Source organism: Erinaceus europaeus, chromosome 15, assembly GCF_950295315.1.
Source record: "Erinaceus europaeus chromosome 15, mEriEur2.1, whole genome shotgun sequence".
Lineage (NCBI taxonomy): Eukaryota > Metazoa > Chordata > Mammalia > Eulipotyphla > Erinaceidae > Erinaceus > Erinaceus europaeus.
Genome location: NC_080176.1, coordinates 64453281 through 64525369, shown reverse-complemented (window position 1 = coordinate 64525369; position 72089 = coordinate 64453281). Strand labels below are relative to the sequence as shown.

The 72089-nt window shown below is 45.5% G+C and overlaps 1 protein-coding gene across 1 annotated transcript; it reads right to left on the bottom strand.

Moving 5' to 3' along the window:
* Nucleotides 1-31323: 31323 nt before the first annotated feature.
* Nucleotides 31324-64098, bottom strand: LIPG (lipase G, endothelial type). Its single transcript, XM_060173843.1, has 10 exons — nucleotides 63682-64098; nucleotides 58812-58996; nucleotides 56265-56444; nucleotides 53486-53597; nucleotides 45721-45945; nucleotides 43346-43588; nucleotides 41410-41530; nucleotides 39657-39866; nucleotides 36470-36574; nucleotides 31324-31909 (listed from the first exon to the last, which is right to left on the bottom strand). The coding sequence occupies exons 1-10, from the start codon at nucleotides 63767-63769 to the stop codon at nucleotides 31888-31890; spliced, it is 1491 nt and encodes a 496-aa protein (XP_060029826.1). The 5' UTR covers nucleotides 63770-64098; the 3' UTR covers nucleotides 31324-31887.
* Between the last annotated feature and the right edge of the window lie 7991 nt (nucleotides 64099-72089).

Here is a 72089-nt window from a genome sequence, read left to right as displayed (position 1 = left end):
ACTCTCTGAAAGAGTGTCAGAGCCCACGTACACAGCAACCATTGTCCCGCACATGATCCCCTGGTCCTATTCATTCAGCACTGGGGGGTTTCAACAAAGGGATGGACACATTCCAATCCTGTGGTCACTGGGGAAGTACTACATGCCTGAAAGGCTCTGTCACAGAGATAGTGACCAGCCTCTGATTTTCCCAACAGTGGCATCCTGGAGTGGGGAGGGGGCAGGGAGGCTCAGAGTGCAGCCCCAGGAAATCTTGGTCAGGTCACAGCAGAAACCAGGAAATCATTTCAGAGTCTGAAGACTTTTTTTTGTTTATTTATTTATTATCTTTCTTTATTGGATAGAAACAGCCAGAAGACTTTCTTTTTTTATTTATTATCTTTATTTATTGGATAGAGAGAGCCAGAAATCAAGAGGGAGGGGTGACAGAGATGGAGAGAGTCAGAGAGACACCTGCAGCCCTGCTTCACCACTCATAAAGCTTTCCCCCTGCAGGTGGGGATTGGGGGCTCGAACCCGGGTCCTTGTGCATTGTAATACATGTGCTCAACCAGGTGTGCCACCACCTGGCCCCAGTCTGAAGACTTTCTTGCAGGGCAAGGTGAGCAAAAGAGACTAAGCAGATTTGCTGCTAGATTTGCTGCCAGTGTGGGGGGTGCCAAACTGAGCAGTGAGAGAACCTCACATAGCCTGGGTTCCAGGTGGCCAGCTTTCAGATATCCAAAGGGTAGAAAGTCCATCTGGACTGTCATCAACATGTGACAACTTCTAATGTTATTTCACATTAAAGATAAATAAATAAAAACATTTCTCTTTCCCAGATTTGGAATCTTGCCCATATACAACTCAGCAAGTCAATTTTTTTCATTCATCAAGAGAAAGAGAGAGAGAGAGACCACAGCACCAGAGCTTCCCCTGTCCCATGTGGTCCTGGGATTCAAACCTGTGCCATATGCATAGCAAGGCATGCACTCTACCCAGTGAACTATCTCTCTGGGCTCTTGAATGTCAGATTTATGAAAGAGAGAATGAGGGAGACCGGAGCACGGTGCCAGGATGGGAGCAGGTGCAAGCCTTGTGCTGTATGCTGACCAACCTCCTTGATTTCTTCCACATATTTACCTTATTTGAATCTCAAGTGTGAAGAAGGGGCCAAATGGTAGTACACCCACCTTGCACACATTACAGTGTGGAGTGAGGGAGATAGCATAATGGCTATGCAAAGAGACTCTCATGCCTGAGGCTCTGAAGTCCCCAGTTCAATCCCCTGCACCACCATAAGCCAGAACTGAGTTGTGCTCTGATAACACACACACACAAACACACACACACACACACACACACACACACACACACACACTACAGTGTTTAAGGACCCTGGTTCAAACATGAGTAGTGAAGCAGAGCTACAGGTGTCTCTCTTTTTCTCCATCTCTATCTTCTTTCTCAACTTCTTTCTGTCTCTATCCAAAATAACAAAAAATTATTTAAAATTAATTATTTATTTACTTTTAAAAAGTGTGAAGAATAAGGACAAGTATTCTTGCCCCCATTTTATGGAGAAGAATGAGCCCCAGTTGTGAGCATCTATGGAACTCAAGTGGCAGGGCCACTCAGTGCTTCTGGCTCCTTTTGCACTACCTCCCCTTCTGAGGGTGCAATATTTGCATTAAAAGTTAAACACAGTGCTGGAGAACTAGCTCACCTGGAGGGCCAACAAAATAGCTCACTTGGGTAGTGACCTTGCTCATATGCATGACCCAGGTTAGAGTCGATCCTCCACTGCATTAAAGGAAGATTTGCTGTGGTCTCTCTCTCTCTCTCTCTCTCTTTCTCTCTCACACACACACACACACACACACACACACACACTCTCTCTCTCTCTCTCTTTCTCTCTCAATAAGGAAAGGAAGGAAGGGAGGGAGAGAGAGAAGGAAAGAAAGAAAGTAAGAAAGAAAGAGAGAGAGAGGGAGGGAGGGAGGAAGGAAGGAAGGAAGGAAGGAAGGAAGGAAGGAAGGAAGGAAGGAAGGAAGTAATATGGAGGGAGGAAAGAAAGTAAAGAAATAGCTTACCTGGAAAGTGCATCTACCATGCGCCTGTTAAAAGGGGCCTGAAGATGTTGTCATCTGCTCAACAATGTATCAGAAAGGGCTTCCCTGAAGTGAAGCTGTGCTCCCAAGATCTAGATAACAGTGCAAAACATAAAACAGTCAATGAAATTTTAATGAAAAGAGTAAAGGGAAGTGAGGGTTTCCTCAATGTTGAGATGTGAGTTCTAGTCCCTAAATGAAGCGCTGAGGCCTGGCTGATGGTTGGCGTCCTGCGGGAGGGACTGTGACATGAGGGCAGGAAGCTAGGCCGTGATCTCCCAGAGCTGCCATTTCTCAACCGCTCACCGTCTCTAGAAGCCCAGCTCCCCTCCCAAGTGCTTAGCACCTTTCCAAGCTCTTCTCAGAAGCCAGCCTCCAGAAAGGACTGAAAAGATCAGCAGAATCTAAACCAATAGGAGCTGGGAAGACCCATCCCACCCCCTGGCCTTGCAGGCTAGGAAACTGGAATTTCTATAGCAACTCACACTTAGAGACACCAGGGAAATTCTAACATGGGCAAGAAGGGAAATACTATCTGTGAGTGGTCAGAGACTTTCACCTACAGCACCTACTTTTGAAACTAGAATTAATGATTCTGCACCCTTTCAAGACTTGGCAGGGACCAGTAGGGAGTAGCTCTTACACACCCTTGGCACCCACAGACACCAGTTCTGGGAACAAAGGAATGAGCAGCTCTGGAGGTATCCACATACGTGGTGTGGACATGCTCGAACTTGCCCTGGGGCGTTCATTCACAAGGCGCTGGTCCCAGGCTGCTAAGCAGAGCAGTCTCAGCGCCCTTTGTCTTTCCACCATTGCTTCTCCATCACACCAGAGCCACTTGATGCTTTGCAGCTGCCATGCCAGAACAGTCACAATGCCCACACCTAGGGCTCCCCAGACTCCATTCCACATCTTGTTCATACAAAGTAGCTCAAGATACATTTACTGACATGTCCACTGTGCTATGTGACATATCAATCACAAACATGGATTATTACTGCCAGGCACTGAAATAGGTCCTCAGAAGCCCAGGTCATGGTGGCAGTGTCTCTGTGCTCCTCACTGGCTAATGGAGAAGATGTATAAGGCCCCCAGATGTGCTTTTTCTGCAGGTTTTCAGAGGGTTGGGGAGCTATGACTGGGCTGAGCAGGGATGCTGGGTAGTCAGGAGGGCCAACACCCATCTGTACTAATAGTTTAGAAAATATGGAGTGGTCCAGGAGGTGGCACAGTGGAAAGGTGTTAGACTCTTGAGCATGAGGTCCTGAGTTCAATCCCTGGCATCGAATATACCAGAGTGACGCTATTCTCTTTCCTCCCATAAATAAGTGTGTGTGTGCGTGTGCGTGTGCGTGTGTATTCAGGAGATGGTTCAGCTGACAGAGCATAGGACCCGCATGCCTGAAACTTCTGCTTTGATAACTGACACAACATGCACTGAAGTGATGCTCTGGCATATCTCTCTCTCTCTCTCATCTCATGTGAAGTAAATTGTTTAAAATATGGAAATGAATAGATAACAATACATACAAAATCTGGAAAATCCGGCTTAAAACAGAGGCTTTCCCTATATCTGGTCTACTTTTCTTCCACCCTTTACAGCAAAGTGTTTTGAAAGTTTTGTCCACACTTGTTTCCCACTCCACTGGAATAACCAGTAACCACGTAACTGATGACCCAACACCCTCCTGTCAACTTCTAAATCCCCAGTGTCCCTGCTATCTTGGCCACCACCCCCTCCTCTGAGTCTCCTTGCCCCCTCTTCCCATCTCCCTGGTAGCTGGCCCCATGAGGATTGCTATCCTCCTTCCTTCCTTCCTTCCTTCCTTCCTTCCTCCCTTCCTTCCTTCCTTCCTTCCTTCCTTCCTTCCCTTCTTTCTTTCTCCCTTCACTTCTTCCTTTACTATTTAGGGCTAAGAGTGGTGTTGATTTACAAGAATCTGGATGTTTCAGTTCCATACTCCTTCAAAATGTCTGCCACCACCACAAGTGTCAATACCCAGCCACCACAGTCCACTGAACTCTTCAGCCCACCCCCACTACTTTGTAGCCACAGTTCTGGGGTCAGACAGAGTTTAAGAGTTTATTTTCACCTAAAAAACTCCATTTTTCACACTGCTCATTCTCTCTCTTTTTTTAATTTTATTATCTTTATTTATTGGATAGAGATAGTCAGAAATTGAGAGGGAAGGGGGAGGTAGAGAGGAAGAGAGACAGAGAGACACCTGCAGCACTGCTTCACCATTTTCAAAGCTTTCCCCCTGCAGGTGGGGACAGAAGGCTCTAACTTGGGTCCTTGTGCATTGTAACATGTGTGCTCAACCAGGTGTGCCACCACCCGGCCCCTCGCACTGCTCATTCTCAAGACCATCTCACCAACACCCAGCTTCAACTTCTACCTCCTTGGCGATTTCAAACCAACTATCTAGCGTCTACAATGTTCCAGAGACCCTATCTAATGAGTTCTCCCACAGTGTCATAAGGCAGAACTAAAATGTCTTTGGGAGCTCATACAACAGGATTCAAACTCAACTGAACTCTTTCATTTAAAAGAAATATGATTTTACTTATTTTAGTTAGAGATAGAAAATTTGGGGAAGAAGGAGGAGAGAGAGAGAAAGGGAGAGAGAGAGAGAGCCATGGTACAGCTTCACCACTTACAAAGCTTCCTCCCTGCAGATGGGGACAAAAAGACTTCCCTAGCATATTTCTGTAGGCATATATCTGTGCCCATTCCTCAATGTTTCCAGTTTTTTTGAACATTCGTCATGGCCATGTAACTCCCCACTTGGCTGTGTGCCCCTTGGCCTCCTGAGTAGGCTACACATGCCTCACTGTGGATGGTGTCTCACTAATCCTTGCAGAATTTAGCAAAGATTCCTCTTTAACAGTGACCCAGGAGGTAGCACAATAAATGGAGTGTTGGACTTTCAAGTATGGGGTCCCAAGTTCTATTCCTGGCATCATATGTGCCACAGTAGTTCTCTGGTTCTCTCTTTAATTAATAAATAAAACCTTTTTCTTTTAATTCTTTAATAATGATGGACTTCTTGATTGATTGATTGATTGATTGATTGATAAGCTAATTAAGTATATAACAAGCCCAAGTAGGGAGAAAGGAAATCATGGGTGATGTGGTGTGACACTCATATCATGCATCAGCATGTTACCCTGACCACATGGGGTGGCAAAAGTTCAGAGAAAGGAGACCCTGGAGAGGCTGAAGGGATAGTATCAGAGTTCTCAGATGCACAAGGGCTCATCGGGCAAGCCGTGGGATCCACCCCACCTGGCTTGTTTTCCTGCAGTGGGGACATCTGAGCAAAGACTGGGGTCCACAGTCATCCAGAGTCCCTGGCTGGTGATTAGCATGTCCCTGGAGGAAGAAGGCCTGTGGCTTAGTCTGTGAAGTAGATAAAGAGGATCTGTTCCCGGGATGCTAATTGAGGCCTCTCTCCCACAGAGGTTCCTGGAGGCAGCCAGACAGATGGGGAATTCCAAGGCTCAGGCAGCCACCCTGCAACCCAGGCAGGGGGCCTGTCCCCCTTGCTGTGAAAGCCCATTCAGTTCCCATGTAGGCTGTTGTCCTTGAGGAAGTATAATCTGAAGACCAGGCACCTTCCTACCCAGGAACCCCAAAGCTTCTAATGCCTCCCCGAGACATAGGGCTTTAGAAATAGCTATTTTTATAATGCAAATGTTACTGAAAGAAAGAATACATTGCATTCCTAGTACCTTAGAAGAAATGACTTTCCCAGAGCCAGAACCTGGGATGGCAAGAAGTTCTGCCTCTCCATCCACTGCTGCCACAGATGTACCCCATCTCCTCCTATTGTCACCCAGCTCTGAGCTGGCTCTTCTACCATCATCTGGACTGGAGATCCCCAAAATTTTCACTTTAAAAGTACCCTTGGGAGTCGGGCGGTAGCGCAGCAGGTTAAGTACAGATAATGCAAAGTGCACAAGGACCTGTGTAAGGATCCTGGTTCGAGCACCCGGCTCCCCACCAGCAGGAGAGTTGCTTCACAAGCGGTGAAGCAGGTGTGCAGGTGTCTCTCTTTCTCTCCCCCTCTCTGCTTTCCCCCTCTGTTGGATAGTATGCCAGCTCCCCCGGCTTCTGCTTAACCATATGCCTATATAGGGATAGATTTAATCCCATTCAAAGCTTTGGTCTATTTACATAAATCACTTTTACATTTACATAAAGCACCACACTCCCTCCAGGGCATTGGTGGTTTAGTGGTAGAATTCTCACCTGCTCCTTGTCACACCCTGATCCTCTCCTTGCCACACCCTGATCTTCCACCAGTCACTTTTCGCTCCACCCTCTCTATATCACATCCTGTTTCCACCCTACTTGGAGAGTATAAAAACAGCTGCTCTTCTGATTAAAGACACTTGGAAATTGCTTTCTGGCTCCGAGAGTTCCAGAGTGTATCTCCTGTGAAGTTAGTGCAGCACGAGTTCCTGATCCCTCTCCCATGCAGCAGCCTAGATCGGCTCCAGTTGAGTTCCCTCCAACCCAGAGAGCACTAGCTCGGGAATAAGCACCCTCAGGCTATCCGGGCACCCCTCCTCTCTCCATTTCTCTCTGTCCTAACAACGACATCAACAACAACAATAACTACAACAATAAAACAACAACAAGGGAAACAAAAGGGAAAATAAATAAATAAATAAATAAATAAATAAATAAATATGAAAAAGTACTCTCCCCTGAGAATCCGCATCCCTTTCTGGGGAACACCATGTGAGCTTTTAGCCTTTACCTACCTTATTAGGGTGTTTTCCACACTTGAGAAGCATTTAGGAAAGAAGTGGGGTGAGAGCACTTGCTGTGCCTCTAAAGCTGCTTCTCTGACTCCAGTGAGCATCAGAATCCCAAAAGCTTTTTAAAACAGATCACTGGCATGTTTCAAAAAGGACTGAGGTTATACCCTTAAAGGATACAGTCTTATAAAACTTAGTTACTTGGGTCAGGTAATGACACTCCTGATACAGAGTACACATTACTGTGAGAAGATCTAGGTTCAAGTCCCCAGTCCTCACCTGCAGGTGAGGAAGCTTTACAAGTGGTGGAGCAACACTGCAGGTATCTCTCTTTCTCTTTCCCTCTCTGTCTCACACTACAGAAAGAAAGAAAAAGAAAAAAAGAAAGAAAGAAAAAGAAAAAAAGAAAGAAAGGAAGGAAGGAAGGAATAAAGAAAGATAGAAAGAAAGAAAGAAAGAAAGAAAGAAAGAAAGAAAGAAAGCTCTCCTTATTTGCAGATGACATGATAGTATACATGGAAAAACCTAAGGAATCCAGCAAGAAGCTTTTGGAAATCATCAGGCAATACAGTAAGGTGTCAGGCTATAAAATTAACATTCAAAAGTCAGTGGCGGAGGAGGCGACTTCCGGAGGCGGAGCTACGAGCAGCAGATCCCTTTCTCTCCTCCCCTCTCCTCTCCTCTCCTCTCCTCTCCCGGATCAACTAGGATTACCAAAGGAGACCTCCCGGACTGAAACAAGACAGGACTAGAATGACCAAAGGAACCCAGTAAATCACCGGTGAGTACAAACACGTGTGCCTGGTGACAGAGAGGAGAGAGGAGCCTAAGGAGAGATTAAGTGACTGCTAACAGTTCAGCAGTTTATCAGTGGAGACACCACCTCCAGTTTGCTCCACCAATAAGGGGACAGCTTAAGGGAGGAGAGGACTCCCCAGAGACTCACAAAGTTCAACTCTGAGTCTCCATTGCTACTACCCTCAGAATCTGGAGCAGCGACAGGGAGGGACACCAGGGGACAGAGACCTAACCAGGAAACTCAGAAGACCTATACCTCGGTGGCATAGCTGAGGGGCTGTGAAAGTCTCTTTGCATAACCACTGGATTATCTCTGCCACACACTGCTTTATCTCTTGGTCAGGAGTCAGTGATTAAGCTAAGAAGCCTACTGATAGTTTAAAAGCCCTCAGGCTCCCATAGCCTATAGGGAAGAAAAAAAAAAGAGGCTTTTAAACCACTGAGCTCCAACTCAGGGATTGAAACAACTGTTAACTTCTACCACTATAAACCATTTAATTAACTTACTTAGACACAAATCAATCCAGGCAATAGTGATCAATAATTTGAAAAGCACTGATAAAGTGCTTTTCATAACATAATATATAAAATGGTTAAAACAACAAGAAAAAATATTGGAGAATCAAACCAGGACAAGAGTCCAGCTAAAAGTCCTCCAGAGGGTGAAGCACAAAATAATGAGTTCAACATCCAAACATTAGCTAAGGAAATAATAACAGGAGTGAGTAAAGAATTTGAAAAAATTGAATCAGAAATAAAGGAACAACAAATGAGAATATGGAAGACAATACTAATTTTATCTCATAGTTATTAGAGAGCTGAAAGCTGAAGTCGCTGAGCTAAGAATGCAACTAGCTGAACAAGCTAAAACGGTATCAGAGCAGGGCAACAAAATAGATGAACTCCAGAAAACTGTAGAGGGCAGAGAGAATAGAATAAATGAGGCTGAAGACAGAATTAGCAAGACTGAGGATGAATTAGAGACAACTAAAAAAAGAAGTAAGAGATCTCAAAAAGAGATTAAGAGATGCTGAAAACAACAAGAGAGTCCTATGGGATGACTTCAAAAGAAACAATATATGCATTATTGGCATACCAGAGGAAGAAAGAGAAGGAGAGGAAGAAAGCATTTTCCAGGCCATAATAGCTGAAAACTTCTCTAGTCTAGACAACATCAAAGACACAAAGATTCAAGAAGCCCAGAGGGTCCCAAACAGAATTAACCCAGACCTAAAGACACCAAGACATATCATACTTAGAATGGAAAGGAATAAGGATAAAGAAAGGATCCTCAAGGCTGCAAGAGAAAAACAAAGAGTCACCTACAAAGGAAAACCCATAAGATTAGCAGCAGACTTCTCCATACAAACACTACAGGCCAGAAGAGAATGGCAAGATATCTATCGAGTGCTCAATGAGAAAGGCTTTCAGCCAAGAATACTATATCCTGCTAGACTGTCATTCAGACTAGATGGAAGCATCAAAACCTTCTCAGACAAGCAACAGTTGAAGGAAGCAACCATCACCAAGCCTGCCCTGAAAGAAGTTCTGAAAGGTCTCCTATAAACAATCAGACCTCCACAAATAGGCCATATATCAAAACACTCTAAAACTCGTCAAAAATGGCGTTAAAATATCTTCAATCTTTGATATCAATAAATGTCAATGGCCTGAATTCACCTATTAAAAGAGACAGGGTAGGAAGATGGATCAGAAAACACAACCCAACAATATGCTGTCTACAGGAAACCCACCTAGCTCAACAAGACAAACAAAGACTTAAAGTGAAAGGATGGAAAACTATTATACAAGCCAATGGCACAAAAAAAAGGGCAGGAACAGCTATTCTCATATCTGACATGATAGACTTTAAAATAGATAAGATTTAAAAAGATAGGAATGGACACTACTTAATGCTCAGAGGATCAGTCAATCAAGAGGACTCAACAATTATTAACATCTATGCACCCAATGAGAAACCAGCTAAATACATCAAACTTCTACTGAAAGAGCTACAGCAATATATTAACAGTAACACAATCATAGTAGGGGACTTCAACACCCCACTATTTCAACTTGACAGATCATCCAGGCAGAAAATCAATAAAGACATGAGGGAGCTAAATGAAGAGATAGATAAACTAGAACTATTGGACATTTTCAGAGTCATTCATCCCAAGAAACTGGAATACACATTTTACTCAAATCCACATGGATCATTCTCAAGGATAGACCATATGTTAGGCCACAAAGACAGCATCAGCCTACTCAAGAGCACTGAAATCATCCCAAGCATCTTCTCAGACCACAGTGGAATGAAACTAACACTTAACAATCAACAAAAGATTAGTAACAGTGCCAAAATGTGGAAGCTCAACAGTACACTTCTTAACAACTTCTGGGTCAAAGAGGAAATCAAGGAAGAAATCAAAATGTTTCCAGAGTTCAATGAAAATGAAGACACAAGCTATCAAAATATTTGGGACACAGATAAAGCAGTCCTAAGTGGGAAGTTCATAGCTATACAAGCACACATTAGGAAACAAGAAAAAGCACAAAGACCTAGAAGAACAACAACAAAGGAACCCTAGAGCAACGAGAAGGTCAGAAATCACTAAAGTTAGGGCAGAAATAAATAACATTGAGAATAGGAAAACCATACAAAAGATCAACGAAAGTAAATGTTGGTTCTTTGAAAGAGTAAACAAAATTGACAAACCTTTAGCAAGACTCACAAAACTAAAAAGGGAGAAGACCCAAATAAATCGGATAGTAAATGAAAGAGGAGATATCACAACAGACACTGCAGAAATTCAACAATATCATGCGAGGCTTCTATGAACAACTATATACCACCAAGCTAGAGGACCTGGAAGAAATGGACGATTTCCTAGATACCTACCAACTTCCAAAACTAAGTAAAGAGGAAGTGGATAACATGAACAGGCCCATCACAGCTCATGAAATTGAAACAGTTATCAAAAATCTCCCCAAAAATAAAAGTCCTGGACCAGATGGTTTTACAAATGAATTCTACAAAACCTTCAAAGAAGAACTAGTACCTCTTCTTTTAAAAGTCTTCCAGAAAATTGAAGACACTGGAATACTCCCTGCCAGCTTCTATGAAGCCAATATCACCCTGATACCAAAAGCAGACAGGGACACAACCAAAAAAGAAAACTACAGACCAATATCTCTGATGAACATAGATGCAAAAATATTGAACAAAATTCTAGCCAACCGGATACAGCAGTATATCAAAAAGATTGTTCATCATGACCAAGTGGGGTTTATCCCAGGCATGCAAGGTTGGCTTAATATACGTAAATAAATCAATGTGATCCACCGCATCAACAAAAGCAAGACCAAAAACCACATGGTCATATCAATAGATGCAGAGAAAGCCTTTGACAAAATACAACATCCCTTTATGATCAAAACACTACAAAAAATGGGAATAGATGGAAAATTCCTGAAGATAGTGGAGTCTATATATAGCAAACCTACAGCCAACATCATACTCAATGGTGAAAAACTGGAAGCATTTCCACTCAGATCAGGTACTAGACAGGGCTGCCCACTATCACCATTACTATTCAACATAGTGTTGGAAGTTCTTGCCATAGCAATCAGGCAGGAGCAAGGAATTAAAGGCATACAGATTGGAAGAGAAGAAGTCAAACTCTCCTTATTTGCAGATGACATGATAGTATACATGGAAAAACCTAAGGAATCCAGCAAGAAGCTTTTGGAAATCATCAGGCAATCCAGTAAGGTGTCAGGCTATAAAATTAATATTCAAAGTCAATGGCATTCCTCTATGCAAACACTAAGTTAGAAGAAATTGGGGGAAAAAAAGAAGAAGAAATTGAAATCCAGAAATCAATTCCTTTTACTATAGCAACAAAAACAATAAAATATCTAGGAGTAAACCTAACTAGAGAAGTGAAAGACTTGTATACTGAAAATTATGAGTCACTACTCAAGGAAATTGAAAAAGACACAAAGAAGTGGAAAGATATTCCATTTTCATGGCTTGGAAGAATTAGCATCATCAAAATGAATATACTACCCAGAGCCATATAAAAATTTAATGCTATCCCCATCAAGATCTCAAGCACATTTTTTAGGAGAATACAAAAAATGCTACAAATGTTTATCTGGAACCAGAAAAGACCTAGAATTGCCAAAACAATCTTGAGAAAAAAAGAACAGAACCGGAGGCATCACACTCCCAGATTTCAAACTGTAGTATAGGGCCATTGTCATCAAAACTGCTTGGTACTGGAACATGAATAGACACACTGACCAGTGCAATAGAAATGAGAGCCCAGAAATGAGGCCCCACCCCTATGGTCATCTAATCTTTGACAAAAGGGGCCCAGACTATTACATGGGGAAACCAGAGTCTCTTCAACAAATGGTGTTGGAAACAATGGGTTGAAACATGCAGAAGAATGAAACTCAACCACTGTATTTTAACAAATACAAAAGTAAATTCCAAGTGGATCAAGGACCTGGATGTTAGACCACAAGCTATCAAATACTTAGAGGAAAATATTGGCAGAACTCTTTTCCGCATAAATTTTATAGACATCTTCAATGAAACCAATCAATTACAAAGAAGACTGAGGCAAGTATAAACCTATGAGACTACATCAAATTAAAAAGCTTCTTCACAGCAAAAGAAACCACTACCCAAACCAAGAGACCCCTCACAGAATGGGAGAAGATCTTTACATGCCATACATCAGATAAGAGTTTAATAACCAACATATATAAAGAGCTTGCCAGACTCAACAACAAGACAACAAATAACCCCATCCAAAAATGGGGGGAGGCCTTAAAAAGAATATTCACCACAGAAGAGATCCAAAAAGCTGAGAAAAACATAAAAAAATGCTCCAAGTCTCTGATTGTCAGAGAAATGCTAATAAAGACAAAATGAGATATCATTTCACTCCTGTGAGAATGTCATACATCAGAAAAGGTAACAGCAGCAAATGCTGGAGAGGGTGTGGGGTCAAAGGAACCCTCCTGCACTGCTGGTGGGAATGTCAATTGGTCCAACCTCTGTGGAGAACAGTCTGGAGAACTCTCAGAAGGCTAGAAATGGACCTACCCTATGACCCTGCAATTCCTCTCCTGGGGATATATCCTAAGGAACCCAACACATCCATCCAAAAAGATCTGTGTAAACATATGTTCTTGGCAGCACAATTTGTAATAGCCAAAACCTGGAAGCAACCCAGGTGTCCAACAACAAATGAGTGGCTGAGCAAGTTGTGGTCTACATACACAATGGAATACTACTCAGCTGTAAAAAATGGTGACTTCACCGTTTTCAGCCGATCTTGGATGGACCTTGAAAAAATCATGTTGAGTGAAATAAGTCAGAAACAGAAGGATGAATATGGGATGATCTCACTCTCAGGCAGAAGTTGAAAAACAAGATCAGAAACGAAAACACAAGTAGAACCTGAAATGTAATTGGCATATCGCACCAAAGTAAAAGACTCTGGGGTGGGTGGGTGGGGAGAATACAGGTCCATGAAGGATGATAAATGACATAGTGGGGATGTATTGTTAAATGGGAAACTGGGGAATGTTATCCATGTACCAACTATTGTATTTACTGTTGAATATAAAACATTAATTCCCCAATAAAGAAATAAATTTTTAAAAAATTTAAAAAGAAAGAAAGAAAGGAAATAGTCAGCAGAAACCATGGAGGTGCTGTGAAGGCACTAAGCCCCAATAATAAACTTGCTAGCAAAAAAAATTGAAGCTCAATATTTTATCATGGATCTGTTACAACCAATAACAAGACTGAGACCATGATGAGTGAAAAGAAGAGAAGTTTATTACCAGAGCCAGAGAAGGTGCTCAGTCTCAAACCTTGGGTTGACATGCCTTTTATAGTTTATTCCAAGTCTCTAAGCACAAGCAAGCAAGCCAGGAAGTACAGGAGAAAAATTCAAAGCAGTTAACTCTTGCAGTTACAACTACAGGAGATTTGCAACCCACCATCATCAATAGCAACAACATTTTCAATTAGCAGGTACATGGTCCAGGTGATGGAATATTTCACTCTCATATGACAGAGTAGTCTGACCTAGCTCTAACCTAACCTGTTTTTACACATTCTGATTCTCTTTGTCTCCTACTTCTTATCTACTTTCAACCTACTTTTTAATCTATTTTTGGTTCCGTATCTACCACAAATTACTTGAATTCTACCACCCCAACCCCCCCCCAAAAAAAAACACCTCTGGGTACCACCCCAGAGAGTGTCAGGAAATCCAAAAGCGTACCCTGAGCCTCTGCAACCTATCAACTTCCCAGAAGAGGCAGATGCCCATCCAGGGACCCTCCCCATATTCCCATGAGAACCACAGCTCCATTGCCTTGCCACTCAGTCTGGGTTCTTCAGGCCAGTGCCAGCCCTGGTGTGTTCATCTGGTTGGAGATGCTGAGCCAAGGGGCTGAGCAGATAAGAAAGAGAGAGAGAAAACCAGAGTATCACTCTGGCATATGCAGTACCAGGGGATCGAACTTAGGTCCTCGTGCTTACAAGCCCAGCACTCTGCTTGCTGGGCCACCAGAAAAGGGCATCTTAAGAAATTTATTTATTTATTTATTTATTCCCTTTTGTTTTATTGTTGCAATTATTATTGTTGTTGTTATTGATGTTGTCGCTGTTGGCTAGGACAGAGAGAAATGGAGAGAGGAGGGGAAGACAGGGGGGAGAGAAAGATAGACACCTGCAGACCTGCTTCACCACTTGTGAAGAGACTCCCCTTGCAGGTGGGGAGCCAGGGCTCAAACTGGGATCCTTATGCTGGTCCTTGAGCTTTGCACCACCTGTGCTTAACACACTGTTCTACCACCCAACTCCCAACTTGGGAGAATTTTACAAGCATTCATCCATATCTGGCCTCCCTCTGCAAAAAAAAAAAAATTCAATCAGACCCTGGAGTGTATTTGGGCATCAGTATTTTTTGTAATACCTTAATTTGAAATTAAGGATTGAAAAGGTACTGGCTTACATTACATGGCCACAAAAGAGCTCAGACTTTATTATCTCATTCAACTGTTTTCAGGACTGTGTCTCTCCTCATCATCAAATTGAAGAGCCTTCTTTGTGATAAACATAAAGAGCCTTCTTTGTGATAAACAGAAACCAAGGGAAAATGGAGGTGTGTAATGCAGAGGTGCTGCCATGGAAGAGTGCTCAGTATAATAAAGAAGGTGCTCCCAGCTAGGTTATTACAATATCAGATCTCAAGTGCTAGAATCCAAAGCTCTCCAGCATGCCAAGGGGATTCCAGAAAGACTTCAGACCTTCCTGACTGCATTCCTATCTCTGGGTGTGGACCGGTGGTCATGGAGGTCCTCAGGAATATCCCCTACTTGCTGTCTTAGCATCTCATGGGAGCTACTTAGAAAGGCAGAATCTCATGGTCCAGGAGGTGGTGCAGTGGATCAGGCACTGGACTCTCAAGCATGAAGTCCTGAGTTCAATCCCCAGCAGCACATTTACTAGAGTAGTGTTTGGTTCTTTCTCTTATTAGGTTCGTGAATCCAAGGAAGACACCAAGAGACAAGAGTGATGCAAAAAGAAAAGAGTCTTTATTTCTAGCCAGGCTAGGGCCGAGAACCTACACAGACACAGCTGTTCTAGGTGCTCAACCTCGAACCCCAGCACATGAGGAGATATATAGGGTATGGGTTACATAGCATACATGACAAGCTTAGCCTTGTGGTTAACTTCTTTACACATCTGGGGAAAATGTGGGGAAGTGTTTAACAGTCTCTATCTCTCCAGAGATGCTTTGGAAATGCTTAATGGTCTCTATCTCTCCGGAGATGCCTTTCTTAACGCTCAGCTTATCTTTGTTCCTGTTGCCACGGGTTGTTCCTGTCCCTGGGCCATGGGTTCAATTTCCAGTAATGGTCCTGAATTCCAGGACCTGTTTTTCTGAAACTGGGGCCTATCTCATTTCTGCAGTGTTTGGAGCCTGTCATGGGGTCACTGCAGTCTGCACCCTTCACTCTCTCCTTCTATCCTTCTCATTAATAAAATAAAATTGATAAATAAAATCTTAAGGTAGAATTTAAAAGAGAGAAAGGAAAAGAAGGAAAGAATGAACAAATGAGCGAATGATCTCAGACCTACTGACTCAGGGTCAAGGTAACAAGATTCCTAAGTTACTTGTATGTACATTAAAACTGAAACTATTCCTAGGTTTCAGCCCCTGCTCCCCACCTGCATGGGGAATGCTTCTCTCTCCCTTTGTACCTCCCCCTCTTCTCTCATTTTCTCTCTGGCTTATCAAATAAAAATAGAAAGAAAAAAAACTGTCTGGTAGGAGTAGTAGATTTGTTGTGCAGGCACTGAGCCCCAGCAATAACCCTTGTGGCAATTATAAATAATAAATGGGGGGAAAACCTATACACTAGAGTAAAATCTTCAAAGGCAGGTGCCAAAAAATGTAAGGGTCACTTGCTCTTTCTTGGCTTCACTTCCGCTTTAATTGATCACTTCCTTTCCTAAGGGATCTGAGAAGCATTTAAGAACCTTCTCTGTGGTCAGCACAGTTCTCAAGAGGGAAATAGAAACCACTGAATCATTAGCGGAGTATCTGCTGGTTCTCCATGAGAGGCTCAGTCTGTAAAGTAAGGGGATTTTGACATCCCTATAGATAACAGTCTGTCATTCAGATGTCACATTCACAGCAGATGCCCCAGACTTCCTGTGGGTCCCTGTGTTGGCCAGTTCCACTCCACCAGGATCTTTTCCTGGCCTTCATGACCATCCTAGATAATTTAAGCTGATCACTTTTTATTATTATTACTTATTTTCCCTTTTGTTGCCCTTGTTCTTTTATTGTTGTTGTAGCTATTGTTGTTGTTGGTGGTGGTGGTGTCGTCATGGTTGGATAGGACAGAGAGAAATGGAGAGAGGAGGGGAAGACAGAGAGGGGGAGAGAAAGATAGACACCTGCAGACCTGCTTCACCGCTTGTGAAGCGACTCCCCTGCAGGTGGGGAGCCAGGGCTCGAACTAGGATCCTTACACTAATCCTTGCACTTTGCAGTGTTGAGCAGGTCTTGAGTAATAACAATAGAGGACCAGGTGATGGCAGACCCGGTTAAGTGCACATGTTACCAAGCTCAAAGAACCAGGTTCGAGCCCTGCTCCCCACCTAAAGGAAGTCTACTTCACGAGTGGTAAAGCAAATCTTCAGGTGTCTTTCTCCCTCTCTCTCTGTCTCCTTGTCCTCTCTTAATTTCTCTCTGTTCTATCTAGTAAAAAAAAAATGGCTGCCAGGAGCTGTGGATTCATAGTGCCAGCACTGAGCCCCAGTGATAATCCTGGTGGCAGTTAAAAAAAAAAAAAAAAAGTAATGGCAGGAAACAGAGTACCCAACTTCTCCTGGGTGTCCACAAGTGTGGTCTGTGGCCTGACCACGTGGGAAACAGTAGCAGCTCCTGGGGAGTCACAAACTTCCTGGCAATGTTATGAAACCACAGCTTCAAGTCTCAACTGTTTGCATTGCAAGGTCTGCTGGTCTGCTCAGCCTGGGGCAGTGAGAGCAGGTGCCATGGAGCTGTGCCAGCCAGCCTTACAAGCTGGGAGGAGGCATAAACTATGGGACTTTGTGATATGCTCAGTGACATTTCCATGCTGGATGCCACCATCTCCTCATCCTCATCACCTCTTTTCTCTCTTGGTCCTAATCTTTGCACCAAGAGATGTTGAAGAAAGACTTAAGCTACTGGCTGCACACTCTGTATAACACAATCACTAACAACAGCAGATATAGGTCAAGCGGGTAGATTGGAGGTAGGTAGTAGCGCAGTGGGTTAGGCGCACATGATACAAAGCACAAGGACCGGCGTGGGATCCCGGTTCAAGTCACCGGCTCCCCACCTGTGGGGGGAGGGGGGGTCACTTCACCATGAATGAAAGAGGTCACAGTACTGAAGCTTCCTTCAGTGCAGTGAGACAGAACTTGAACCTGGGTCTTGCATATGGCAAAGCAGCACACTATCCAAGTGAACTGTTTCACAGACTCACTCTGACCTTTCAGCCTCCCCAAGCCTCAGCTTCCACACTTGAAGCAAAGGAAGAGAAAGTTCACTTTATTGCACGATGGGAAGGATGAAGTGAAATGGGATGAAAGGGCCAGGTTTCATGCTGGCTATTCTACTGGTTCCAGAACCATGTGAGCCAGCCCTGCAAGTGCTCTGTGGACCTCATCCAGGCCACACCCCCATTCTCTCACATCCTGTTTCCACTCTCAGAGTCCCCTTCCCCCAGGAGAGGTGGAATGCCTGCAATGCTGCTATCCCACAGCCAGCCAGTTGGGCAAGTTTGGAAATCTTGGTGTCTGCCTTTCTCCCACTCACCTGAGAGATCACTTCCTCTTGCAGTAGGAAGTCTTATAAGAAATGCCTTCAAAGGCATATGGACCCCTCCTAATAGACGAACACCCATATGTATACAAAGAACAATTAGATTCCCTCTAGTCTTTTGAAAAGTAAATGCTTCTAGTCCTTTCATTTGTATTTATTTGGATAGAGACAGAGAGAAATTAATATGGAAAAGGGGGAGATAGAGAGGAAGAGCCAGAGAGAGACCTGCAACACTGCTTCACCACTTATGTAGCTTCGTCCCTGAAGGTAGGGCCAGGGGCTTGAACCTGGATCCTTACACACTATAATGAGTGCGTTCAACTAGGTGCACCACCACCTAGCCCCTTGTTTCTAGTGTATTAATTAATTAATTAATTAACTTATTTATTTATTTTACCAGAGCACTGATCAGCTCTGGTTTATGGTGGTGTGGGGAATTGAACCTGGGACTTTGGAGCCTCAGGCATGAGAGTCTCTTTGCATAACCATTATACTATCTACCCCCACCCTCTAGTGTTTTTAAAAGAAGGATATAGGGAGTCGGGCGGTAGCACAGCGGTCTAAGTGCAGGTGGTGCAAAGCACAAGGACCTGCATAAGGATCCCTGATCGAACCCCCGGCTCCCCACCTGCAGGGGAGTCGCTTCACAGGCGGTGAAGCAGGTCTGCAGGTGTCTCTCTTTCTCTCCTCCTCTCTGTCTTCCCTTCCTCTCTCCATTTCTCTCTGTCCTATTCAACAACAACGACATCAAGCATAACTACAACAATAAAACAACAAGGGCAGCAAAAGGAAATAAATAATAAATAAATATTAAAAATATTTTTAAAAAGAAGGCTATAAACAGGTTTATTGGGTCTATAGACCCAAGCTGAAGACCCAGTTCCTCCACCTAGTAAGAGACCCTGCATTTTATATCTATTTATTTATTTTTCATTCACACAGTGTACTGTCTATATCAGCATGACTCTATTCCATGATCTTCAGCATCATAATTCTTCACTCCAAGAATTTTCTGACAAGAACATAATAATTGCCAAGAGCATTATTGCTCACCATAGGAACTTCTGAAAGGACACAACAACTCTTCCTGAGAAAGCTCAACTGTATTACTCAGCATTTTCCAATCCCACACCTAAAGGTTTTTCTGGTTACCCACCAATCCTCAACAAATATAGCTAATCGAGTTTACTCACTGAAAGGCCCACCTTCAGAAATCTGCTTGTAACCCTGACATCTTCCCCTCTTGTTTGTTTGTTTTGAATAGAGACAGAGAAGTTGCGAGGGAAGGTGGAATAGAGGAGAAAGAATGAGCCACGGGAAGGCTATCATGGGAGAGGGTGGGTTATGGGGATTGGGTGGTGGGAATTGTGTGGAGTTGTACCCCTCCTACCTTATACCTTTGTTCACTAATCCTTTCTTAAATAAAAAATTAAAAAAAAAAAAGAATGAGCCACCTGCAATCCTGCTTCACCACTTGTGAAGTCTCACCCTCCTGTCCCCCACAGGTGAGGACCAAGGACTTGAGTCACGGTCCTTGCACATGGTAACATGTGTAGTCTACCCAGTCCACCACTGCCCAACTCCATTACCTCTCCTTTCTAGGAAACCACTAAAATTCTGTCAGGGTTGTGGCCTTCCTTATTGCAATAAGCAATGAACTGAAGTTTGTCTTATTAACAGATTGTTGGCATGCCCTATTAGTTTCTTTGGGCTACTGTAAAAGATCACCATGTAATTATGGTTTCAAAGGACAGAAAGTCATTTCCTCACAACTCTGAAGCCAGAAGTCTGATATCAAAGTGCTGGCAGAGCTGTGCTCCTTCTAAAGACTCTCAGAGAAGTGCCCCTTCTCTGGTTGTTTCCTGGTGGCACCCGATCTTCTGAGAATGCATTGGTGGCAGCAACTCCAACCTCTGTCTCTGTCTTCACCTGGCATCAGCCCTCTAACTACTTACCTCTCTGAATTTCAGTTTTCTCCTCTGCCAAGAGAGGTTTTGTTATGGGCATAACTGTGCCCACCACCTAAGTGGGTATAAAGGACAAGTGACATGTGCGTGTGAAAGGTTTTCATGATGCAATTAATCTACTAGTTACCCTAGCATTAAATTTACAAACTATTATAAGTGCCAGGGTTCAAGACTCCCATCCCCCCTGCAAGGTGGAAGCGTCACAAGGGGTGAAACAATGCAGCACGTGCCTCTTTTTCTCTGTCTCTCCCCCTCTCTCATTTCTCTCTGCCTATGTCCAATAAATATTTAAGTATTTCTTTTAGTTTACAAAACATGTCTGTCACTGAAATTGAAACTCACTTACCTGAGATAACTCAAGTTTACTTTGAAAGATCTTTTGACTCTTAAAAACATGCAGACGGGGAGTCGGGCTGTAGCACAGCGGGTTAAGCGCAGGTGGCACAAAGCACAAGGACCGGCATAAGGATCCCGGTTCGAACCCCGGCTCCCCTCCTGCAGGGGAGTCACTTCACAGGCGGTGAAGCAGGTCTGCCGGTGTCTGTCTTTCTCTCCTCCTCTCTGTCTTCCCCTCCTCTCTCTATTTTTCTCTGTCCTATCCAACAACAACAACAACAATAATAACTACAACAATAAAACAACAAGGGCAACAAAAGGGAATAAATAAATAAATAAAAAGACACACACACACAAAAAAAAAAAAATGCAGACGAGGGAGTTGGGCAGTAGCACAGTGGGTTAAGTGCATGTAGCACAAAGTACAAAGACTGATGTAAGGTTCCTGGTTCAAGCCCCCAGCTCCCCACCTGCAGGAGAGTCATTTCACAAGTGGTGAAGCAGGTCTGCAGGTGTCTAACTTTTTCTCCCTCTCTCTGTCTTCCCCTCCTCTATCCATTTCTCTCTGTCCTATCCAACAACAATGACATCAATAACAACAACAATAATAACTACAACAATAAAACAACAGGGGCAACAAAAGGGAATAAATAAATATTTTAAAAATAAGAAAGCTGGTTCTTGTAAGATTGTTAATAGGTTCAAACTTTAAAAAATAAAATAAAATAAAATAAAATAAATAAAAACATGGGGACGTGCTAGGGATGGGACTCAGCTAGCAGAGAACAGGAATCCTGGGTTCAAGCCCTTGAACTTCATCTATTAGAAAACGCTCTGCCCCCCCCCACACACACACAGAAGCAACATCAAAATAAATAAATAATATATTGTTAAATATTTAGAAGTAAGAGGGGGCAGGCAGTAGCATACTGGGTTAAGCACACACAGTTTAAAACACAAGGATGGGTGTAAGGATCCCAGTTCAAGACCCCCAGCTCCGCACCTGCAACAGGGTTGCTTTATAGGCAGTGAAGCAGGTCTGCAGATATTTATCTTTGTCTCTCCCTCTCTGTCTTCCCCTCTGCTCTCTCTATCTTATCCTACAACAACAAAAGCAAGAAGGGCAACAAAAATGGGGGGAATGGCCTCCAGGAGCAATGGATTCATAGTGCAGGCACCGAGCCCCAATAATAACCCTGAAGGCAGGGTTATTTACTTTTTTTAATCTTAGAAGAGGGATGATTCCAGAATGTGGACAGGATTTATAACCAGATGGGAGACAAACAGCTATAGCAAAGGGGAGCAAGGAGGAAGTTCACTCAATGATTTCTGGCAGCCCACATATCAGTTCTGAATACTCTGGCTTCACTAGCATCAATGGGTGACAAACATTCATGAATCACACACAATGTTTAATTTTTAAGAGTGGACAATACTGTTTCCTCCTGTTCTCCTTTATTTTCTTCTTCTTCGTCTTCTTCTTCTTCATTTTCCTTTTTTCTTTTCTTCTTTTTTTTCTGCTCTCCATCTTATATGCTGGCCAGTATCAAACTATGAGTTGAAAGAATCACAAAGCCAGAGGCCGGGGGACTGGGGGACTGGGGGACTGGGAGACTGGGAGACTGCTCACCGAGAAGAGCACAGACCTTACCAATATCAGATCCCAGGTTTGATGCCCAGCACCACTTTGAAGCATTTTGGACAGCACCACAGAATCCTATAGGTGGTGGAGTAGTACTTCAGTATTTCTCCTCTCTAACTCTCAAACTGTATAATAAGAGCCAGGAAATGGCTCACTCAAAAGAGTGCATGTATAAATAGTGTATAAGAACTTCGGTTCAAGCCCCTTGTTCCCACCTACAGGGGAAAAGTTTCATGAGCAGTGGAGTGGTGCTGCAGGTATCTCTCTCTCTATCTCTCTATCTCTCTCTCTCTCCCTCCCTCCATCCCTCCTTCCCTCACCTTCTGTATCTGTCTCTTACCTTCAATCAGGAAAAGGAAGAAAAAATTAAAAGCAAATAAATATTGGGGGGAAATAGCTTTGGCAAAAAAGAAAGAAAGAAAGAAAGAAAGAAAGAAAGAAAGAAAGAAAGAAAGAAAGAAAGAAAGAGAAAGCAATATAACTGTAGAATAAAATTCCAAGTGGCACAGCAGTATTACAAAAAGCCCTGGATTGCTTTCCCTCATCACCTCCTCCTGGAGCTCACCTCCAGCATCCAGGTCCCCCATTCCCAAGGGGGAGCCTCCCTGTCAACTCTTCCCAGCCTGGAGGGAAGGTCTCCCTGTCTCCTTTTTCTCTTCCTTCTCTCCCATTGAGTCACCTGTGTCCCAGCTGCAGCACCTTTCTCCTCCCGAGCCCAAGCATCCTCAGAGGTTAATTATGAAAGGGAAAGCACCACACTCCTGCTCTTTCAGAGAGGAAGTGGTTTCAACGGGTGACCCAGAAAGGAAAAGCACTCCTGAGTCAGCCAAAGGTCACCACAGGCCACAGATAACTGACTTCCTGCTTTGCCTACATCTGAGCCACCCTGACCTTGGGCTCTATCTCCACCCCACTAATCCAGGCTGATTAGGAAGGGGCCTGTGTTCTGTTGGTGACCTAGGGAGACAGGCCATGTCTGGGGTGGAGCTCTTGATCCCAGAGGGAGGAGGAGGAGAATTGGGCAGAACTGGCAGATCCACAAAGCCCTCAATCCTCAGTGCCAGGAGGTCTGCAGCCTCCACAGGCTTTGGAGACAACCTCTCTGGGCTAAGAGACAGCTCACCATGCAGGGCACTGCCTTACCATTCCAGCAGCCTAGGTGTGAGCCCTGGTGCTACTTGGGAAGCTCTGCTGCTGTGCTGTCTCTCCCTCCTTCTCTCTCTCTCTCTCTCTCTCTCTCTCTCACACACACACACACACACACACACACACACACACACACACATAATGAAAAAGTCAGCCCCACAGCAAGGCAAGGGGGATTAATCTGGGTATCTGGAGGAAGAAGGTAGGGCCTTATCACCAGTTTTCCAAGTATACAGGTCCTGAGGAGGAGCCGAGACTTTGGGTCCCTGGAAAAGGACTGGGGACAGTCTCTGGATGAGAGCCCTCAACACTGCCAGCAGCTGCAGGAAGGAATGTGGGAGTCTAGGTCTGAAGAGTGTCTGGGGAACCCCAACACATACTCATTGCACCATTTAAAGTGGTGTCATAATATATTTTAATGTTTTCATTTTCAAGTCTAAAATTAAAATACCATGGTAAATAATGGTGTGTTTACTTTAAAAGGTTCAGTGCCTCTGTGTGTGTGTGTGTGTGTGTGTGTGTGTGTATGTGTAATTAGAATGAATAAACAAATGGCTTCCTGATGAAATTATTTTACCAGAAAATTGAACTACAAACCACCATATTTAGTGTAACAAGTCTACTCATTCAAATCAAGAATTTAGGAAGGTGGGCAGAAGTTTCAAAATTAAGGGCTCAATTTCCCTGAAGCAGACTTCAACAGTCAGTACAATCCCCACAGAAATCTCAGCACACTTTAGGCAGAAATTGACAGGCTGGTGCTAAAAGTCACACCAAAATGCCAATGACCTACAATAGCTAAAGACAATTCTAGAAAAAAAAAAAATCACAAGTGACAAAACTATCAGTGGCCAATTTCAGAACTCATTACAAAATGACAGTAAATTAAAGAGAGTGGTGGTATTGTCATCTATTTCTTGCTAAAGTATAAATGAGAGAAAGTGTGGGTTACTTTGTGCTGATATAATTAGCACCCGTGGTGATACCTCTGCTTCTCTTGCTACTCTGGCTGACCTCTAGGCCGAAGCCCTTTCCTTTAGGTTTGTCCTGCTTCCAGAGTCTTCCAGCAGCCTCCTCCCACTGTAGCATACACCTCTGCTGGTCTGACATTGGATAAGCCAGGGTTAAATAATATTGCTGAGTGCAAAGGTTGGGAATACCAGCAGCCCAAACCTGAGCTTATATATTGGTTTTACTCTTACTCTTCTCACTTACTACAGATCTTCTTCTAGGAGAGCTCTCCTCCAATTTAGAGCTAATCCCACAATTACAAAACCAGCCTTGACACCTCCTTCCACCACTCCATGGAAACCACTGGGGAGGAGGGGAGGGAGGGCTTAGCAGATCTGTGGGTTCAGGAGTGAGGGAATGGAACCAGTTGTGAAAAACAGCTGTTTTGGTTTTTTTTATTTATTTATTTTAGATATAGAGGGAACTGAAAAGGAAGGGGGAGATAAGGGAGACACACACACACAAAACACTGTTTCACCACTCTTGAAAAGTCCCCCTGCAGATAGAGACTGAAGGCTAGAACCACTGCCCTTGCTCACTATAATGTGTGTGCTCAACCAGGTGCGCCACTACCCGGCCACCCAGCTGTTTTAAGGGATTCTCAAGCCAAACAAGGGATCCATCACCTAATGTCACATAATGTCAAGCCCTGCCACAGCAGCTCTTGCACAAAGGAACATCTGCCTTACTGTTTTCAGGGGGTACAAGAATAGTAAAACATCATTTAAGTCAACCTCCCTGGCTTTCTTTGTTTCAGAGAATTATTTATACAGGTAGAAGGACTGGGGAGATAGCATAGTGGTAACATAAAGAGACTTTCATGCCTGAGGCACCAAAGATCCCAAATTCAATCCTCAGTACAACCATAGGCCAGAGCTGAGCAATGCTCTGGTAAAATAAGTAAAATATTCTACAGCTAGAAATGGTAGCTAAAGGTGGGTTTGAGGAGAAGCAGAATTGAGGCTTGAGTAGGTCTTAAAGTATCGTTCACAATAGAGACAAAAGATAAATGAGAACTAGTGTGAATGAATGTCCGGGCCACCAAGCCATCTGGCCTTCAATATCTAAGTCAGATTCCCTGTCAATCAGCCCTGTCCTTTTGGGGGTACAGTTTTCAACTTGATCAGAAAAAATGAGGCCCAAGCAACATGAGCCTATTTGTAAGGTAGCCACCTTGGCCCAATATTTTCCAACCCTAAGAGGAAATTTCCTTTTTGATTTGCTGTTATTATAATGCAACTTATCAATTAAGTTTGAATTAAGTTTGATCATCCTCTATCAATGCAAATAACTCTAGACTGGTTGAAGGTTACTGATATATGAGCACAGCCAGACTCAGAAGCTCTTAACAATCCTCATGTACATCAGCAACTCTGAATAAACAGGAGTTGAGCTGAGAAGGAGAAAGGCAAGTGAATTTGGGAAATGGAGATGGGAGGGAAGTGCTCGCAGCAGCGTGAGAATGTGGACTGGGGGCCAGAAAGGAGACACCAGGGGAACAAAGTTGACAAAATAGGAATGTGGACGGATGGTCAGCAACAGAATACAGACTAACAAAGGGGGATTGTGCACCGACTGTATGGAAATTCCTGCAACCATTTAGAAAAGGAGTCAGCAGTCCTATGGCAACAAAGTCAGCATCATACAGAGTCAAGAAAGCAGAAGACTGGAGAAAATATGAGAGATCAATAAGCATGAACTTCATCAAATTAAATAGTTTAGCTAGAGTTTGCCTCTAGAAATCTTCCTCCTCTGGGTGTATTGCATGAAAACAAAAGACTCTGGGGGGGTGGGAGGGGGAAGGGTCAGGTCCCAGAACATGATGGCAGAGGAGGACCTAGAGAAGGTTGAATTGTTATGTGGAAAACTGAGAAATGTTCCCATGTACAAACTACTGTATTTTACTATTGACTATAAAACATTAATCTCCCTAATAAAGAAAAAAATTACAGGAAAAAGTCTCCCTCCTTTTCATATTGTGATTCCCCAGACTCAGAACACAAGTTCTGTTACAACTGTAATTCAACCCCATGATGCATGGGATTCAGCAAACTCTGGAACTATAACTAAAGCCTATAGCCTTCTTAAAAGGGAAAGATTGATCATGGCCAACATTAAAGTTGAAAACAAACTTGGAGAGTGCCAGTAAGTGCAGAATAGTTTGAGAGGATTCAAAATTAGCTTTGTTGGGGCCCTGTTCAGGGAGTCCTGAGATTCCCAAACAGACATGATGGGCCTAGACCTCAAATAAATCCCTCTCTCCATTGTTACCAGTTATCTCTATCAGGAACAACATAATAGACCCCTTTGTGGGCCCCCATAGGACCTTGCCCTCAGTGTGGATCAACAATGGTAGAGAATGTCCATCCGAAGGGAGGATGGACAACATACTTTATGCTACACCTGAGGAAGATGGGTCCTGATATTGGGGCAGCTTAGAATGTTCCTACTCATGACCACAGAATGTGAGCTCAGATCTACAGGGATGCAGAGGTCACATAGGCTCCTAAGCTGAATTTGGGCCCCAGATCACATCAAATCGATGGGGTTTACAGTCAACAATATTTATACACCTTTTCCATATTTGGGAGCTACGTTCTTCCCTGATCCAGTTTTCTGGTCCTTTTTCCAGCCATGGCATCATCTCCCCCAGACAATAACTTGGATCTACCTGCATATCAGATTTCATGCTCAGGGGAAAACAAAATAAAACAAAAAAACACTAGTATTGCCACAGGCCCTTTGGAATATAACTAAATTATGCCCACTAGCTATCTACAAAATGGAGGACCCCCCCCCAACTCTTCATCTGCACTACTCCAACCTTTAGGTTGATGACTAGTCAACAATTTGTTTGGCTTTATGTTAACTCTCTTTTGAGCCACCAGATTCCAGATGCTAGCATGATGCTAGCCAGACTTCCCTGGACAGACAAGCCCACCAATGTGTCCTGGAGCTCTGATTCCCCAGAACCCCACCCCACTAGGGAAAGAGAGAGACAGGCTGGGAGTATGGATCAACCTGTCAACACCCATGTTCAGCAGGGAAGCAATTACAGAAGACAGACCTTCCACCTTCTGCATCCCACGATGACCTTGGGTCCATACTCCCAGAGGGTTAAAGAATAGGAAAGCTGTCAGGAGGGGATGGGCTATGGAGTTCTGGTGGTGAGAACTGTATGGAGTTATACCCCTCTTATCCTATGGTTTTGTCAGTGTTCCCTTTTTATAATAAAATTAATTGGCTTTGAATAATTGAAAGGATACACTGGTCAACTCCCTACCTCCAGGGGAGGAAATGAATTCCCAAGGAATGAATTGTGACATTCAATGTCGCAATTATACATTTAGTGACTGGATTTTCAGCAGGGCCCATGGGTACCCAGAATAACAATTTGATTTCTTAGCCACAATATTGAGTTCTTTAAGAGAATGTGGGCACTACATTATATTGCCACTACAACTAATCCAACTAATCCACTGCTCCTGCTGGACCTCCCCCCCCCCATTTTTTCCTTTATTCTTATAGAACAGAGAGAAACTGAGAGGGAAGAGAAGGAAAGAGAGGGAGACACCTGCACCTATATTTCGCTCATGAAGTTTCCCTCTCGCAGATGGGGACCAAAGGCAAGGGAATATCTGCACTTAGCCAGTTACACCACTGCACAACCCTGAGGATGTAGGCAATTTCTTAGTCATGCTTTTAAGAGGGAGCATGCTCCCTACCCTCCCTTTCATGTCCACCTCACCATGTATTCATGGACTTTTTCCTTCTTTCTTTTTCTTTTCTCTTTCTTTCTTTCTTTCTTTTTTTTTTTTTTTTTTTACCAGAGCACTGATCAGCTCTGGCATAAGGTGGATTGAACCTGGGACTTTGGTGTCTCAGGCATGAGAGTCACTTTGTATAACCATTATGTCATCTACTCCCCAATCCACCTCACCATGGGCCAGGAGGTCTAATGGAAGACACTGTGAACTGCAAGATGAGGCAAACATCTTCCGCATGGCTTAGCAAAAGTGCCTAGACCTCTCTCAGTTTTACGAAGCCAAACTGTAACGCAAACTGTGACTTCAACAAAATGACAACTCAACTTTGGGGACTGGGTGGTGGCTCATCAGAATGATAATGTATGCATTACCACCATGCTCAGTGACCTAAGGTCAAGACCCCAGCTCCCACCTACGGGGAGAAATTTCACAAGCAGTAGAGCAGTGCTGCAGGTATCCCTCCTTCTCTTTGTCTCTCTCTCCCTATCACTGTCTTTCACCCTTTAAAAAAAAAATATATATATATATATGTACGTATGTATGTATGTATCCACCAGGAAAAGTAAAGTCTTGCAGGCACTGAGTTCAGCAGTAAGCCTAGTGGCAAACGAGAGAGCTCAACCTCCATCGGTCAGATATCTAAACTTTATGCAACCAAGCCTGTACCCAGTTTCCAATCACCCTCCCTCTCTACTTTTTCTTCTGATTCATTAAGTGAAAGATGTCGTCTACTTCCTACCAAGAAATAGATCACCTGAAATGGAATTGGAGTATTACACCAAAGTAAAAGACTCTGGGGTGGGTGGGTGGGTGGGGAGAATACAGGTCCATGAAAAATGATGAATGAAATAGTGGGGGTTGTATTGTTAAATGGGAATCTGGGGAATGTTATGCATGTAAAAAAAAAAAAAAAGAAGAAGTAGAAACGCAAAGCAGAAATTGACTGAGTTTGGAGTATGGCACCAAAGTAAGAAAGCAGAAGTACACTAGAGTTTGCAGTGAGTACCTCCCTAATACTTCCTCTCCACTTATCCAAGTTTTGGGTCCAGGATTGCTCAACAATTTGTTTGGCTTTGTATGTTAACTCTCTTTTCAGTCACCAGGTTCCAGGTGTCATCAGGATGCCAGCCAGACTTCCCTGGATTGAAGACACCACCAATGTGTCCTGGAGCTCAGCTTCCCCAGAGCCTCACCCTACTAGGAAAAGAGAGAGGCAGACTGGGAGTATGGACCGACCAGTCAACGCCCATGTTCAGCGGGGAAGCAATTACAGAAGCCAGACCTTCCACCTTCTGCAACCCTCAATGACCCTGGGTCCATGCTCCCAGAGGGATAGAGAATAGGAAAGCTATCAGGGGAGGGGGTGGGATATGGAGATTGGGCGGTGGGAATTGTGTGGAGTTGTACCCCTCCTACCCTATGGTTTTGTTAATTAATCCTTTCTTAAATAAAAAAAATAAAAAAATTAAAAAAATTAAAAAAAAAAGAAATAGATCAACTAGAGAAGACACTGCATATGAAAATAGCTGTCAAACTGTAGGCTTGGGCAGTGACTTTTTAATTTCAAAATTTAAGAATTAGGGCTAGGTGGTGGTACATTTGGTAGAACAGACCTGCATAAGAACCTGAGTTCAAGTCCCTGGTCCCCACCTGCCGCGGGGATGCTTCAAAACTGGTGAGCAGTGTTGTAGGTACCTCTCTCTCTCTCTCTCTCGGTCACCCCCTTCCCTATCAATTTCTCTGTCAGTTTCAACCCAATCAAAACCAAAACAAAAAAACTGAATTGCCAGAGCACTGACTATTTTATAGATTTTTAAAAATAATTTTATATATTTTTATTACTTTGCTGGTAGAAAGTTTTCACCTTGAAATTGGTTAGTCTTCATATCAATACTAATCATATATTTGTTTTTATACATTATATACACTTGAGAAATAAATAATACTCTAAGCATTTTTTTAAAAAGCATCACGATGTACAAATAAGTCTTCAAGATCAATGTATAAATACAGGACTCACTGAGGATTCAGTTCCCAAAGCTTCCATTACTGAAAGCAGAAGTCAGAAGTAGCCATGCAATGCAATCAATAACACAAGCTTCCTTTGGCCAGAAAGCAATGACAGAAGCACAAGAAGAAGCACTTATGTGGTCCGGGAGGTGGCGCAGTGATAAAGCTTTGGACTCTCAAGCATGAGGTCCTGAGTTCAATCCCCGGCAGCACATGTGCCAGAGTGATGTCTGGTTCTCTCTCTCTCCTCGTATCTTTCTCATTAATAAATAAATAAAATCTTTAAAAAAAAAAAAAAAAGAAGAAGCACTTAAGCAGATTGAGACAACACCTTGAACTTGGACTTGACTGTGTCTTCAGAAGTTTGGCATTAAAACCAAATAGAACTTTGGCACAATACAGGTGAATCCAATGTCCTTCAGAAACTTAAGCACAAAGGAAATCTCTCTTCCTCCTGCCTGAATCACATCCCCTCCCAAATATGTCATCCATAAAAAGCCCAGCCCCTTGGCATACTGTCACCCTCGTTACACATTAACACAGGAGCTTGGGGTTTTGTGAATGACTCAGACAATTTTCTGGCTAGGGTGTCTGGACGGGAAATGCTTGCAGAAGTCCTGATGAAGTTTCAGAGGTGAGTGAACAGCGGTTTGAGCATCCAGGAGATCTGGGTTCTCGGCCTCTCTCCACCAGCAACATGGCCTCTGACTCCAGGAAAGTGGACAGACCTCACTCAGCCTTGGTTTTGTCAAACAGAGGAAATCACAGCTGGCTCACCCCTGGCTAGGAGTCTCTGTTTAGTTGGTGCTTATGTGAATCTTTTGAAAAGCATAAAAGGGTTTCTCAAATCCCATGTGCAGTAAGTCAAATCAAAAATGCTCAGTAAAGTAAAACCACTGAGATAAGACATACTTAGGAGGAAGAACTATTACATTAAATTTCAGTGCCAGCTCTGCTTGAGGTGCAGATCTGTGTAAACAGGTGTAACATCTGTCACACCTTCGATCTTCCTACTTAGAAAAGATTCTTTCCCAAAATAATCCTGTTCAGCAGCTGAATGTGGTCTGGTCCCTGGCATATATGATTCTCTGTTGGCTACTCTGCTAGCGACAAAGCCTGTGACTTTTAGGGGAAATGAGATGCACTAAATGAGATGCGTGGGCCTTTCCCACGCAGCCTCTGGCTTTCCATCACCTGTATGTATATTCACAGGTCCTCCAAAGTGGCAGGACTCGAGAAATCTCAACCCCGATAGATTCTAGTTGAGAAGAGAATCCAGAGAAGTGTCACAATGTGCCTACAGACAGGTGCTAAGTAATTCTAAGTGCTAACATAATAAAAAACTAAACAAGGGAAGATATCACAAGTCAATGGCATGTGCTTTAGTGAGTGTGTTGGGATACAGGGCAGAGTGTCGAGGTAGGGACTAGTATTGCTCAGTGCATCCCACTGGCGCCCAGCAGGAAAGTCTCAACACCCCGCTGCCCCTGCCCCTCTGGGTAAAGAAGGCTCCAGGTCTGCAGTCCTGGCACAGTCAGCTCCTGGCAGGATGACCTCTCTCTGCAGCTCAATGGGTCGAGCAGCCAAGAACCGCCCCCACACACAGCCAGGACAGAGCTGAGCACTGGCTCCTGCAGCCACTTGGAAATCAGCCCAGGGAGCACGAGAGGCCCGGCGACCAGTCTCTTACATGCAGATCTGGAGTCAGAGTCACTGAAGGGAGCAGTGTAGGTTATGGCGGTGCCAGGTCCCCTCCCGTGAGGAGTCCCAGCCAGCAAAGAGCCAGGGCCCAGCAAGCAGGCTTTTCCTGCAGGTCCAAGGTCAAGGCCAAGGGGAGCATCTCCATCTGATGAGTCCTCTCCTGTAACTTTCCTCCATGTGCTCAGGCAGCCACGGGGCCTTGCTGGCAAGACCCCACAGGCATCCTCAGGGAAGCACCGCAGTCGGGCTGCAAGGAACCATCGATAGAGGTTTAGCAACTCTGTCAGCAAACGCACAGGTGCACACACTGCTTCTTCAGACCATGCTCTCTCACCTGCTGAACTCTTTGACTTGCTACTTTCTCTCTCACAGCTTTATTTATTTCTCTTATGAGAGAGAGGGAAGGAGAGAGAGAGAGCAGAGCGTCTCTCTGGCATATGCAGTGCCAGTGGGTGAACCCAGGGCCTCACACACACAAGTCCTATGCTCTAATGGCTTTACAACAGACAGAAAAAAAATCCAGGTGCTTCTTCCTCCCCCACCCCAAAGAAGTCACAGATGTGCACAGGGATCTACCAGCTGGAGCCTTTGTGGGGGGCCTGGTTCCATACCCCCACAGCACCTGTACTGATTTAAATCGCTGAGTTCATACTGAATTAAATAAGTAAATTTGCTGATTGGTATAAAGGACAATACTCACCAAATCACACAAATATGCACACCAGTACACACATGGGCATACACACACACACACATGCACACGCACACGCACACAATAGCTGGACTTTGATATTTCTTTATTCCCTTTTGTTGCCCTTGTTTTATTGTTGTAGTTATTATTGATACCATTGTTTTTGGTTAGGACAAAGAAATGGAGAGAGGAGGGAAAGACAGAGAGGGGGAGAGAAAGACAAACATCTGTAGACCTGCTTCACCGCTTCTGAAGCAACTCCCCTGCAGGTGGGGAGCCAGGGTTTGAACCAGGATCCTTATGCCAGTCCTTGTGCTTTGCGCTTTGTGCCATGTGTGCTTAGCCCACTGCACTACCACCCGACTCCCAACAGGTGGACTTCTTTTGGTCATCACTGGGACTTTACCACTCTGGGTGGACTTTTTCAAATAGAAACTGGCAGGCAGCACTGGCAAAATATTGGGCTGTCAGAAAAGTCACGACACATTTGCAGAGGAAACACATCATTTTTCCAACAACCCAACAGCTCACTTGGATAGTGTGCCTGCTTTGTCACATTGACCTGGCTCCACTTTTAGTGCTGTGGCAGCTCTCTCTCTTACTCTGCCCATACATACACATGTAAAACATCAGCATGAGCTGATGATGAGCACACATTACCCTGTGCAAGGACCCAGGTTCATGCCCCAGCTCCCCACCAGTAGGGGGGACACCTCATGAATGGTGAAGCAGGTCTGCAGGTATCTCTCTTTCTCTCTCCCTCTCTACCTCCCCCACCCCTCTCAATTTCTCTCTGTTCTAGAAAGATGAGTTCTTTCTCTGGCCCTGTACAGAGGACCCCTGAAGAGGCCTTCTTTTCCTGATCTAGAAATACAGGAGTGACTAAAATATGACAAGAAGGGGATGAGACCGTCAGAAGAGCTTCTGGCTAGTCTCAGCTCCATTAACAGGCTGCTAAGTCTCCCAGAGCTTGGTCTCCCGATCAGAAAGCAGATTTGGCAAGAGAGAGATAACTTAACATGAAACATGAATCGGGGAGAGGGGCCACCCTGCCCTCTGAGTGTTGATTTACTACTACGGAGCCTAGTGTTTCCTGTTCCTTTGAGGGTAAAGGTACTGACCAGTTGTGAGGTGATTTATATGCTAGGACATGGGTGGGAGAGGTAGCATAAAGGTTATGTAAACAGACTTTTCATGCTTGAGGCACCAAAAATCCTAGGTTGAATCCCCCTCACCACTACAATCCAAAATTAAGCAGTGTTATTTGAGAAAACAAAAATTAAGAATCATAAAGGCAGGAGGGCAGGTGGTGGCACACTCAGCTGAATGTACACATTACCACATGTAAAGACCCAGGTCCAAGCCCCTGCTCTTCACCTGCCTGAGGGAAGCTTCACGGGCAGTGAAGCAGGTCTGAAAATGTCTCTCTTTCTCCCTTCTCTCTGTTTTTTAATTTTCTATTAAAAAGGGGCCAGGTGGTGGCACATCTGGCTGAATGCACATGTTCAAGCCCCCAGTCCCCACCTGGAGGGGGAAAGCTTCAGAGTGGTGAAGCAGGACTACAGGTATCTCTCTTTCTTTCTCCATCTCTACCACCCTCTCCCCTCGTGATTTCTGACTGTACCTATCTAATAAATAAAGATAATTTTTTAAAAAATAACTTGCTATTGAACACTTTTTTACTTTATTGGCTAGAACAGAAAAAAAAATTGAGAGGGGCAGGAAAGAGAGTAAGAGAGACACCTGTGAAACATCCCGCCTGCAGATGGGGCAGGAGGGTTGGACCTGGGTCCCTGTGCACTGTAATATGTATGCTCAACCAGGTATGCCACACCAGCCAGCCCCCTCTTCTCCCTCCCTATCTCATCTGCCCCTCTCAATTTCTCTCCGTGTTCTATAAATAGAAAAAGAAAAGAATTAGAAGGCCAGCAAAATAGCTCATCTGGATAGTAAGCCTGCTTTGCCATGTGTGACAGCCAGGTTTGGGTCCAGCCTCCAACAGCACTGAAGGAAGCTTCAGTGTTGTGGTGTCCTTTTTGCTCTCTCTGAACCTTTCTCTCCCTCCCTCTCCTTCTATTTGAAAAAGTGGGCCTGGAGTGGTGACAATCTGGCAAAGACAAACTAAAAAGACTGAAAATCAGAATAGATCTAGGGAGGCTCTAAAAGCCCAGGTTCAATCCTTCAGACTACCATAAAACATTAAAGAAGGAGAAGGAAGAGGTAGAGAAGAAGGAGGAGGAAGAAAGAAGAGAAAAGAAGAGAGAAGAGAAAAGAAAAGAGAAGAAAAGAAAAGAAAAGAAATGAGAATGGAAATCCTCCTTGGATGTATGCAATCTGCAGGGCTGTTCTGAGGATCAGTAAAGTTAGGCTACGTTTGCTACAAACATAAAAACTGAAGCTGATCATTATAGCAAAGAATCATATGTGCCACACAAGACTGAGTCATTTAATTAGACAGGCAGTTCTCTCAGCCCCCTAAGTCCTGTGATCACTGAGCCTGTGGTCGTGTTGACAGCACCCCTGGGCTGCAGCTGGGTCCACAGTCTCTGCAGACAGTTAATCACAGGGGACCCCAGCACAGCAGCTGCTTGATAAGTGAGACCCAGAAAAAAGGTAAAGCCACCTATCTGGGTCAGTGGGACCTCCCTGTTCAACAAAGAGCACAGGCTTCAGAGAAGATCAGCTTGCTTTATCTATTTAATTTAGATAGACACAGAGAGAGTGAAAAAAGAATACAGCACTAAGCTTCCTGCCATGTGGTGAAGGCCAGGCTCAAACCTGATTCACACACAAGGCAAAACAGCACACTATCCAAGTGAGCTATTTCGCCAGCCCAGAACAACCTGCTTCAAAGCCTTACTCACCCTTCACCAGCTTGGGGAAGGTCTGGAAAGAGTGAACTGGTCTCCCCTACCCTCAGTAAATATAATTCCCTAGTGCTTTGGTTGAGGCAAAGGGAATAGATAGATAGATAGATAGATAGATAGATAGATAGATAGGTAGGTAGATAGATAGATAGATAGATAGATAGATAGATAGATAGATAGATAGATAGATAGATAGAGATAGATACTGACCAGAGCAACAGTCTGGCATTGGCAGTGCAGGGCATTGAACCTGAGGCCTCGGGCATGTGAGTCCTGTGGTCCACTACTGGTCTAGATTTCCCCATGTTGAATATACTCTCTGCCTCACACTATGCAAGCAGCTATCCTAAAGCTGGAAAAGCAGGACCTGGATCTAGGCAGTGACATACCTCATGAAGTCCACACCTTATAGTGAATTAGGACCCAGGTTCAAGCCCCTGGTCCCCACCTGCATGGGGGGAATCTTCACAAGTGGTGAAGCATTTCTCCACATGTCTCTCTTTCTCTCTCCTCTCAATTTCTCTGTCTCTAGCCAATAGAAAGGAAGGAAAGTAAGAATGGAAAAAGGAGAGGGGAGAGGGAGGGAGGGGAGAAAGATAGAGGGAGAAAAAGAACAGAACCTCAGCTTAAGGCAGTGGGACATAGCATCAAGATGCCCCTTATGAGTCAGCCCCACACCTAGGAGCATCCCTGCTTCCTCAAAACAAACAAAAAAAATTCCCACTAGTATCCACTCACACCAGCCCCGATTCCCAACCCACAAAGGGGACTCTTACGTATGCTTCTCCTTTGCCTGATACTTACCCCTCACTCTAACACGGCGCCTAAAAGGCATGGGGATATTAGGACATTCCCACAACCCCAGCCACTATGGAGACATTCAGGGGTTTGGGTACCAGCCCCAGGGACTGAGCCACTGTGAGATCTTATTCCAGCAGGGCCTGGGGCTGTGACCCCTACAGGGTGAGGGGAGCAGAAGCATAAGGACCTCCATGCCCTCTGATGTCCTATAAGTCCACTAATTTGTCTGTCTCCCCAGCCTCCATGGAAGGGCTTTTTGATTTGTCAGAGCACTGCTCAATTCTGGCTGATGGTGGTGCAGGGGGTTGAACCTGGGATGTCTGAGCCTCAGGCATGAGTCTCTTTGCATAACCATTACGCCGTCTCCTCTGCCCAGAAAGGACTCTTATCTGTGGTGTTCACTGCTCTCAACACAGGTTGCATAGACACAGGAGAAAGTCCCACTCACCTGGTTTCGTTTTTCACTCTCCAGCCATCTCGACACTTGTGAAACCACAGCTCCTGGCCACGGGTGATGCTGTTGTTCTCAAAGTCCTCCACACAAAAAGTCAATCTAGAGGAGGAAAGAAACCACCAATAAGGTCAAAACCCTAGGGAGAGGCATATGCCAGTTAAAAGTGCTTTCTAGAACAGTGGCGAGCAGAGCAAGGAGAAGAAAGACATGCATGGGACTCTAACCCTAGAACCTTCCAAATTCCAGACATGGCTACAGCCACTCTCTCCACTGGGTCTGATTTGAAGTTTTCCCCAGTTTAACTCAAGCAGATTTTTTGTTTTCTTATTCTTTTTCTTTTTAAATATTTAGTTATTCCCTTTTGTTGTCCTTGTTTTTTATTATTGGTGTAGTTATTATTGTTGTTGATGATGATGTCATTGTTGGATAGGACAGAGAGAAATGGAGAGAGGAAGGAAAGACAGAGAGGGAGAGAAAGATAGACACCTGCAGACCTGCTTCACCACCTTTGAAGCGACTCCCCTGCAGGTGGAGAGCCAGAGGCTCGAACAGGGAATCTTACACTGGTCCTTGAGCTTTGCGCCACATGCGCTTAACCCATTGTGCTACCGCCCAACTCCCTAATTTTCTTTTTCTATTGATTTACTTACTTATTTGGCATGGCCAGGACTTCATCACTCTGGGTGGACTTGTTCATACAGGGGCACAGAGACAGCACTAAAGGCAGAGCAGTGAAGCAATGCTCCAGGTGTCACTCTTCTTTGTTCCCAATCTCCCTCCCCTTCTGAGTTCCTCTCTGTCCCAGCAAGTCAAACAAATAAATAATCCTTAAGAAAAAAAAAAAAAAAAAACCAATCCACTCACTCAGATCTGAGGCTCTCTAACCAAGTCAGAGTGTGCATACACTCTCCCCCAGGAAGGCCATATTTTAGTATATACATCCCACATGCACAAGGAAAGGGTACAAGACTGTTCACTTCAGCATTGCATGTGACCACCAAAAAGTGTCAACAAGTTCCAGGCTCAGCAGAATAGCAGTCAGACTATTGTTTGTACAAGGATAGTTTACATAGAGATGATGCTAAGCCAAACAGACTGGATCTGTATGTAGTGGACAATTTCATGTGCAGTGTGGAGTGGGGGAAGGTGACTTGTTAAAGAATACATCCACTTGTGTAAACTTCAGAAGTATCTAAAACAAGTCTGTTCACTGTTACAGATTAAAGCACAAGCACTGAAGGAAGGAAGAAGGCACTAACATTAGTGTTGGAAGGTCATTATACTTGTTTCTTATAAGATCATATATACTTGTTTGAAAGAAGAATCTTGTATCTGAAACCATCAAACAGTTGTATGAAAAACCGCTCACTTTTGTGAAGTCTCATGACTAGTTATGTCTGTTTTTAAAGATCAATTTAGGGGGTTAGGTGGTAGTAAACCATTGCAAAAGGACCTGGGTTCGAGCCCCTGCTTCCCACCTGTGGTGGATGGGGTGTCTCATGAGCTATGAAGCAGGTCTGCAGATGTCTTTCTCCCTATCTCCTCCTCCCCTCTCAATTGCTCTCTGTCCTATCAAATAAACATAAAGAGAAAGAAAGAAAGGAAAAAAGGAAAAAAGTGGATGTAGGAGTGTTGGATTCATAGCACTGGGCACCAGATGTTGGGGTCTCTGGCGGGGTGACCTCCAGGGGAAAGGTAACAGACCAGTTCTTTCTCGAGTAAAGACACCGGGGAGACCTGCAGCGTGCTCAGAACTCGTTTATTAGCAGGTGGACATGAGTTAAATAGAAAACCAAACAAAGGGAATTATTGAAATATGTCAGAAATTACAGGTTTCTTAAAGATTGGCTTGCTCTTATGGTAGGGGGCTGGTATGACAGGAATTGATGAGATACAAGACAGTTATTCTCCATGACACAAGCAACTTAATTATCCAAAGGTATCTGAGAGAAGCATAGGGGTTAAACCAGTAGGGTGAGACAGAGAGAAGGTGGATATCAAAGGCCATATAGTTTGGAATTTCTCTTGTCTGGGGTCTGAGGTGTATGATGGAATGTGTGATAAGGTGTGTTCTTCTGTGATCAGAAGGTAAGGTGACTTTGAGTAAGTGAATCTTAAAGTAGGCGGCCATGTGGCCTGCAGTTAATGGGGAGAAGTATTGGGGTTTCTGTGGGCCTGAGAGTCAAGAAGGAAAGAACTAAGTCTGAGTTTCTCCCCTTTTGCTCACCTCGGTTGAGAGAGACTAACCAAGAGGGTATCTTCTCAGACCTCCATCCAAGGATGGGAGAGTTCTCCCTAAGCTCTATCAAGCTTACACATAGTCCCAACAATGAAGCAGGTCTGCAGATATCTTTCTCCCTATCTCCTCCTCCCCTCTCAATTGCTCTCTGTCCTATCAAATAAAAGTAGAGAGAAAGAAAGAAAGAAAAAAAGGAAAAAAGTGGATGCCAGGAGTGTTGGATTCATAGCACTGGCATCGAGTTGCAGCGATAATCCTCATGACAATATAAATAAATAAATGAATAAATAAGTAAGTAAATAAACCTGTTTACTTATTAGTAAAGGAGCGACAACCAGAGAATCACTCTGGTATATGTGATACCGGGGATAGAACTTGGAACCTCATGCTTTTGAGTCTCACATTTCATTTCACAGTACCACCTCCCAGATCACGTCTGAGCTATTTTAGAAAAGTGTTCTTTGTTTTGCTACCAGCATCCCAGCTTTGCCAAAATCACAGGTTATATACTGACAGGCACCAAGTGAAGGGGAGAAAAAAAGTACCTGCACACAATTATCTAAATCACAACCTGGGTGCTGACAACTCCCAGATCTGATGACCTCAGCTGCCAGGCTTCTCAGTCAGAAGCACTCAGATCAAGTGGCCCAGGCCCCTGCACCCCCACTCTGCAGGTGGAAATGGGGTGCAGGGAGAGCGGGAACACAGAGAGCACCAGAGGAGGTGCAGAAGCATCGAGAGCTGCTTCCTGCCCTTCCTGGGGTGGCACTGTCCAACCCTGTAAGTCTGCTGAAGGCTGTGGGCAAGGCCACCCTTTCCCCTTTAGACAGAAGGCTGCTTCAGCCTCTCTGGATTGGGGAGGAGTGAGGTGTGCGCTTAGTGGCAGGAATCATGCTACCCAGGGCTGTTACAGGGCAGAACCAGAGTCCCCGGGGCACTTACTTGCGCTGTGTCTCCCCAGACTTGACCCGGATGCGCCGGACATTCAGCTCCTGCTCGCTCGTGCTGTACCCTGACAGGAACTTCGTCCATGTGGTGTACCAGGACTCGGCGGTGCCCTCCCAGGTCAGTCTGATTTTCAGGAGGTCTCCCAGGTCCTCCTCAGTGTAGACCAAAAAGGTGTTGGTAGCATTCAGCTCGATCCGCTCCACTCTGGAAGGGGAGAGGCAAGTGGTCTCACTCCCCTGCCACATCTGGTGTGGGGACAGGAGGGCAACCCCCAGTGGCTAGAGAGGACAGGCATTGGGTCCCTCCCCACCAGAACCTCCAAAACAGCCCTCACCACCACCACCCCAACAGGAGCAGGTATGCTCCAAACTGCCACAAAGGTAGCTTTACACAAATGTACCCCAACTTAAAAAATTTTTTTTAATATTTATTTATTTATTCCCTTTTGTTGTCCTTGTTGTTTTATTGTTGTAGTTGTTATTGATGTCGTCTTTGTTGGATAGGACAGAGAAATGGAGAGAGGAGGGGAAGACAGAGAGGGGGAGAGAAAGATAGACACCTGCAGACCTGCTTCACAGCTTGTGAAGCAAACTCCCTGCAGGTGGGGAGACGGGGCTGGAACCAGGATCCTTACGCCAGTCCTTGCACGTTGCACCACCTACACTTAATCTGCTGTACTACCGCCTGACCCCCTCACCTTTTTTTTAATATTATTTTACTTATTATTTGATAGGACAGAGAGAAATTGAGAGGGGGAGAGATGACAGAGAGAGGAGGAGAGAAAGAGAAACATCTGTAGCACTGCTTTCCCCACTCATGAAGCTCCCATCCTGCATGTGGGGACCAGAGGCTTGAGCCCAGGTCCTTTTGCACGGTAACATGTGCTCTCAACTAAGTGTGCTACAGCCCAGCCCTGCCAGGTTTTGTTTGTTTGCTTGTTTTTTAATCAGAGCACAACTCAGCTCTAGCTAATGATAGTGCAGGGACTGAACCTGGGACTATAGAGCCTCAGTCATGAAAGTCTTTTTGCAGAACCCTTATGCAACCTACCCTCACCCCCAACTTCTTTCCTTGCATACAAAATTATATTTATTTCAATGTCAAATGCCAAAGAAGAATACTCAAACATTGCTGGACATTTGCATTTCCAGCTCACTCTAACTTCTTATCAAAACCGTTCCTGAGCTTTACCTCATTTGAGCAGAAGGGAGAAAGCATAGAAGTCACCTTCTACTCAGAAGTGCCCCATACTCCTGCCCTCAGGCATCTGCCCCTCCCACACCCCTGCTCCCAGCCCCGAGCCCTCTCCCTGCGCACCATCAGTGGGCCTGCCTCCTCCCAAGGGCACACATGAGCTCTTGAGTGCAAAGCTGGTCTTCCAAGCAGGCTCTTATCCCCCAGAACAAGTACTTCAATGACATTGCTTTGATTTCCCAACACACCTGAAGTAGCACTTTGTGTCCAAACATGCAGCTGGTAGGTATCCCTCCCCTGGACCATTCCAAACAGTCCAGGAGTGACAGGTATGAAGCCCTGGTACCACCTCCCCCAAAGGCTCACACGTCAAGCCTCGCCTAGACCAAGATAGCAATCTTGCTCAAGGGATCCAGCAGCTTCTAGCTGATTCACCCCAGAAGCTGCCCGTCCAAGGGCAGATACACCAGGGGGCTCTCCCCCAGGCCCTGAGTGACACAACTCCACATGCTTGCTTATTCTCTGGACCCAGCAAAGGAGGCCTGGGACTTACATCTCCAAAGGCAGCATCTGGGAGTCTGCATTGGTGCCGTAAAGGGTGACATAAAAGGCAGGCTCGATGTTGTCCTTGCTCTTGTAGCTGAAGATGTGGATTTTCATCTGGTAGTGGTAAACTGCAGAGACGGTGTGACAGAGAGATCTGTGAGCCTAGCTTATCATCTAGGGCACCCCAAAACAGAGTCACCAGCATCCTGAGCTTTTAGGGGCTGACATCTGTCATAGTCAGTCCAGCCACCAGCCTCCCCCACTCCCCTCACTCTGGTCAGTGGCAGAAGTGGCTGAACCCTGAATCTGAGGGCTGGGAACATTCTGGAGGGGAACTTCTAGTGCAGTAACTTTTTATATTTTTTAAGCTTTTACTTTTATTTATATCTTAATAGAGAGATAGTTTACATGAGAGAGAGAGAGAGAAATGTGGTTACAGCACCACTCCAGAGCAAAGTTCTATCTGCATGACCTTGACTTAAGGACCAAGGAATGAACCTCAGCTTCTTCCTACGTAAAACAGCCACAATACCCACAAAATGTTAGGGTTTTAGGACATGTCGTTCAAAAATCGAGTTATCACTTGAACCCCTGTTGGTCTAAACTCACTTCTGTGTGACAAACAAAAGAGAAACCAAACATCAAACAGCTTTGATATGCTAAATGCAAAGCAGAAATTTCTGATGTAGATAGAGAGATGGTGGGGAGGGGGGTGATTCACATTGCAAAGGGAGTCCTCATCTTTTTTTTTCATCATTTTTTTTAATCATTTTTTCAAAATTTTTTACAAGAGCAGCTCAGAAATGGTATAGTAGCAGAGCTTTGGAGATGGAAGCATGAGGCCCCAAGTTCGATCCCTGGCATCACATGTGCCAGGGTGCTGCTCTGGCCTCCCTCTCTCTCTCTCTCCCCTCCCTGTCTCTAATAGAATAAATAAAATAGTGGTCCAGGAGGTGTCGCAGTGGATAAAGCACAGGATTCTCAACCATGAGGTCATGAGTTCGATCCCCAGCAAGCAGCACATATACCAGAGTGATGTCTGGTTCTTTCTCTCCTCCTATCTCTCTCATGAATAAATGAATAAATTCTTTTTAAAAAAAAGAATAAATAAAATAGATTTTTTTAAATAAATAAAACATTTTTTTAAAGATTTATTTATCTAGGGGGCCAGGTGGTGGCACACCTGGTTAAGTGCACACATTGCAATGCACAAGGGCCTAGGTTCAAGACCCTTATCCCTACCTGCAGAGGGAAAGCTTTACAAGTCTCTTTCTCTATCTCCCTCTCCCCTCTCAATGCCTCTCTGTCTCTATCCAATAATAAATAAAATAGCTGATTTGTTTATCTATAAGAGAAAACACCAGAGCATTACTCTGGCATTTGCAATGCTAGGGCTCAAACTCAGAACCTCATACTTGCAAATTCAATGTTCTAGCCACTGTGCCACCTCCTAGGCCACCCAGCCATTTTTTCCCCCCCAGAGTACTGTTCAGCTCTGGCTTACAGTAGTGCTGGGGATTGAAACTGGGACTTTTGGTGCTTCAGGCATGAAAGCATTTTTGTATAACCATTGTGCTATCTCCCCAATACTTTTTTTTTTAATTGCCACCAGATTATTTCTCGGATTCAGTGCCTGCATGACAACTCTACCACCATGCCTGTCAGAGAATGAAACAGAAATTGAGAGGAAAGGGGAAGACAGAATGGGAAAGAGAGAGACACGTGCAACACTGCTTCACCACTAGTGAAGCTTCCCCACTGCATGTGGGGACTGGGACCCTAATCCTGGGTGTTTGTGTTTGGTAATGTGTATGCTCTGCGGGTGTGCAGAGATTTGATTTAACTGTGTGGCCACATCCCCTGGGCTGGGGCAAGTCCTAATCCACTACATGGAGGGAAAGAGGAAAGTCATTCCTGGTCCCAACGGGGAGAGGGGGGTTTACCTCGGAAAGGCATGCCAGCCCGGGTCTTTAGGTACATCTTGCTGTTCCTCTTGTGTCTCATTTTCTTGGCATTGTAGCCGATGCTGTTACACCGGTTCTTGCGGCAGCTGAGACAGATGCCCTTCTTGAAGCGGTTGCTGTCCGTGCACTGGAACGCGAAGCTTGGCTTGTCCTGGTTGACCAGGGAGTCCACAAACAAGTGGACGGCACGCTCATGCTCGCACTTCACCCCCTCCGCGATGGCTGCCAGGAGAGAGCAGAATGGGTAGGTGAGCTGGAGTCCCCCACCCCCACCCCCAGCTCTGGGGAAATCTTTCATGCTGTTGTGTCTTTTCCTCTCTCTGTGTCTGTCTGAAAAAGAGTCATTTCAGAGAAGTGAAGCCCCAACAACAAAAAAAAGAAACAAAAAGAAAAGAAACAAAGGAAGAAAATGTTTGCAAAGCTGGGGAGAAAGCATAAGGGTTCTGCAAAAAGACCTTTACACCAGAACCACCAAAGGTCCAGGTTCAATCCCCAGTACCACCGTAAGCCAGAGCTGAGTAGAGAACAGAGTGGGCTGGGGGGCACTATGACATCATTCTAGTCCAATGCTTTTAGTTATAGACTGGCTGTTAGAAGTGACATAACCGGGAGTCAGGCGGTAGCACAGCGGGTTAAGCACAGGTGGCGCAAAGTGCAAGGACCAGTGTAAGGATCCCGGTTCGAGCACCTGGCTCCCCACCTGCAGGGGAGTTGCTTCACAGGTGATGAAGCAGGTCTGCAGGTGTCTATCTTTCTCTCCCCCCTCTGCCTTCCCCTCCTCTCTCCATTTCTCTCTGTCTTATCCAACAATGACGACATCAACAATAATGACTACAACAACAATAAAAACAACAAGAGCAACAGAAAGGAAATAAATAAATAAATAAATATTAAAAAAAAAAGAAGTGACATAACTTACTGAGTGTCACACATCAACTGGTTACAAAGTCAGAAGTATAATTGGGATTTTTCTGGCCCATAATACCTTCTTATATCTTGTAGCCAGAGGTAAAATAATAATAATAATAATAATTAATACTTAAAGTGAACCTTGGAAAACACCTCCTTACAGACCTCCAGGCCCCACAGGGCCCTACTTCTTCTCACATGGGGAGCTGGCAATAGACTTAAGGCTGAGGTCATAGGGTGGGACACACACAGGGCAGAACATCAGAATGGAGAAAGAGGACAAAGGCCAAAACTGAAAATAATCTGGCCCAGATCCAAAGCAGTGAGCACTGGGAACCCCACATGGTGGCTGGTCGCCCGGCCTCACATCAGTTTCCTAGCAATTCGGGTCAACCCTGCTCTGCTAAGGACAGGCTCTGGGATTCAGTCATTGTAAGTGAATGGGGAGAAGGCATCTGGGTTCACTTCTTCAAAATGTCACCAAAAATCAAATCCTAGTCATCTGTGATATGGGATAGTTTAGTCTTCAAAAATGATGTTTAAGACATCTCTAAAACTTTCCGAGGGGATGGGTGGTGACGCTCCTGGTTGAGAAAACACATTAGCATGTGCAAGGACCCAGGTTCAAGCCCTGGTCCCCACCTTAAGGGAGAAGCTTTACAAGTGCTAAAGCAAGTGTTGCAAGTCTCTCTCTTTCTCCCTCTCCCTTCCCTCTTAGCGTCTCTCTGTCTCTACCCAAAGTAAATATAAAAAAGGAAGGAAGGAAGGGAGGAAGGGAGGAAGGAAAGAAGAAAGGAAGAAAGGAAGAAAGAAAGAAAGAAATCATCCTGGGGCGACTGCATAATGGCTATGCAAAAAGACATTAGTGCCCTGCACCAAAGCAAAGGACTCTTGGGAGGGGGGGTGCTGAGCTTTCAGGTCCTGGTGCTTGATGGTAGAAGAGGACTTCGGCTGAGGGTGAGTGTTTTGCAGAAAACTGAGTAATTTTACCCATGTATCAACAACAATATTTACTGTAAACCATTAACTCCCCCTTCCCCCCCAAAAAAAAAAATTAGTGCTTAAGGCTCTGACATCCCAGATTCAACCCCCAACACTACTATAAGCCAGAGATAAGCAGTGTTCTGGTAAAAAAATTAATTAATTAATTAATTAATTAAATCAACAATAAAAATAAATTGGTAGTATTGACTATCATTATCACCCATCCCCATCATGTGGCATTTTAAACAGTTAAGTGCTTGTGACTGCAAAGCAACAGAAAGTTGAACAGAGACCCTGGGGTGCCAGTTAATAACACTGGAAGGCGATGAGATACAGGAGAGACAGTGTGGGTGTGCCACTGTGCAGAAGAGGGGAGCAATGAGGGAAATATTTCTGGGACCCCTAACAGCTCTGTAATCTGAGCCAGCCTTCCACTCAAAGCAAAGAAGCCAAGCACTCACTCCCGAAAGCAATGGACCCGATGAAGTCGTTGAGCCCACAGCCCGGCTGGAAGTCGCCCCCATTGGGGTAGATGTCGATGTGGCCTACTGGCATCTGGATGCCGATGCTCACGCCGAGGGAGCGCGCAGTGTAGGTGTGGAGGACGTCCACGAAGTCCGCATCATCCGGGGACAGCCGCTGGTCCACGCCCACCCCTTCAAACAAGGGGCCTGCAGGATCCAAGCCTAAGCAGCAGGAAGAGCAACAAATGGTCATGCGCAGCCAGCCCTGATTGACAGGCACGTTCACACTGACTGCAGGAAGCTGGCCTGGGAGCCCAACCTGGGACTGTATTGGGACTGCCTGATGCTTCCTTCCAACTGCACTTACACTGTCCTCTGACATCTTTGTGCACCCAGTATGCCAGCCAGAAGGCTCACACTACCGCACAGCTCCACTGACCCTCAGGCTATCAGAACGCAAGCAATTCTCAAAAGAACTTTTGAAAGAACTGGCGAGCAGCTGAATATCTATTTATAGACCCATCCATGCTGCCTGCCACCAAGAACCCTCCACCGCCTTTCCCAGAATGACTGAGTAGCCAACATCTTCTAGATGACCTTCTGGTGCGTGAACTTTCTATTCCCCTTTAGTTAGGACTCAAGCATGGGCAGGAGTGGTGAGAACAGAGCATATAGTAGGTATACTGAAGTCCACACCTCCAGAGCACCCCTGTTTTGCAGCTACCAGGAGAAACCATTTTGGCCTGAACAATCAATGGTGCAGTGCAGAGTACTGGTTCTCGCATTTGACACTGTACACACAGCACTGGAAAGCTCCTTAAAACTTTAGACTAGGGCTGGGGAGACAGCATAGCATAATGGTTCTACAAAACGTCCATGCCTGAAGCTCTGAGGTTCCAGGTTTAAGCCTCAGTACCACAATAAGAGCTGAGGAGTGCTCTGGTATCTTTCTTCCTCTTTCTCTTTGTCCATATATATTTTTTAATTTATAAATTATAAATATTATAAATTTTAAATATATAAATTCGATGTGAAATGAAATATATTTATTATAAATGAAATCTTCTTAAACTTTTCAGATTCAGCTGGCATGCCAGCTTGCTTGGACGCACACCTGCTTTGCCATGCAGGCAGCTCAGGCTCAAGCCTGGCCCCCACTATACTAGCAGAAGCTTCAAGGCTGTGCTGTCTTCCCCTCTCTCTTTCTGTCTATGTCTCTCTCTTTTTATCTGAAAAAAATCAGCCAGGAGTGGCAAAGCCCCAGTAACAGCAAAAGCAAACGAACGTACACACACACACACACACACACACACACACACACACACACACACAAATAACACTTCAGAATCCACTATGTAGCTATAAAAAAAGGACACACAGCCACAAGGTACCTGTGTGTGTAAGTTTTGGGGGAGAGGCCCAGGAAGTGGAATGGACAGGTAGTGGTGAAAATAAGAGAAACTTGGGGGGCCAGGTGGTGGTGCAATGGGTTAAGTGCACAAGTATGAAGCACCAGGATCCCGATTCCAGCCCTCGGCTCCCTACCTACAGGCGGGTCACTTCACAAGTGCTGAAACATGTCTATAGGTGTTTATATTTCTCTCTCCCTCTTTATCTTCCCCATCTTTTTCAATTTCTCTCTGTCCTATCAATAAAAAAAAAAAAGGGAAAAAGTGTAAAAAAAAAAAAAAAAAAAAAGGCCTCCAGGAGCAGTGGATACATAGTGCTGGCACGGAGCCCCAGCAATAACCCTGGAGGCAAAAATTAATTAATTAATTAATTAATTAAGAGCAACTTATCATCACCTTCAAGATTTGGAGTCACCTGGCTTTGTAGAACCATTCAAAGACTGTGAAACATAAAATGCAGCATTTGGAGGGATAGAACCAGCCCCCAGCCAATGGAACCAGTGATACTGGAGACGGGTTGTTTTAGGATGATCAAATGGCAGGGGTATTGTCCAGAGTTGGCAGTGACTTATAGAACTCAATATCCATGAGAACTGCTGGAGCACATGTTACCATGTGCAAGGACCCATGTTCAAGCCCACAGTCTCCACCTGCAGGGGAAAGATGCCTTACACTTGTAAGGTATTGCATGCCACTGAACAGCACTCTACACACACAGAGAGAAGGATTTATTAATGAGACACATACACCGGGGGCGGGGGGAGTCAGGGGCCCAAAATATCACTGTGGCACATGAACTCCAGGTCTCATGCTTCTATGTCCAAAGTTCTAACTACTGCACTACCCCCTACTACTCTCCACACACACACCCCATAAAAGGGAGTCCTTCAGCTAAGGAGATAACCCTACTGTGATCCTCAGCACCACATATACAAGCAAAGTGTTCTGGCTTGTCCGTCTCTCTCTCTCTCCCTCTATCTCGCATAAAACTCTGTCTCTCATATGTAATTAAATTAATCTTTTTTGAAAATGAGATCCTCAGGGCCCATCCTTATCCCGGGAGTATAATCACTGGCACAGAAGCCATGGCCCCAGATTAGCCCAGGGTGGTTCTCTCTAGAGGCTGCACGGTCACAGTGCTAACACAAGAGAAAGAAATAGTGAATAGGGGGTCGGGCGGTGGCACAGTGGGTTAAGCGCATGTGGCGCAAAGCGCAGGGACCGGCGTAAGGATCCCGGTTCGAGCCCCCGACTCCCCACCTGCAGGGGAGTCGCTTCACAGGCAGTGAAGCAGGTCTGAAGGTGTCTATCTTTCTCTCCTCCCTCTGTCTTCCCCTCCTCTCTCCATTTCTCTCTGTCCTATCCAACAACGAATTGCGTCAACAAGGGCAATAATAATAACCACAACGAAGCTACAACAAGGGCAACAAAAGGGGGGAAAAAAATGGCCTCCAGGAGCGGTGGATTCATGGTGCAGGCACCGAGCCCAGCAATAACCCTGGAGGAGGAAAAAAAAAAAAAAAGAAATAGTGAATAAAAGAGGAGGGACGTTCTGCTTTGCAGTCAGTGCAAGAGAGGGACTCTTTTGCTGGGTGCGAACAAAAGTCCCCACCAGACAGTCATTGCCATGGCAACCAGGCTAAGCCCAAGGCACACGGGAGGCTGGCAGGCTCCTCAACAGGCTCTGTCAGCTGGGTGAGCCTGCCTTTGCCTCCCCAGACAGGACTGGCCTGACACAGTGACAGTCTGAGGATGCTGCAGGAAAATCACACAATTGACTTAAAAGACAAAAAAAGGAGAGACACCACAGTGCTGGAGCTCCACCACCCCCACAGGCCTCACTCCCACTGGTGCATCAGGGGCTTTTCCCCAGGTCACACGTATGGCAAAGCAGATACTCAGGACCTGAGCAAGCCTTCTCTCAGGCTTCCAAATTACTTTTTGAAAAGCTGATTTCAGTGGTCCAGGAGATGGCACAGTGAACAAAGCATTGGACTCTCAAGTATGAGGTCCTGAGTTCAGTCCCTAGCAGCACATGTACCAGAGTGACGTCTGGTTCATTCTCTCTCTCTCCTCCTAACTTTCTCAATAAATAAAATCTTTTAAAAAAAAAAACTGATTTCTTTCTTTTCTTTCTTTTTTTTTATTTAATAGGACAGAGAAAAAATTAGAGGAAAAGGCTATAGAGATACCTATAAGTTTCGCTTCTAAAGCAACTAAATAAATCCTTAAATACCAAAATAAAAAAAATAATAATAATAATAATGAATCATCACTTGTGAAGCTTTCCCTCTGCAGGTTGGGACCAGGGGCTTGAACCCGGGTCCTTGTGCACGGTAACATGTGCATTTAACCAAGTGCACCACCACCCAGCCCCCTTCTCTCTCAAAAAAGTTCTCTGTAGCAAATAGAAATCACATATTTGCCAGTGCATGCATGCGTGCACACACACACACACACACAGAGAGAGAATGGAGAGAAAGACAGGCCTCTGACCTCTGGCACTGTGCATGCTGGCCAGGCAGGGTGGAGTTTTATCTCTACCAACTGAAGAGAGGCAGCACAGGCCAGTTTCTGGCACAGGCTCTGGAGTCTGACAGTCTGGGTTCAAATCCCAATTCCAAGACACTAGAGTCATCACTTAACCACTGAGTGCTGATTTCCATCTGCAAACTGAAGTCAAATGCCCCTTTCCACTTTCTGCATCCCACAATGACCTTGGGTCCATACTCCCAGAGGGATAAAGAATAGGAAAGCTATAGGGGGGGAGGATGGGATACAGAGATCTGGTGGTGGGGATTGTGTGGAGTTGTACCGCTCTTGTGCTATGGTTAATGTCTCCTTTTTTCAAATACAAAAAAAATTTTTAAAAAAAGAACAAGTAGATTGCTCTGTAGCCTCAAGAGGACAGTATAAGGGCCCTGCCACACATCTAGGGCACACCTAGCCCAGGGCCTGCAGAGTGGACACTGAATTCCTATTTCTGGGGGAAATGAATGAATGACTCTGCTCAACTGGATATCTAAAATAAGATAGTTTCAGATAGGAAAAGACAGCCTCTTCCCTCATATAGAGCATAGAATTCCCAGAGAAGTCTCAGATGCGAAACTTCTGGCAAGTGCCAGTTTGAAGCCTTCTAATTCAAGCAAGACTGGATTACAGGGATGCCCCCTCCAGCAGACTTCAGACTAAGTACTCCCTGCTGAGCCCCTCCCCAAAAAGGTGTCACTGCCCTCAATGACATGTAGGCTGTGCAGTCTCTGGGTCTCCTTTTTTTAAAAAAAAAAAAAACAGAGCTTTTCTCAGCTCTGGCTTATGGTGGAGTGGGGAATTGAGCCTAGTACTATAAAGCCTCAGGCATGAGAATCTGTTTGTGCAACCACTATGCTATCTACCCCTGCCCCCCCCCACTCTTACTTGTTGGGACCACCTGGGGCCAACAGAAAGAAGATGCCCCATCAGACACACAAGAGCCCACCCAACGTGAGCCAGAAACCCCCTGGGGTGCTGTTTGGCAAAGGGCAGAAGCCACACCTTCCTGATGTGCTCCCGGAGATCCCCAGCTCCAGGCAGGCAGCACGCAGGGAGGGCTGATTAGCATTCCACCAGCGAAGGCCATGGCCAGGCAGCCGCCACCCAACCAGGCCTGGGAAAGCATTGGGAAGGGTTCACCAGCCCCAGCTCACTACAGAGACGGGGGAGGGGAGGGTGGCTTGTCACTGTGGCCTTAGAACAGGCTCCAGGCACCAAGGAAGGGGCGCTTGCAGCTTGAGCGCAGCTGGTCTAGCTCTGAGCAGTGTGCCTCTCCCTACGGGCTGGACAAAGGTGCTGGGACAATAGAGCCCAGAGCGCCTCAGTGCCCAGAGGCTTTGCAAGGGGCTAATAAGCAGTCATGTTCAGTCACACAACCACTGCCACATAAACAACTCAGACTGCGAGGGCTCAGTGATCAAAAGTAAAGCTTTCCAGCTATGCAGAAGCAAGTTGCTGGGTCTGAGAGACACAACGTGTATGTGTGTGTGTGTGTGTGTGTGTGTGTGTGTGTGTGTGTGTGTGTGTGTGTATACATACCACTTGCGATCCAGAATAACTTTTAAGGAGCCCCAGTAAAATTTCTCACCTAGATATATTTTTAAGTCTGCCAACTTGTTGCTGAGGAATTTCTACCTTGACTAAATCATTCTGTAGCTAAGGATTCCCTTCTACCGGTTTTAAAATGAAATCACTACCGGCAAAGACACTGGTCAACTCTTTCCTTCTGGGTAATTAATGGGGCCCTTTGTATCTTGAAGGGTCATGGGGCAGCTAGGAACAAAGACAAAGAAATCGACGCAGGAAGGAGGGTAGAAGTTCAGGACAACAAATCTGCCATTGATTTTAGCCTAGTGGGAACCCAGTTTATGTATTTGAGGGGTGTTCCAAAAGGCAAGAAAGAATCTCTCCCACTTTTCACAATCCTAACATGATTTCATACAAATTCTCACATCAAATAATCTCAAAGATGGAAAGCTCACTGTTCTCTTATTTATTTTATTTTATTTATTCTTTTTCTTTTCACCAGAGCACTGCTCAGCTCTAGCTTACAGTGGTGGGGGGGATTGAACCTGGAACTTTGGAGCCTCAGGCTTGACAGTCTCTTTGCACAGCCATTATGCTATCTTTTTAAAACTTAGTTATTTGTTTACAAGAAAGGGAGAGGAAGAGAGAGAAGCAGAGCCTAGGATCAAACTTGGGTCCTCAGCCTTGACAGTATAAGGCTTCATCCACTGTGCCAGCTGACACCAGAGAGAGGCCTGTGGTGAGTGGCACAGAAATCACCAGCAGAATTTAAACATGAATCCACCCTTCCTTTTTCCCCTGGAGGTCTGGAGTCTCCCCAAAGGGAGGCTGGAAGTGGACTGCAAAATTATGTAGAACAGGAGTCAAGCAGTGGTGCAGTGGGTTAAGTGCACATGGTGCAAAGCACAAGGACCGGCCTAAGGATCCAGGTTCAAGCCCCTGGCTCCCCACCTGCAGGGGAGTTGCTTCATAGCCGGTGAAGCAGGTCTGCAGGTGTCTGTCTTTCTCTCCCCCTCTCTGTCTTCCTCTCCTCTCTCCATTTCTCTCTGTCCTATCCAACAACGATGACATCAATAACAACTACAACAACAAAACAAGAAGGGTAACAAAAAGGAATAAATAAATAAATAAATATTAAAAAATATTTTTTTTTTAAAAGTCTGTAGTCCAGGACTTCACCCCTCAGTTCATAGCTGTTTGCCCCTAGGTGTTTCCTTTTTGCTTGTTTGTTTTTGTTTTTAGACAAACCTATGGGTTTCACCACAGCAGGCCAACTCATTTTCATTTAGATAGAGGCAGGGAAAGACGTCATACTATCAACAGTTTCTCCTGGTGGCTGTGGCAACTCTCATGTGGAGGGGTGACTTGAACCTGGATTGTGTGCATGGCAAAGAGTGTGCCCTAGCTAGTGAGCTATCTCCTTGATCCTGGATGGTTTGTAAGTTGTACTCCCTGGTGCTCAGGGGACTTCTCCAGAGAAGGGGAAAGTGCAGACACAGGGCTGCTACTACCTTCCCCACAACCAGCCTCAACCACAGCTTCCTTACTGTGTGTTTTATGTAATGCTGTCCTGTACAAGTTCAGTTTGAGAAAAGGGTTCTTCCTGGGCATGAATTTAAAAAAAAAATTGGTGTATTGCACCAAAGTAAAAGGTTCTGGAGTGGGTGGAGGGGAGAGTACAAATTCAAAAAGGATGACAGAGGACCTAGTGGGATTGTATTGTTACGTGGAAAACTGAGAAATGTTATGCCATGTACAAAAACTATTGTATTTACTGTCAAACGTAAAACATTAATCCCCCAATTTAAAAAAATGGAAAAAAAATTAAAGGGGCTGGGTGGTGGTGCAATTAGCTAAGCACACAGATTATAAAGCATAAGGACCCAGGTTCAAGCCTCCAGTCCCCACCTGCAGGGGGAAAACTTCACAAGTGGTTAAGCAGGACTACAGATCTCTCACGCTCTCTCTCTCCCTCCTTCCCTCTCTAGCTCTCCTTTCCCTTTTAATTTCTCTCTATATATATCTAATAACTAATTAAAATTTTAAAAATTTTCACAAAGATGTTCTGGGCTAGTATTTAGCTCACCTAATAGTGCACCTGTTTGGGCACAAGTGTGCCCCAGGTGTGAGTCCGGCCCCAGTGCACTGGAGGAAGCTCCGGTGCTGGGGTATCTTCCCCTCTCTCCCACTTCCTCTTGATTCCCTCATGCTGGCCCAAATTCAGAACAGCCAAGTTAGTGGTGAGCTGAGGATCCCCAGGCTGAGCTGTTGATGGAGGAGATGTCAGAACTTACCCGTGATTCTGCCCACCGTGCCTTTTGCGAAATTGCCAGCATAGCCAGCCACGTGCGCTCCCAGGCTGTAGCCGATCAAGTGAACATTCCCAAGAGAAAACTCGCCCTGTTCCTGCAAGAAGCAACGTGTGAGTGATGAACATAGTGCTGAGCTCACTGGGTCACTGGCATTTCAATGATTCAAGCTGGAGGGGGGGAGGAACCTCAGAGCCCAGGGGCAGAGACGCCCAGGCCTGGCTGGCCTGGTTGGAAGTGTGACAGGGTGGGGACCCAGCCAGGTAAAGGGAGGGCAAAAGGACTTGGTGGCAGCTCCGACGTCAAGCACTTAGAGGCAGGGCAGAGGGTGGGACTGGAAGTTGCCTGCCTGACCCTTCCCCTGCCTGCTCTCCTTTCTTCCAGGCACTATCTACTAGGGGAAAGGGGTCAACAGTGTGGAGATCAAAGATACCAGACTCGCTGGAGACCGAGTACCAGCAGCCATCTGCAATACCGTGTTCTTTGCTCACTCACTGGTTGCTGATCGCCTCACCCTAACCCAGTCTGGCACCCCACAGCTGAAGCATTGATTGGACTGCACTTGCAGAGGGTAAGCAGGTGGGATCCAACCTCACAACTCAGAAACCAAACTTGTAGGCAGAGGGCTTAAAGACTGCACAAGAATTCTGTCAAAATCCTGCCAAATTCCATCTGATTTCAGGGGCAGGAGGAGGGTCAGCTCAGAATCAGCCAGCTAATGGGGCCACTTTGCCAAGTCCCTCCTCCCTCTAGTGAGGTCCCCTAATCTCAGACAAATCATTAACCTATAGAAAGTCCGTTCAAAGGGGCCAAGTATTGGCACACCTGATTGAGCACATACACAAAGATCCAGGTTCAAGTCCCCAGACCCCACCTACATAAGGAAGCTTCACAAGTGGTGAAGCAGGTCTGCAGGTGTCTCCCTGCCTCTCTTCATCTCTATCGCCCCCTCCCTTCTCAATTCCTCTCTGTCTCTATCCAATAAATAAGTAAATAAATAAAATATTTTTAAAGTCAATTTAAGTCCTCAAGATTTGTTTTCCACCCTGAATACATTAGGCTGCCTTTGTTTGACAATCTAGCCCCTACCCCCTAAAAACAGACACCCTTCAGAGGCAAGAACAGACACCAGGATGTATTCAAGATCACCAGCAGGCCCTGATCCCCAACCTGAGGGCAGGCACTTGTAAGGCCTCCCCAAGTAATGACACAGAAGGTCAATTTTCTTCCAGCAAGCCAAAGATCTATCAATAAATAGAAGGCTCTCTGTGGTATATTGCACCAAAGTGCAAAACTCTGGGGTGGGGGGGAGTGTTGGGGTCCTGAAACATAATGGCAGAGGAGGGCGGAGGGGGGAGGTTTAGACTGTTACGTTCAATACTGAGAAATGTTACACATGTACAAACTACTGTATTTTACTGTCAACTATAAACCCATTAATCCCTCCAATAAAGGAAGAACAAAAACTTTTGGGTTAAACAAGGCTCTCTAAAACTCCCAGCTTTCAGGTCAGCAAGATAGCTCACCTAGATAGTGCACCTGCTTTGCCAGGCGCACAGCCCAGGTTCAAGCCCACCCCCAGCCCCACCAACAACACTACCACATGGGAGGAAGCCGTAGTGCTGACATCTCCTCCCCACCACCCTTCTCACTGTCTCTCTATCTCACTCCATCTCTCTGAAAAAGGTCAGTCTAGAGCAATGAAGCCCAGTGACAACAATGACAACAAAAAAGTTCCAAGTTTAAAATATTTCAAGCAAAACTTAACCAGTAAAAACTTTAATTATGACAACTCCTAAAGGTCACTATAACACAGTCTGGCTAATGTTTCTTTCCTTTAAAAAAAAAAATGGAGGATGATTTTATTTATTGAGAGAGAGAGAACATCACTCTGACACATGAAATGCCAGGGACCAAACCTGGGCCTCAGGCTTGCAAATTCATAATTTTACCATTGTACAAATTTCCAGTTTCCCTTTTCAATCTTTATATATTTATTTTATTCTATTCTATGTTATGTATTTATTTAAGGAGAAAGAGAGTCCTAGCATCACTCTAGCAGGTATAGCGAGGAGGACTGAACTCAGGCCCTCATGTGTGCAAGTCCTGCTCTCTGCTGCTGAGCCTACTTCCCTGGTGGCTCTCCTATTTCTTTTTATGCAGAACTGGAACACACCAAGGGCAATACTACTGAGTGCCCCCCCCACTCCAGTTTTTTTTATTTTTATATCCTTAGTGAGGGAGAGACACCAGTATCGAGCTGCACCACCCCTGGAGTTCTGATGGTGCTGTCCACAGCACTACAAGCAGGAGTGGGACTTGGGACCTCACGGAGGATAGGGTATGCACTCTACCCACTGAGCTGCTTCCCAGGCCCCTGACCTGTATTTCTTTCTTTTTTTTAAGAAACTTTATTTTATTTATTATTTTTTCCCTTTTGTTGCCCTTGTTGTTTATCATTGTTGGTGTTATTGTTGTCATTGCTGTCTTTGTCATTGGACAGAGAGAAATGGAGAGAGATGGGGAAGACAGAGAGGGGGAGAGAAAGATAGACACCTGCAGACCTGCTTCACTGCCTGTGAAGCGACCCCCCCCCCCTGCAGATAGGGAGCCGAGGGCTTGAACTGGGATCCCGATGCCAGTCCGTGCGCTTTCCGCCATGTGGCTTAACCCACTGCCCCACTACCCTGCTCCCCCTGTATTTCTTAAGAAGGTTGGCTTTCAGGTGTGCTGAAGAGTGAACCTCCCTTTCCTCCCCAGTTACCTGCAGCCAGTCGAGCATCCTGGCCACGCTGTGTCCCACGACTCTAGTGTTGTTGACAGCGTGGGTATAAAGCTGGTGAGCCAGGGGCAACCAGTTGACCACTACCACATTGGCTTCTTTCTCTCTTGTCTGCAGAGCCGACACAAGCTTGTACAGCCAGTTCTCAAGAATGCCACTCATCTGCAAAGAAAACAGGACCTTTAAAAAAACACTAATAGAAGGGGCCAAGGGCACCTGATTGAGCATACATGATACAGTGCACTAGGAAGCAGGTTCAAAGCCCTGCTCCCCACCTGCAGGGGGAAGACTCACAAGCTGTGAAGCTATGCTTCAGGTGTCTCTGTCTCTCTCCCTATCTGCCTTCCCTTTCCCTCTCAAATTCTCTGTCCCTATCAAATAAATAATAATAATAATAAATTAAATTTAAGAAAAAATAATAATTCAGAGGGTGAGCGAGGTATGCACAATGGTTATGCAGTATATTTTTTCATGCTTGGGGCTCCAAAGTCCCAATTTAAATCCCCTGAAACACCAATAGCCAGAATTGAGGTGTGTTCTGGTTTAAAATAATAATATTAATAATAATAACTGGATCAGGCAGTGGTGCACCAAGTTGAGAGCATACATTGCCATGCTCAAGGGCCCACCTGCAGGGGGGAAGCTTCGCGAGTAGTGAAGTAAGTCTGCAGGACTCTTGTCTTTCACTCTCCCTCTCTATCCCTTCTCCCCTTTTAGTTATTTCTCTCTGTCTTATCAAACAAAATAGAGATAAAAAAAAGAGGGCACTGGAAGCAGTGAATTCATAGTGCTGACACTGAACCCCAGCAATAACTCTGGTAGCAATAAAAATAAAAATAATAATAATAAGTAAGCCATATACATGAGTCTCCTTCTGGATTTCAGAAATCCAAGTGGATCTGTGGCTGAGCAGGAGCCCATTTGCGTGCATGCACGGCCAGTCACAGGCAATGTTGCTCCAAGGTCATTATTCCCCATCACTTTTACTGCCACATTTCCCATGGACACTGTCATAGCGGCTGCACCTCCTCCACCCCAATCCAGAGGGCCACTGTGATATGCCCTGGTGGCTGCACCGGCCTGGCAGCAGCCTAAGTCTATCACAGTGAGGCAAGTGGCTTGGTCCATCATTCAAAGGCAGCTGCGGGGGGCTGACATGGTAGCATAGTGTTCATGCAAAAAGACGTTCATGCCTTAGGTACCAAAGGTCTCAAGTTCAATCCCCAGCACCACCAGAAGCCAGAGCCAAGCAAAGTAAGGGTTTATTCTGGAGAGTTAGCTTCTGTTCTGGGGAAACACCAAGGGAGGTGCTGTCTCCTCAGTAAACACTGAGTTAACGCCCACAACCATCTCCACCACCCCTTTGCCCCAAGATAGACAAGTTCTGCCCTTGGAATCCCAGATCAGAATTCAAAACACATTTTCCCACAGAAACAGACTTATAATAAGCAGTGGCCCAGTCCAGTTGTAAACCTGTTCACATGTACAATATGAGATAAATAGATTGCCTGTGCCTGGCCTGGGAACCCAAACTCCATTTATAACCTCGCTTCTCTGAGAAACCGCTGTTTCCAAGTCCCAACCCGATTTCAAAAGAACTTTCTGGAAGGAACCCCATTTGCAATTGGCAGGCAGTCTTTATTTGCATTTTGACAGGAGGGACCTTAAAAAGGTTCAGGGTCAGGAGTCTCATGGTGGGCAGTGGACGAGAATGGCACTCACAGTAGGTCAGTGGGCTCCTCCCCACCCCAGGCCTGACCCCCACAGCTGTAGATGGACCTAAAGACCCAGCAAAGCAAGTAGAGGATATGAATTTCCCATCACTGAAAGGAGGACTGTCCCCTCCCAATTAGCCCAGGCAGAAACCTGCTCCCTTAATAGTGCCATTTTCCTCAGGACTGTCATCATATGAATGAGCAAATCCCTCGCTGGTCAAAAGCTTCTATAGCTGTGTACTAAAGCCCTTTTCTGCGGAGGTTTGTCATGGCCCCTTCAATGGCAATTGCTCAGCTAGGGCACATAAAGGGCCCCCAAGGCCTTTCACCAGAACCATCTCTCTGCAGACAGGAGGGCACCATGCCAACGCAGCCAGCAGGCCCAGCCAGCTGGTTCCTGGCGGACCCTGGGCCAGTCAAGTTGCTGGGCCTGGGCCTGAACTGAGCTCAGGTAGAGAGAGGGCCCCCTTGCTGTGGTGGTTGACCAGTGTAATTAAGTGTAATTAGGGAGGTCCTTCAGAGCCAATGGAACAGGGCCGCTGCCCTCAGGAGAGCCTCTTTCTGAAAGCCCGCTGGGTGCCAATGCTCAATGCCACCCTGCTGGTATCCAGATTTCCCCCTCAGCAAAGTGCCCATGTGACATTCTTCACAGCTGTCTGGAATACAAGTGGCCCACAAGAAAAGAGGGGACAGAGTAAAACGGGGAGTCCCCCACCAGCTCTTTCGAGGGGTCAAAACAAAAGAAAGCAGAGTAGACCCTCCACACACACACACACACACACACACACGCACACACAAACACACACAAACTCACTGTCCATCCGTGAATGATGAAAAAGGTTTTGGCTGTCATGTTGAAGTCACAGTCCTCCAGGGGTTGGTTGTGGCCAAAGGGGAGGTAGCATCCTTCGTGTTCTGGGTCCTTAGAGGTACGGAGGTTAAACTTCACAGGAGGCATGGAGGCAGCACTGATGACCTCCCTGGAGCTGTGGGCTTCATCTGGGCAGAAAAGAAGAGCGTGAGTGTGGCCTGGGTGCTGAGGGATCAGGGGCCAGATCTATCTAGTTCAGCCTGAAGCAAATTCTTTACCCCTTTAGATTCAGTTTTTCTTTTTCCTCTTCTCCTTTTTTATTTATTTATTTTTTTGCTTGTTTGTTTGTTTTGCTTGCTTGTTTTTCCAGAGCACTGCTCAACCTTGGCTTAGTGCTGGTGGGGGGAGGGGGAGAATTGAGCTTGAAACCTCAGAGCCTCAGGCATTAGAGTTTGTTTGTGTAACCATTTTGCTATCTCCCCACCCTGGATTCAGTTTTTCTTTTCTTTTCTTTCCTCTTCTTTTCTTTTGCTGAGGGGGATGAGGAGGTGGAGGGGCACAATGTAGGGAGAAGATAGAGAGGGAGAGAGACAGAGACACCTGCAGTACTTGCATCACCATTTGTGAAGCTTCCCCCCTACAGGTGCAGAGCAAGGGCTTGGACCCTGGTCCTTGTACAAGGTAACATGTGCACTTAACAAGGTGCTCCACTGCCTGGCCTCCTTGGATTCGGTTTCTCTTTTCTTTCTTTTTAGTATTTTCTCTCTGTCTCATGTGAAGAAGCTTTCTCTCATGTGTAATACACAAAATAATTTTTAAAATTTATTTCTTTATTGGGGAATTAATGTTTTACATTCAACAGTAAATACAATAGTTTGTACATGCATAACATTCCCCAGTTTCCCATTTAACAATACAGCCCCCACTATGTCATTTACCATCCTTCATGGACCTGTATTCTCCCCACCCACCCACCCACCCCAGAGTCTTTTACTTTGGTGCAATATGCCAATTCCATTTCAGGTTCTACTTGTGTTTTCTTTTCTGATCTTGTTTTTCAACTTCGGCCTGAGAGTGAGATCATCCCATATTCATCCTGCTGTTTCTAACTTATTTCACGCAACATGATTTTTTCAAGGTCCATCCAAGATCGGCTGAAAACGGTGAAGTCACCATTTTTTACAGCTGAGTAGTATTCCATACACAAAATAACTTTTTTGATAAATAAAATTAGTGGTCTGGGAGGTGGCTCAGAGGATAAAGCATTGAACTCTCAAGCATGAGGTCCTGAGTTTGATCCCCAGCAGCACATGTGCCAGAGTGATGTCTGGTTCTCTCTCTCCTCCTATCTTTCTCATTAATAAATAAATAAAATATTATTAAAAATATAAATAAATAAAAGTAAAAAGACAAGATCAGTCACTTGTATTAACCACTGTAACTCTGAAATAAAGAGGTCTTTCTTGCTTTTATTTCCTTTCCCATTTCTGAAAAAGTTCTTCTGGGCTAGGAAAGTAGTTCAGTAGATTGCTTGTCTTGCATGCATGAGGCCCTGGGTTCAGTCCCCAGCAGTACATGAGAGCATCAAAAAAAAAAAAGGGAGAGAGAGAAGTGCAGTGTGGAACTATACTCTGTAATCCTACAATCTTGTAACCCTCTATTAATTATAAATTTTAAATGGCGAGGTGGGTGGGGTGAGTAGGACACTACGGTCCATGGTGAAGTGCTGTGTGCTCTCTGTTTCTCTATATGTCTATATGTCTCTCCACCTCAACTCTCACATAAAATTAAGACCTCTCTATTTCTTCTTTCAAAAACTGAGTTCACATGTGCGTTGGTGGAATAGTGGTGAGCACAGCCGCCTTCCAAAAACTGAGTTTACTTCCCTTCCCTCACGTTACTATTTTTAGAATCTGGCTCTTTTCCTGAAATGTTTTGGGCCAGTTGAGTCTCAGAATTCATTAGCGTTCAGATCTTAGACCGGTATTACGGCACATACAGTATGTGTTTAAAAGTCCCTGGTGGAGTCTGAGGCTACCCCCCTTCCAATCAGACATTCTGAACTGCATGAGTACTCATACAGAGTACGCACAGCCTCCTGGGGACTCAGATCAGTGTTTGCTACCAGATGAACTCAAGTCAGGTAAGGCCAGGTCTCGCTGGCCAAAAAAGTTGCCAAATTTTGAGGGATTTTGGATTTTCATTTTTCAAGTAGAGGTATGAAGCGGTTGACTGGTTACATAATGGGCTTCCATAGTGATTCAAGTGCCCAGCCCAGCACTCCCTCCAACGACCTCATGTATATTCTTTTTTTTTTTTTGCCTCCAGGGTTATTGCCGGGGCTCAGTGCCTGCACCACAAATCCACTGATCCTGGAGGTCATTTTTCCCTTTTGTTACCCTGGTTGTTTTACCATTGTTGTGGTTATTATTATCGTTGTTGATGTCATTGTTGTTGGATAGGATAAAGAGAAATGGAGAAAGGAGGGGAAGACAGAGGAGGGAAAGAAAGATAGACAGACCTGCTTCACCACCTGTGAAGTGACTCGCCTGCAGGTGGGGAGCCGGGGGATCAAATCGAGATCTTTACACCAGTCCTTGTTTTTTTGCACTACATGAGCTTACCCCACTGCGCTACTGCCTAACCCCCCTCATGTATTTTCTGAGCTCCTTGCAGTGCCAGGCATTCATTCAGAGAATCACAACTATGGAGAAGCTCCAAGGAGCAGCTAAACCAACCCTTCCCATTTCTCTGCTCACACACACTACAGCAAGGGATCCTGTGTAGCTGTAAGCAGCACACTCCTTCACACAGTCGTAAATGAGCTTTGGGCTGCATGGCTCATGCATCTGTTAGAGCACACACATTATCATGTACAAGATCCGGGTTGGAGACCACAGTCTCTATCTGCAGAGGGAAGCTTCATAAGCAGTGAAACAGTGCTGCAGGTATCTCTGTTTCTCTCTCCTTCTCTATCTCCCCCTTCCCTCTCAATTTCTCTGTCAGTATAAAAAACTTTTTTTAAAGATAAAGAAGTAAAAATAAATGAGCTTCATGCAACACCCTTCCAGCCATCTGGGAATCCCATCCAAGATAGCAGAAACTGCCTAGGAAAACTGAAAATCAAACTCTCCTGTCACCCAGAAACCAAGGGGCTATCCCAGGGGTTTCCTGTCTCCCCAAGTTAAGAAGCAAATGAAATCAAGGACAGAGAAAAATCAGAGTGATGCAGAGGGTGGTAGGGAAGAGGGTGGTAGGAAAGAGGACAAGAAGACACCAGATGCAACAAGGATAAGGCTCCAGAAAATGCAACCAAATACACCCATTAGCAAAACTCCGTCTTTAAATCATGGAATAAAAGCCCTAACTGGCAGAAATTTGAACCAGGAACCTAACTAGCTTAACACTGCCCCAGAGAGTCACTCACAGAAGCCAAATGGAGAAGTCTAGGAGAACAGGAGAGGGAGTCTGGAGCTTCCTGTGACCGATGTGCAGATAAGCCTGAGTACACACATCAAAGACTCACCTTAGCCTCAAGGCCAAGGATGACCTCAGGGCTCTTTCTAGGGCCACTGATCTGGGGATCTCATGCTTGAGAATTCACTGCACCACCTCCCCGGCCACTATCAGTTTGGGAATATTGTTTTTTGTCTGATTGTTTTTAGTTTATTTTACTTACTTCAGAGGGAATGGTACAGCATCACTCTGGCAAACAAGGTGCCATGGATTAAACTTAAGGCCTCACGCTTACAGGGCCGTGCAGTAATGCACCCAACAGAGCGTACATTACAGTGTGCAGGAACCCAGGTTCAAGTCCTAGGTCCCACCTGTAGGCTGGGAAGCTTCACAAGCAGTGAAGCAGTGCTTCAGGTCCCTATCTATCTATCTATCTATGTATCACCCTATTACCCCCTCCCCTCTCAATTTCTGACTCTACCAGGAAATAAATAGACCTTGAGTCGGCAAGTCCAGTGCTCTAGCCCTGCATCACATCCCAGACTGCTGGTAAATACTCCTCTGGATCAATAAAACTGACCAAAAGTATCCAGAATGACCGAACCAACAAGTTAGAACAGACCCTAGGTTTTCACCAACAAGTTAAAACAGACCCTAGGTTTTCACAAAAGAGGCGACCTACCCCAGGCTTCTAGTTAGCGCTTGAGTTGGGGACTTGTCCAAAAAAAAACTTTTTTTCCCCCATTTGTTCAAATTAACACACACATACACACACGTGCATTGACTGACATGGACCAAGACCTTTGTGCCCATCCTCAGCAGAATAGATGAACTACGGGGTGGGGACTCCCGGTTTCCCAGGCCTGACTGACCTGGTACTTGGCCTGAGCGACCCTCCCTACCCTCCAAGCAGAGCTCAGAAGGCAGCCAGGAGCAAGAAGAAAGGTAGGAAAGGGAAGCGGAGTGCGAACTCCAACAAGTGACAGGGAGAGACCGGCAGCCCTTCTCCTCAGGAAACATGGCACCAAGCGCGCCCCACAGTGCCCCAAGAATCAACCGCAAACCTGCAACCTCGCCAGCTCCCTCTCAAACATCTCCACCAAGAAGGCGGCGGGGCTCTTTCTAGCAACCCGCCTGTCTGACGAGCTTCCAGGTGCAAAGGCGAGGACGAGGTTGAAAAGTTGCAGGCAACGCGGAAGGCGAGCGTGTGCAGGAGGCGGGTGGAGAGAGCGAGAGAAACCGCGAGCGCGCGGGTGGCCAGCCGGGGTGCGTGGCCCTGGGTCCGAGCGCACTGTAAAGCCGATTCTAGGCAGCCCACCGCTGGCATGGCGGGCAAGCACCTAGGACAGCGCGAGGGCCAGAAGGGCGGAAAAGAAGCTGGGAGAGGGGACGTTTTGGGGGGAGGGGTGCACGTTACCTAGCGAGCGTCCCTGGGCTCGGAGGCCTCCCGCGGCCAAGCAGCAGTAGACGCCCCAGAGACCGAGCACTGGAATCGGGGTCCTCATGCTTCCCACTCACAGCCCCTTCCGCGAAGAGAGTGCCCCCCAAAAATAATAAAAGTAAAAAAAAAGAGTGGTGGCAGGGGGAGAACACGTCTGGGTTCTTCCAGTCCCCGTGGATAATGGGGCGGCTTTCTGGCCACCAGAAAGTGGGGAACTCAGACCCAGGAAGGTGGAGAAGGTGCAGAATGGAAACTTTGGCCCCACGGAGCGGCGAGCTGGCTGGGCAGGCGCGACTGCGAAGGGACGAGCACCGAGCAGACCCGCGCGCCCTGGCCACCCGCCGGGAAACCCGCACCGCCACTGTCACCCCGCCAGCAAGCCGCGAGGTCGCTTTTTCTTAAAAGGATCCAAGTCATCTGACCCATCGCCAGATGGTGATTTGCATAATTATTCACGACATCCGAGCTCTGATTGGTCACACCTTCGCTGACGCGTGGCCGAGACTCCCCAAAAGTTTGAATGAAAGCGCGGCGCACCCTCAGCGGGCAGCCTGGCGCTCGGGTGGCCTCGCTTCCCGCGCGTCCCAGAGGCTCCCGGAACCCAACCCACACCCAGCATTCACCCCAGCACCCCAGGCATCCCGATCGCACCTGGCCTCCCCCTCCCACCACCCCAAGAACATAGTACTTGAAGCCCTGCTCCCCCAGTGATGCAGTTCCTGGAGAAGGAAGATTATCCTCTCCAAGGCCACCCATTCCCGCGCCAAGAATAATGCCTCCGCGTCACGCCCGGGGGTCCGCACCCACAAAGTCCTCTCGTCCCATTCGGCCCTTCGCCCTCCCCTCCTCCCAGCCATGCCGCAACAGGTGAAAACGGCGTGATCCCAAGAGAAACCCGCAGAGTGAATGGGGTTGCAGGCTGGGACCAGGTTTCCTGGGGTCACACAGACCCTGCTTCCAACTCTCGCTCCGCCACCAATTGCAAAACCCAAGACCGGTCACCGACTGGTCCCAGGCGGTTTTCTGGTCCGCGTTACACCGGTGGTTACAATTGTGGCATTTTGGGGGCGCTGGGACTTGGAGAAGGAGGGGAAATTAAAAGGGACCATGCAGCCACACGCTGAATGCTGCGCCCGCCACGTGGTGGGCGCTTTCGGACCTGGTGGACCGGTCTTAGAAGGGTGCAGTGAAACAGCCCCACAAAGAGGAGGAGCTGAGGTTAGGGATCCAAGACGCAGAGACCTCGCGGAGTCCTGGCAGACTGGAGTAACCTGTTGAAAGGCATGAAGCAACTCCTTCCTCTCCTTTTTTTTTTTTTTCCTTCCTTCCCTCCTCGGCTTCTCTTTGTTGATCCGCATCTCCGCCCTACCCTCGGATCTGGGTTCCTCTCCAGCTAAGCACGCGGGATCCCCAGACCCCGAGAAGCGAGCGCCCTACACCTTAGCTTAGCTGGGAGTCCTCTCCAGAGCTAAACTGGGGCACCTGGGAGGTGAGGCGGCCGGTGCTCGGCAGCCCTGGAGGCGCTACGAGGACGAGGGAGGCTGGACCGCGGCTGCGGGACTGCACCTCTGACCGCCTGTAACCCCGCGGCCCCAGGGAACTGGTCCGAGGGAAGCAAGACCCCACCCGGGCCGAGCAGCCCCGCGCTGCTGCTTCCCCGGGAGTCGCAGCCCGACCCGGGGGTGAGGAGGTGTCTGAGTCCTGAAAACGGCAGGAGCAGGTCCTGTTCCCACCTCTGCTCGTTACTTTTGTTGCTCCCGATGCCCGCCGAGCACACTTCCGTACCCTCCCTCAGCTTGCTAACCAGAAGTGGGCTAACTTCATTCACATATATTAAGAATAAAGCTCACTGGGCTTCACCTACCGAGTGGTAAATGACCCCTCCCCTCTCCCTACCCACAAGAGGTGAAGCCTGCATCCCCTGCCCGCTCTGCTCCGAAGACAAAAGGCAGGTGTTGCTTCCATTTTGCCGCTGGGGGAGCTGAGAACTGAGCACAGGCTGCAGGGCTGTAGGAAGTCAGGACATCCTGCCCTCTCCTCTCGGATTCAGGTTTGATGTGAGTTCTTGAAAACTTCGTGGTCATCTCTTCAATAGATATTGCGAGAGGCAAAAATCCCTTTCTGGGGCTGGATGGCAGCTCACCTGGTAGAACACACACTTTATTATGTGTAAGAACTGGGGTCCAAGCCCTTGCGTACCACCTGTGTGTGAACGGTGGAAGCATGCTACAGGTGTCTATCTCAATCACTCTCTCTCCTTCTCTCTTTTTCTCTATCATTTTTTTTAAATTAAATAAATTTAAGGTATCTGCCCAGAGTTGTGAAGTCATTGTATGGGAACATCGATGACCCTGGTTGCAAAATTAAAGAAATAAATAAAACCTTCTGTTCTCTGTTGTGTGGAGTCATAGTTCCTTAACTGGGCATGCAGAGGGTGTGTCTCAGGTGGCATGAGTCACAGGTGAGATCTCCAATGGAAGTTAGGTAGTCCCGCGAAGCTGGTGCTTCCACAGGAGAAAAACAGAAGAAAGCAAAGATTCAACAAAATTAGCAGCCTTTTTTTTTTTTTTTAACTGCCAAGGCTGTAAAACTATTTCAGTTTCATTGTTGGTTGGTTAGAGTGCCCTCCTGTGTCCACATTAAAATACTGTGTGAGAACATGTCAAGGACATAATGAAATTACAATCACAGTATTGGAGTAAAGAAGTATAATAATCAATCCTGATGTTTCATCCTCTCCAAATAACCATGATAGGACAGAGAGATAATGAAAGAGGTAAGGGAGACAGAGAGGGAGAGAGAAAGATAGATACTTGCAGATCTGCTTCACGGCTTGTGAAGCAGTGCCCCTGCAGGTGGAGAGCTGGAAGCTTGAACCAGGATCCTTGAGCACCATATGCATTTAACCTGGTGTGCCACCCCCCAGCCCCCAGTTGGAAAACTTTAATGAGATCTTGTACATTCTTGCTTTGAAATGCAGTGTGTATTTTACACTCACAGCATGCATCAAATCACTACAGCCATGTGTCAAATGCTCAATGGCCACAAGTAACTTGTTGCTGTCATAAAGGATGCAGGTCTGCTCAAGACCAATCAGATTGACTTGTTCAAGGTCACATGGGGGGGTCCAAACAAAACAGAAGCAAGCAAACTGTACGACTTGTGAGAAATATGGTGGTTATCTTTGGGAGGTGACACAAACTGACAGAAAAGACTCTTGGGTCCAGGTGAGTCATGAGAAGACCATAAAGAAGGCAAAATAGAGTGCACAAGTGACCATGCGTGAGGACCTGAGTTCAAGCCCCTGGCCCCCACCAGCTTCACAAGCAGTGGAGCAAGTCTGCACGTGTCTATCCTTCACTCTCCCTCACTGTCTCCTCTTCCCCTTTCAATTTCTCTCTGTCCTATCAAATAAAAATAAAATAAGATAAAAACAGGAAAAAATGGTCAATGGAAGCCCTGGATTCATACCAGTATGTATGAATCTGTGTGGAGTAAACCTCTATATGTTAATAAGAATATCAAAATAGACCAATCACCACAAGAAGAGATTGAGACTGGCCCCAGAGGCTTTCTCCACACAGATGCCCCCAGTATAGACATATATGACTCCCCAGGTAAATCTCCTTAAACTGCCAAATCTTTGGTTCAACCCAATTTGTCACCTATTCCTATATCTACCTACATCTACAGCTCATAGCTTAAACACACACACACACACACACACACACACACACACTTGTCTAATTAAATCAACAACCACTAACTTCAAGTGCTTTTTAAATCCTGCCTAGCAATAAGTCAGAGTATATTTCCTAAACCATTTCCCTACCCTCCTCTTTCACTTCTCTCCCATAAGACCTCCAGCATCACTCCCATCCTCACTCTGGAATGGGAAAATAAATCAATCAAGGGGGCAGTGAAGATAGCATAATGGTTATGCAAAGAGACTCTCATGCTTGAGGCTCTAAAGTCCCAGGTTCAACCCTCCAGTACCACCATAAGCCACAGCTGAGCAGTATGCTGCTAAAAATTAGTTAACTAATTAACTGAATCAACAAAGAGAATACCCACAGTTACCCACAGACACACCTTCTCATCTGTTCAGGTCTACCCTATGATAGACTAAGATGGTAAACAGTTAATTGCATTTCTTCAAATTGGCAAGCAACTCTCTGCCCTAATTGTGCTTCCTAGTTCTACGCTCAACTCTGACATCATCTTCCCAGACAATATATTTAGTCCACCCCCACGTTAGCTGTCAAGCTCAAGCAAAGATTACTAGGCTTCTGGGAACATGCCTAAATAAGACTTAACCACCTACCAGAAGTCCTTACTTTCATCTATTCTGTTCAACTTTATAGTTCCTGTTCATTAAACATTTTGTCCTGCTTTCCATCTTATTGCCTTGCAGCCAAGTTCCAGATGTCCAGATGTTCTACAATGACTTTCCTGTACAGACAACCTCACCAGTATCTCCTGGAACCTCACCTCTTCGGAGCCCTACCTGACTAGGGAAAGATAGAAACAAGCTGGAGATATGGATTGACCTACCAATGCTCATGTCCAGTGGAGAAAGTTACAGAAGCCAGAACTCCCACCTTTTGCACCCCAAAAAGAATTTTGGTCCATACTCCAAGAGGGGTAAGTGATAGGGAAGAAAACCAGAGGGCTCTGTACCCCCATTCCAGCAGAACCTGAGTGTTTGCTACCAAAAATCTTGTTTTTATATCACCAGTGAATGGGAAGCAAATATGGAAAACACCAGAGCAAGCCAGGCACTGTTTCTCTTATCTGAAAGAGAAGAGGGAAAAGGGAAAGACACCTGGAAGTAGAAATAGATGTAAGGGAGACTTAGGAAGGAAATAAAGAGACTAGAGAGATAGCATAATGGTTATGCAAAAGACTTTCATGCCTGAGGACCTTAGACCTCAAATTCAATCCCCAGCACCACTATAAGCCAGAGTTGAGTGGTGCTCTGGTCTTTGTCTTTCTCTGGATCTCTTTCACATTAAAATAAAGTAAATAAAATATTTTTTCAAAAGAAGTGAAGGCAGGATCACTTGATCATTGAAAAAATGGTGACCTTGGGAGACCTTGCTGCAGTTTCCAGTGGAGGGATGAAGACACAGACAGAACTCTGGTGGTGGGAATTGTATGGAATTATACCTCTATTATCTTACAATTTTGTAAATCAATATTAAATCACCAATAAAATTTTTAATGTCTATCCAGGGGTCAGAGGGTGGAGCATGCAGTAAAGTGTACACATTACCATGCACAAAGACCAGGGTTCAAGCCCTCAGTCCCCACCTTCAAAGGAGAAGCTTCATGAGCAGTGAAGTAAAACTGCAGTTGTCTGTCTTTCTGCCTCTGTCTTCCCCTTTCCCACTTAATTTCTCTCTATCACTATCCAAGAAAGAGAGAAAGAACATAAGTCAGAAAGAAGCCTATTGGGGGCTGGGCAGTGGCGCACCTGGCTGAGCACACGTTACAATTTGCAAGGAACTGGGTTTGAGCCCCCGGTCCCCACCTGCAGGGGGAAAGCTTCATGCGGTGAAGCAGGGCTACAGGTGTCTCTCTGTCTATCTCCTTCTCTATCTCCCCCTCCTTCTTGATTTCTGGCTGTCTCTATCCAATAAATAAATAAAGATAATTTTTTTGAAAAAAAGAAGCCTATTGATTCCCTTTCTTCCCCCACTTCTCTGCTTCTCCTTACAGTGAGATTCCTGGAAAGTCTTCCTAAGCAATTTTCTCCAGTTCTCCTCCTCCCAGCCTCTTCTGGGCTTCCCCAACCCCTCTATCAGGGTTACCAGTGGCTTCCACACCACCAAGCCAACCCCCTGTCCTTTCTTTGTCCCATCAAGGCCACGGCCTCCTCCTTGAACACTCACCCCCACCTTCCCCTCAATCCCCTTGGCCTTCTTGAAGGACTCACTTCACGTTGTTGGCAGTAATAGGCCTTCTTCCAAGGATGGCTTCTCTTTGCTCTTCTCAATGTCTTTCCTGAAACTACTTTTACGCCTCTGGCACTAATCCATGCTGTCCCATCACTACCACCCCTCTGGCCTTCTTACTGTGCTTTGAACATACCAGCCATTTCCCTACCCCAGAGCAATGACTTTTGCTGTCCACTCTACCAAGCTCCCACATACTTATTTTTTTATTTTTGAAAACAGCCTTCCAGATGTTTTCAAGGCTCACTTCCTTGAGATCTTTTCTCAACTGATACTGAGGCTACTGGGTCACCCAGCTGGAAATTACAATCCTCTGCCCTCACCCCCTGTCTTCCCCATCCCCCTCCTCTGCCTCCACATCCTGCAACACTCAGCACCATCTGACACATTACAGATCTTACCTGCTTGCTTGTTGTTAGTCTATTCTCCCCCTGAAGATGAAAAGGTATGTGTGTGTATGTGTGTGTCTGTTATGATAATTGTTATTTTTTCAGTGCTGATTTCTAATATGTTTGTTGAACTTTAAATTGTTTAAATTTGTTTATAGCCAGACAAAGAATAAATGCTTCAATTTTTTTTCAATAGATACATTTTTATTTTCAAAAAAAAAGAAAGAGCTTTCTACACAGTCAGGATACTCCTAGCAGTAAATCTGGCAAAGCTGGAAGTGCACAAAAGGAAAGTGCAAGTTGGTCTCCTTTCAAATGTTTAAGTGAACGATCAGCGAGTGGAACTGAACAACACATTAAAAGGACAACATCGTTTGCCCAACTGAGGTACATTCACCTGAAAAAATATAAGCTCAGCTCAGTGCAAAGAAACCTACAAGTCACATCTCTACACCAAAGGCAAAAAAAAAATCTGTATGTGGGAGTCGGGTGGTAGCCCAGCAGGTTAAGCGCATGTGGCGCAAAGAGCAAGGACCAGCGTTAAGGAACCCGGTTCAAGCCCCCGGCTCCCCACCTGCAGGGGAGTTGCTTCACAGGCGGTGAAGCAGGTCTGCAGGTGTCTGTCTTTCTCTCCCCCTCTCCTCTCTGTCTTCCCCTCCCCTCTCCATTTCTCTCTGTCCTATCCAACAACAATGACATCAATAACAACAATAATAACTACAACAATGAAAAACAACAAGGGCAACAAAAGGGAAAATAAATAAATATATATATATATATATATATATATATATATATATATATATATATATATATAATCTGTATGTGTGTCTGCACCTCATGCCTATCTAATTCCACCCCTCTCAGTGGGCTCTGCTTTATTTTTTTTTATAGATATTTTATCAGCTGGTACTTTTAAAGATTTTGTTTATTTATGAGAAAGACAGGAGGAGAGAGAAAGAACCAGACATCACTCTGGCACATGTGCTGCCGGGGATCGAACTCAGGACCTCATGCTTGAGAGTCCAAAGCTTTCTCACTGCACCACCTCCCGGACCACTCTGCTTTATTTTTATTTCATTTTATTTTATTTCATTTTATTTTATAGGTAGAGAGAGTTGTGAAAGATATCATATCAAAGATTCCTTTAATATGGTAGGGGCCAGGCTTGAACCAGGGCCACTCACATGACAAAGCAGCGCACTATTCAAGTGAACTATTTCACCAGCCCTACTCCATCTTATTTTATTTTACTTCAGATAGAAATAAAGAGAGGAGAGAGAGATAAACAACAACATCACATCACCACTCCATCATTCATGTAACTTCTCCTGGTGCTATGCTTGGTGCTCCTATGTGGTGCTGGAACTTGAATCTGGGTCCTAGAGATATAAATGTGAGCTTTCCCAGGTGAAGTATTATGGCTTCAGATGCAGGCAAAATAAAGCCAGCTATTCCCATAGTTGTGGTTGTAAATTAACATAAATTTCTATTTTTCATATCAGGCAGGCTTGACCCTGCCCTGCCACTGAATCAGGCAATCTCCTCCCACCAGACTTCCAGACTCTGCAGCTGTGGGCACGTCCCAAAGGCCTCAGCCACAGGCCACATTCCAAAGACATCTGCATCCTCTAACATGCCACTCATAAAGATTTCCGATGGCAAAGACATCCCTATCGTAAGATAAACGCAGGTAAGCAAAAAGCAGAGTGACAGAGCCCCATCGAGTTATCTTAGAGAGCCAGCAATTTTCTCAAAAAAGAAACCCAGATGGAATTTCTGCTTACTCAAAAGACCCCCCCCCCTTAGAAGCATATAAACTTGAACATTTTTTCCATATGTCTATTGGCTCTTTGGATCTCTTCTACGGAGAAGATTCTGTCCATATCTTGCCCCCATTTTTCAATGGGGTTGTTTGTCTTTTTATTATTCAGCTTGAAGAGTTCTTTGTGTATTTTAATTATCAATCCTTTGTCCAATGTATGACACGCACAGATTTTCTCTTTAGGGATCTATTTGTTATGGAAGTGATTCCATT

Coding starts and splice junctions, on each gene's coding strand:
- LIPG (XM_060173843.1), bottom strand. CDS start 63,769: ATGAGGACCCCGATTCCAGTGCTCGGTCTCTGGGGCGTCTACTGCTGC. Junction 56,445..58,811: donor TCATCATTCACGGATGGACA/GTGAGTTTGTGT, acceptor TTTTCTTTGCAG/ATGAGTGGCATTCTTGAGAA. Junction 43,589..45,720: donor CGGGTCCATTGCTTTCGGGA/GTGAGTGCTTGG, acceptor CTCTCCTGGCAG/CCATCGCGGAGGGGGTGAAG.